This window comes from Antechinus flavipes, chromosome 3, assembly GCF_016432865.1.
Source record: "Antechinus flavipes isolate AdamAnt ecotype Samford, QLD, Australia chromosome 3, AdamAnt_v2, whole genome shotgun sequence".
NCBI classification, from domain to species: domain Eukaryota; kingdom Metazoa; phylum Chordata; class Mammalia; order Dasyuromorphia; family Dasyuridae; genus Antechinus; species Antechinus flavipes.
The window spans coordinates 345402675-345474763 of NC_067400.1; the positions used below are offsets into that span (position 1 = coordinate 345402675).

Below are 72089 nucleotides of genomic sequence, written 5' to 3' on the forward strand. Positions count from 1 at the left end.
TTACTTTCTTCATCTGAAAATTGTCTGTTTATATCCTTTGATATAAACTTATTTGAAGAAATTTAAACAATAAATATTTTTCATCATATTGACAGAATTTCAGTAGGCTTTCCTATGCTCTCTATGGAGTATTGGCAACCAAAAATTTCAAATCATGTCACATTCCACTTTAAGTACAACAAATTAATCAGTAGACTCCCTTCATGAACTCCTTACAAAAATAAATGTCTTGAAAATACAGAATTTCTTTAGATAGTATTATCTGATCTTCATATTTCCAGCTATATGGGAACTTAGTAAGATATTTGATTCCCCCAAACCTAACTTAAGAGCTTCATATGGCCATAAACACAGAGTTAGAGATCTTGAATCCAGCACTTTTTTTTTTTTTTTTTACTTTTTTTTTCTCTTTTTACTGATGAGGAAGCTGAATCCCAATGTAACTTGCCCAAGGTTGCAGAGGTATGATAAAGACAGAATTTCAACACAGGTCCTCTGACTCCAAAGTTAGTATTCTTGCCATTAAATCACAAAGGAAGTAGCCAAACTGTACCTGTCTATTTCACAAAATTATTGGGAGAACGAAGTGAATTAATGGAGATTCATTTTGCTTTGAAGATTTAAAGTGATAAGAAAATATGGAAGAGGGTAGTTGAAAATAAAATTGAATAAGGAGATGGAATGTTATGTTGAAAAGAAATGGTAAATTGGCCAAGAATTACAGAGTAGAGAAGACAGTAAGATATAAGAAGACAGAGAAAGAAAAGAAGCCAGGTTTTGAAGTTATTTAAAATCTAGATAATTGTATGTTTGATGCTGAGGGTAAAAGAAAGCCACTGGAGTTTTCTGAAAGTGAGCAGGAGGATGACATGGTAAGATCTGTGTTTTAGGAAACTTATTTTGTAAGCTGAATGTAGGATAGGTTGGAATGGAAAGGGACTTGAGTCAGAGACCAACTATCAACAGGTTATTAAAATAATCTGGATCATGAGGTTTTGAGGGCCTGAATGAGGGTGGCTGTAGAATCAGAAGAGAAGGAATTATATTCACTAGATATGTCAACGAAGGTTAAAAAAAAATGATAAGATCTGACATAAGGATAGGACTCCTGGCATATGGAAAATGAGAGAACTCAAATATGATACCTAAGTTGTAAGGCTGGATGACTAGGAGGATGATGATAACACCATCAATAGGAATATTTATAGGAAAATTAGAAAATAAAGGATTTTAAGGAAAAAGTCAAATGAGTTTAGGATACACAAAGAGGAAGCACCTAATTAGATTCTTGACAGAAGAAATGATTCTGAAAGGCAAAGATAAAAAAGGAAGAAATTCATTCTAGAGATGAGAAACAGCCTGTGCAAATGCAAGGAGATAGGAGATAACATTAAGATTAGAGAAGAAATCATTTTGGTTGGTCAGATTGAATATATATATATATATATAAAATTTACACACAAGTGTGTACATGCACATGTATACACACATATACATTTATATGTTTGTACGTGTGCATACACATAGGCATATTTATACTTATTCTAGAACTAATTAGGAGCCACTAAAGATTTTGATCAGGTTGTGACAAAATGTATTTTAGGAAGATTATTTTGGCAACTATGTATAGGTTAGTTAGGAAAGCAAAAAAAAAAAAAAAAAAAGCTATTTCATTCCAACTTTAAAAAGTCTCTATACTTATCAAATGAACCATTATCAGAGACACACCATGGGCATTTGGATTAATAAGAAGTCAAATAATGGTTCCATTTGAGTTATTCCAGTAATTAGCTAAGAGGGTACCAGTTGTTGAATGCCAGGTTGCTGAGTTTAAATTTGTAAGAATGGGAAGCCAATATGAGTTCCCTGTTGTGAGAGTGACAAGATGAGAACAGAGTTTGAGGAAGATGACTCTGACAGCCTTGTGTGAGGGAGATGGTGCACAGAAACTTGAGGCAAGGATATCAGTTAAATAAATTTTTGAGGGAACATGTTAGATATTTTGATTCTTGGTTTCCTCTGTTAACTTAAAAGTTAAAGATTATGACAGGTATTTGGAAGCTCAGATATCTTTCTCCAAACTCCTGGAAATATATTCAAACAAATAAGATTATGGAAGTGGTAAACAGGAAACTCTAAAAAGAAAAGGCATTTTGTCTACTGAACTTCTAGTGAAATATGCATTTTAAAAAGGTGTCAAAACACAATATGCACTATCATTGAATAATCTTGATAAATGTCAGTAGGGAGGGTATTTTTGATTTTTATTTGTTTGAGGGCTTTTTTTTTTTTTGGCCAGCCATATATACATAATACAAGCAAGAATTTGGAAGAAAGGATTGAAGTAAATTTGGTTCCTCAAAAGTTGTCCAACTGGGTTTTTCCTTGTTATTTGCCTTTTCCTCTTTTATTCAATTGCAGCAGAGGAAAAGGATATTCTTGGGGTTGACAAAGCAAGCAAATCTAATATACAGAAAGTCTTTGGCAATTATTTTAAAAAGGTAGTCACTAAAATAATTTTCAAGGTAATGGAACTATTGAGAGATATAAAGATGTAAATGCATCTGGTACATATGGTGAGTAAGAAGAAGGTTGGATTTTAGACTGAATATCTTAAAAAGCTATACAGATATCTGGTCATCTCTGTTCCAAAAGGGTTTGACTACTAGAATCAAAAAATCTCCTTTACATGGCACTTTCCAACAATGAGATGATTCAGACCAGTTTCAATAATCTTGTGATGAAGAGATATCTATACCCAGAGAAAAGACTGTGGGAACTGAATGTGAACTACAACATAGCATTTTCACTCTTTCTGTTGTTTGCTTGAATTTTGTTTCTTTTCTCATTTTTTTCCTTTCTTGACCCAATTTTTCTTGTGCAGCAAGATAAATGTATAAATATGTATTCATATATTGGATATAAGATGTATTTTAACATATTTAATGTGTACTGGATTATCTGCCATCTAGGGGAGAGGGTGAAGAGGAGGAGAAAATTTGGACACAAGGTTTTAAAAGGGTCAATGTTGAAAAATTACCCATTAATATGTTTCATAAATAAAAAGTTTTAATTAAAAAAGGGAAAAAACAAAACAAACAAAAACAAAACAAAACAAAACAAACAAACAAAAAACAATCTCCTTTGGAAAAGAAGAAAAGGTTTAAAAAAAATCTGACCTAAACAAATTTCTGACAACTGACAAACCTTTCCTTTGGGGTGAAAGAGGGGTAACTAAGGGTTTATTTTTGTTTCTTTGTTTGTTTTTACATTAGTCTGATACTGGATATGTGAAAAGCTTTCCTCTCTAAAAACATTAGATGTTAAACACCAGAATTGAAGTTCAAGGAGAAACAGAAGGCTCCTGTCTTCTTATGAAAAAGAAGTTTTAAGAAAAAAAAAAAGGGAGGTATCACTTGTACATCCCTAATTTTCCCCATTATAATTACAATATATTACAGGTTTGCATAAGAAATTAAATAGGAATTTGGTGGAGTTTTGCAGAAATCATAGATGACAGTTTAGAAACTCAGAGATGTATAAAATATTTGTATAGTATTTTATAACACCAATTCAAATTATACAAGGTACTGTAAATATCCCATAAAAAAAGAAAAAAAATTCAAATGTCTTTCTGATACAGGGGAAGAGAGCATCTGCCTCCCCACTTGTTGGTTATTTATAGGCCCCGCCACATAAATACATTTGACAGAAGTATCCCCGCTATGTGACTGCTAAGTGGTTCCCTTATGTGTGTGTACTTCCACACCAGTACAGGTGTCATACCTTCACTCTGTGTGTGCTTATCCAGGCATGTGTGAGGAGAGCAAGTAAGCTAGTATAATGTTAGTGTGTATGAAAGTACAAGAATGGGGAATGTAAGTTACTTATAGGACTATGTGAGTGTGGGAAGGAAGAAAGTGTGCCATTAGGGTGAGGATGCAATCTAGCAAAGGAGGTAAGTGGAGGACATGAATAATGTGAGTGTGCAGCAGGAGTGAATGAAGCAAAGGCCAGATAGATGAGTCTTGGAACAAATGCAAAGTCCTCTGTTTAGCATTCAAAGCCCTTCTTAGTATCTCCAAACCACTGCTCTCTTGCAGTCTTTTTACAACTAAACTCCTCACCTATAATCTACTCCCTGATTGTTATGGGCCAGAACAAAGTGCTAAATCAGTGGAATTGATCTAATTTAGCATGGTACTTAATAGTTCTCTAGTTCAGTACATGTACTTAGTACTTACAATAGTTCCACAAGATTCACACCTTTAATAGAGAATATATAGGCTAGGAACCTCAACCAGGATTCAATCGGGGAGATTCAAAAGCCAGAGAAGGCAAGTGGGAGCAATCGGAACCAAGACTGCAGAAGGCCTCTAAGAAAGCTAACCAGGCCACAGGAAAGGAGACAAGACTTGGAAAGAGACAATAAAGAATTTGGACTTTAATACTTGGCTGCATTTGGGGGGATTACACTGAACTGAAACAAAGGCTGCTCCCAAAAGCCCCCCAAGAAATCTGCTCCCAGGGAACATTACATTTTAGAGAGAATATTACACCTGATATTGACTGTCCTAATACCAGGCCTCTCTGCTCTGCTAAGGGGGAGTCAGAGCTTTCTTTGGAAGCCTTTCCTTGTTACAGAACCTGCCTATACCTGGGAGGAGGGTGGGTTAGGATTCAAAGGTATGAAGGATCAGATGGAGACTGGGCCTTGGCCTTAACCCTGGATCCTGGGGAAGCTGAGGGAGATCAAGTTTAGGTTCTGGAGCCCAACTTGGGCTCTTATGAATCAGAGACAAGGCAGGCAAGCTCTGAGACCAAGGTGGATTCACCTGCCAAATTCTGCCTTTGTCTATGTGTCTATGTATGTTTCTATCTATCCATTCTCTAATTATTGAATTAATTTTTAGAAAAGATAACTGCCTTAATGAGAGCCTGAAAATAACATTATTTCATTAAGGGAATAAAATTCTCAGAATTTGCCATAGCTGCATATAAGCCAATATATTTCTCGGCTATGTTCGATAGGCTTCAAATTGATAGAAGTTTGAACCCTAAGAAAATAGACAAGTTAAAATGGGTATGTGTAATAAATCACAGAAAGACTTTTAAAACTGATATATATATATATATATATATATATATATATATATATATATATATATTTTTTTTTTCCTATTTGGTGGGCAGTCTCACATACTTTTCATATAGAATTACTCTTGGTCTACCAATCATCACATTCATTCTGTAGCTGACATACTCAGATAACCAAAGAATGTATATGTAGGAATGCATTCATGTATATATATATATATATATATATATATATATACATACATACATACAAGGTTTTGCAAAACTTTGATACTCCAATATATCAATACCCTTCAGGATCATAGATTATAAATATCTAGCATAGATATACAAAAGATGGGAAAAAATAACAATATGAAGGTGCAAACTAATATTACTATGGACAATGCAAAGACTAATGGGATTAATATGCCATTAGCAGTTTCCAAGTTTTTATTGACTCTATTTCCATCCCAAACATCTGGGAGGTCTAATGATATTGGCTTCTACTATTACTATTGCTTTTAGCATCTAAATGATCTGGCCATTTGCTTTTCTGAGTATTATTTCCTACCACAAATTTAGGCTAAACTCCACTGCTAATTGATTTAGGATGATATTTTTTGAGTAATTATGTTCAAGGAAGGTCTGTCAATACAATTTGCTCTCAATTTTCACAGAAATGTCAAGTATAATGAGTCCAGGTGCATGTGTAATAATGAAAGTCTTTAATTAATATGACACTTCCAACCACATTCAGACAAGTTGTCTGACATGGGGAGATTTGTCAGAGAATTTAACATCATATTATGCTTGACAAATGATGTCTACATTCATTATTTCACTTGATTCTTACAATCATTTTAGTGTAGGAATAACAAATGCTATAATACTCTGAAGAACAGAAGCTTCTTGGGGACAGGCATGATTTTATTTTTGACTTTGTATCATTAAAAAAAAGAAAGTGTTGAGCCCAAAGTAAGTGTGAAACAAATTCTTACTGAATTAAATTGAACTTGACAGATAAGAAAACTGAAATTTACAATGACTTATTGATTTCCACAGAATCATATAGGTAACATGAAAGAGTCACAGTTCTCACCTCCTGTAATTGGCTGAGGCTTGAGTTGATGCACTGAGGTCCCAAGCACGTGAGGCTAAATAGTAATTGGACTATACTCTATTAATATATATGCTTGGAGAAAGAATGGCCCCCACCCACTCTTTGTGCAAGTCCTGATGTGTTGTATAGGAAATGACGATTCTGGTGGGTGGAGGCAAGGGAGTGGGAAGGGAAGAGGAAAGAGAGATTGCTGGCTGGCGTCTTGACACAGATGCTTGCATTGCCATTGCGATGGCCCTTCATCTCCAATCCCCCTCTGTTAGCTGGCTTCCTGTCGCAGCTGCCCATATTGCTATCCCAATCTTTCTTGCCCATATTGCTATCGCAATCCTTTTTCACCTCTTCACTTCAATAAAGATTGAAGATTTTTCCCTTAATCTGAATTCCTGACTCCGGCTGATTTTAAATACGCCATCATCACAACCTCCTACTCCAGTCCCCTTATTCCTCCATCATTCTCCTTTCCTAACTGATAACACCTTAGAGTAAAATTAGGATTGTGAATTCAATCAGCTAAGTTTGGAGTAAAAGAGCTAGAGAATTTATTTTTCAATAAGTGCATATACTACTGCAACAGAGGTTTTCATTTGGTGAAGATGGAATATCTTCGTTTAAAACTTGTATTCAGTTTCACTTATCTTTGGCTATGCATGAGCTGGTGCCTCTAGGGAATAAGATTTTTCTTTTCTTTATTAACATTTTATCTCAATTCTTGCTGCTGTTCTCCCATTGCTGCTCTCCTTTTCAGTACTTGTGGTTCTCCACATACCACCTGAAAAGACAAATTGCTCTTTTGTAATGACATTTAATTTTTCTTTAAAATAGTAATTTGGACAAAGTGCAACACTTTTATAAGTGGGCATCAAAAAGTGTTCTTTATTCTTATGGAGTTACAGAAACAAAAGATTAAACCTACATCTACAGAAGAATGCATGTACTTTTCTTATTTTGGCATTCTCTCTCTCTCTCTCTCTCTCTCTCTCTGTCTGTCTCTCTGTCTTTCCATTTTTCTTTTTCTGTATGTGTATAAATTTCTGTATGTCTCTCTTTTTTTCTCCATTTCTCTTTCCAGCTGCCTCTCTCTTTTTCTTTGTTTCTCTTTCTTTCAGTGTTTTCTGCTCATTATCTCTCTCATTAGATAGGAAAGACTTTTTATATAGTACAATGCTCTCATTTCACAAATGAAAAACCTGACAATTCAGATAATTGAAGTATTTTGTCTAGTCTCATGACCAAATAAGCATGAGTCAATTTACAAACTAAAATATTTTGAATGCTCTAAATAATTATTGATCAGAGAAATGCAAATTAAGATAATCACTACACACTCCTCAGATTGGCTAAGATAACAGGAAAAGATAATGATGAATGTTGGAGTAAATTTGGGATAACTGGGATACAAATACATTATTGGTGGAGTTATGAATGGATCTACCCATTCTGGAGAGCAATTTGGAACTATGTTCAAAAAGTTATCAAATTGTGCATATTCTTTGACCCAGAAGTGTTTCTATTGGGCCTATATCCCAAAGAGATCTTGAAAGAGAGAAAGGGACCCATATATGCAAAAATGTTTGTGGCAGTCCTTTTTATAGTGGCAAGGAACTGGAAGCAGAGTGGATGCCCATAAGTTGGGGAATGGTTGAGTAGTTATGATATATGAATGTTATGGAGTATTATTGTTCTATAAGAAATGATTAGGAGGATGGTTTTAGAACGGCCTGAAGAGATTTACATGGACTAATGCAAAGAGAAATGAGGATATCATTGTACCCGGCAACATCAATATTATACAACAATCAATTCTGATGAAGGTGACTCTTTCTAACAATGAGACAACTGAGCCCAGTTCCAATGATCTTGTGATGAAGAGAGCTATCTATACCCAGAGAGAGGACTGTGGGAACTGAATGGGGATCACAACATAACATTATCACTCTTTTTGTTGTTGTTCACTGCATTTTGTTTTCTTACTCATTTTCTTTCCTTTATGATTTGATTTTTCTTGTGCAACAAGAGAGTTGTATAAATATGTTTACACATACTGGATTTAACATAAAATATATGTATAACATACATATAACATGAATAACATATATTGGATTGCTTGCTATTTGGGAGAGGGGATGGGTGAAAGGAGGGGTAAATCTGAAACATAAGGTTATGCAAGGGTCAATGTTGAAAAATTATCTGTGCATATGTTTTGAAAATGAAAAGTTTTGGGGAAAAAAAATGATCAGCAGGTTGATTTCAGAAATTCCTGGAGAGACTTACACAAAGTTATGCTAAGTGAAGTGAGTAGAACTAAGAGATCATTGTGCACAGCAACAACAAATTATATGATGATCAGTTCTGATGGACATGCAATAGTGCATTTTTTGCAATAGTGAGGTTATTCAAATAATTAACAATTGTCTTGTGATGAAAAGAGCCGTCTGCATCCAGTGAGAACTGGATATAAGGACTGAGTGTGGATCACAACATAGTTCTTTCCTTTTTTGGTTGTTTGCTTACTTTTTTCTTTGTCATTGTTTCCTCCTTTTGGTCTGATTTTTTTATGCGGCATGATAATTGTGGAAATATGTATAGAAGAATTGTACAAGTTTAACACATATTGGATTACTTTCTAGCTAGGGGAGAGGGTGCGAGGGAGTGAGGGAGGAAAAAAATTTGGAACATAAGGTTTTTGTGTACATATACACACATATTATTTGAATTGTTCCTTTTTGGCTGTTTGCAATATATTCTTCTTGACCTGAAAACTTTGGAATTTGGTTTTAATATTCCTGGGAGTTTCATTTTGGGATCTCTTTCAGTAGGTGATTGATGGAGTCTTTCCATTTCTATTTACCTTATAATATGTCAGTTTTCCTTGTCAATGATAGGAAATATTTTGTCTAGGATTTTTGTTTTATCATGATTTTCAAGTAATCCATTAATTCTAAAATTCTCTCTTCTTGAACTATTGTTTTCCCAGATCAATTATTTTTCTAAAGAGATATTTCACATTTTATTTATTTTTTCTTTTGATTTTGTTTGATTGTTTCTTGTTTTATTGAATCATTTCTTCCTCTTCTCTAATTCTAATTTTTAAGAAATCATTTCCCTCAATGAGCTCTTTGTAGGCCATTCTTTTAAAGAAATTGTTTTCTTCAGTGAATTTTTGTATATATCCCTTACTCTTCCCCTCGCCCCCCTTATTGGCCAATTCTGCTTTTTGAAAAGTTCTTCTCATCAGTGTTTATTTGTGCTTCAGTGTTTGGGACAGAAACTTGTTTTATTTTGATATTGAACAGTATGCCTTGAAATTAAACAAAGTTATATGTACATGTCTATATGTTTGTTTGTCCTTCATTCAGAAGAGGACCATAATATCAGGGAGGCAATGACATGACATGCAAGTGTTTTGGATTTTAGTTAGGGAGGACTGGCTGTGCAAGATCACCTGCCTCACTTTCCCTTCCGGAGTCATCTAGGTTCAGTGGCAAGATATAGATCAAAATGACTAGAGATAGCCCTGGATGAAATGGACATTTTGGTCTTTTTTAAATGAAGGTCTTCAACAGGTCTTGAATGAATGTATGTGTAGATTGATAGATGGATGGATAGATAAATACAGATATATACATGTTTACATAATATACATATAACATATGTGTATGTAATAACATATCATATAATATATCTTTAATAACTATGTTCTATATGCTGTGAATTGTGCTACATACTAGGTATAATAATAATAAAAAAAGGGCAAATGATAGCTCCTTTTCTCAAGGAGCTTACAAACTAATGGAGGAAAGAATATTCAAACAAATATAGACAAAGCAAGCTATATACAGGGAAAATACTAAATAATTAACAGATTGAACATACTGGAATTAAGAAGGAATGGGGAGGGGCAGCTAAGTGGCACATTGGATATAGCACCAGCCCTGAAGTCAGGAAAACCTGAGTTCAGGTAGATTTTATTTGAGTCTTATGGGAAGCTAGGGAAATGAATTGGTAGTGCAGAGAATAAATAGCACTCTGGGTATAAAAAACAGTTAGAAAGAATGCCTGTAACTAAAAGATGGAGTATCTTGTCCTTGAAACAACAAGGAGACTCATGTCATTGTATCAAAGAGTATACTTTGGGAGAAAGGTGATAAGAGACTGGAAATTTAAGAGGGCTAATAAGAGGAATAGCAAATAGATCATTTTGTCGATAAAGGGAATAGTAAATAGAGCATTTTGCTCTTGGAGGAAATAAGAAGTCAAAGTCAAAAACTAGAGTTTTTGATTAGAGGATGTAGGTGACATGATAGAACATGTGCTTTTGAAAAATCATTTTAGTGGCTAAATGGATTGAAGTAGGGGAGATTTGAATTAGAAGGACTCACTAGAAGGCCATTTCAATAATCCATACATGATAAGCAAGAAAGAAGTTAGTGAGGTGAATAGGATTTTAGAAAAGTTAGGCATAATAGACCTTTGGAAAATATTGAATGGAGATAGAAGAGCATATATCATTTTCTAGTGCTTCATGGCACTTGCACAAACATTAACAATGTTTAGGGCATAAATACCTTAATAAAATTCAGGCATATTAAATGTATATTTTTCAAATCATTAGGCAAAAATAAAATTACATGTAACATAGGAACATAGAAATATAGACTAAAAATTAATTGCAAACCAAATAATTCTAAAGAAGGATTGGGTCAAGTAACAAATCATAAAAATAACATTTTCATTAAAGGGAACAATAATAATGAGAGAACATGCCAGAATTCATGGGATATAGCCAAAGTAGTTCTTGAAAAAAAATTTATAACTTATAAATAAATAAATGAATGAACAAATAAATTGATACTTATATTAATGAGATAAAGAGTCAATCAATGAATTGGACTTGAAACAAAAAAGTTACAAAAAGCAAATAAAAATTTTCTAATTAAATACTAAGTTGGAAATCCTGGTGATAAAAGAGAAATCAATAAAATTAAAAGTTACAAAGAAAAAAGTATTGAACTATTAATTAAACTATAAGCTGATCTTATGAAAAATCAACAAAACAGATAAATCTTTGCTTACTTTGGTTAAAAAAAGAAAGAAGAAAAAATTAACAGCATCAAAAGTTAAAGATACAAATTCATCACCAATAAAGAGAAAATTAAGAAAATTATTAGAAAATATTTTGTCAAACTGTATGTTAATAAATTGCACAATCTAAGTGAAATGGATGAATATTTACAAAAATATAAATTGCCCATATTAATAGAAAATGGAATAAAATATTTCAATAACCTCATTTTAAAAATTAATTGAAAAGGTATAAATGAATTCCCTAAGAAAAAGTCTCCAGGGCCAGATAGATGAATTTTACTAAATATGTAAAGAACAATTAATTTTGATAGAATATAAACTATTTGGAAAAAATAGGCAAAAAAAAAATTCTAGCAAATTTCTTTTATGACAAATAGGGTAAGGATACTCAAACCAGTAAGAGCCAAAAGAGAAAAAGAAAATTGTAGACCGATTTCCTTAATTATAAATTGCAAATAATTATTTATAAATAATTTTATTAATACTTTATAATATATTATTTATAATAATATGATTATTTATATTTGTACTTATGGATTAATTATAAATTATAAATGAAATAAATTACAATTTATGATTGTATATAAAATTATAAATAAAAATCAGCAAAGAGATGACAATTTTTTTTTCATTTCAATAGTATTATATTTTTCTACTACCTGAAAAGATAGTTTTCAACATTCACTTTTACAAATGCTTGTGTTCCAATTTTTTATCCCTCATTTCCTTACTTTATCCTTCTTGAAACAGAAAGCAATCTGACATGGATTAACCATGTACAATTCCTCTTTTTTTAATTTTTAATTTTTATTTTTAATACACAGAACTTTATGAATCATAGTGGGAGAGAAAAATCGGAGCAAAAGAGAAAATCTATTGGCCAGAAAAAAAAACAGAAAAAAAAAAAAAACAGAAAAAAGAAGTTAATAAAGCAAGTGTTGATTACATCCAGTCTCCATAATTCTTTTTCTGGATGCAGATGGCATTTTCTGTCCAAAGTATATTGAGGTTGCTTTGAATGACTACACCATTGAGAAGAACCAGTTTTTTTCATAATTGATCATTGCTCATTTTTGCTATTATTGTGTACCACATATTCCTGGTTCTGCTTGTTTCTCTCAGCATCAGTGTAAATCTTTCCATATCATTCTAAAATCAGTTTGTTTATCATTTTTATGGAGTAATAATATTCCATTATCTTCAGATACCATAATTTAATCAGCCATTCCCGAATTGATGAGCATCTACTCAGTTTCCAGTTCTCTGCTACCACAAAAAGAGCTGCTGCAAACATTTTTGCACATGTGGGTCCATTTCCCTTCTTTATCACTTTCTTGGGATGCAACACAGTAATGACACTGCTGGGTCAAAGGATATGCACACCTTGATAGCCCTTTGGACATAGTTCCAAATTGCTCTCCAGAATGATTGAATCATTTCACAACTCCACCAATAATGCATTAGTGCTCTAGTGTTCCCACATTCCCTCCAGAATTTATCGTTATCTTTTCCTGTCATCTTAGTCATTCTGAGAGGTGTAAGGTGGTGCCCTCAGAGTTGTTTTAATTTGCATTTTTCTAGTCAATAGTGATTTAGAGCATTTTTTCATATGACTAGGCTTTAATTTCATCACCTAAAAATTGTCTGTTCATATCTTTTGACCATTTATCAATTGAGAATGACTTTTATTCTTTTAAAATTCTTTAATTATTGTAGAATTTAGACATAAAAAACACTGATGTAAAGCGTTTTTTCTAGGTTTGTACTTCATTTTTAATGTTATTTCTCTTGGTTCTGTTTCTGAAAAAAAAATTTAAATTTAATGTAATCAAAAGTTCGTTTTACCTTTCATAATGTTCTTTTGTTCTTTGGTCATAAATTCCACTCTTCTACAAACATATGATAGGTAAATTATCATTTGTTCTCCTAATTTGTTTATGGTATCATCCTTTATACCCAAATCACATATCCATTTTGACTTTATTTTGTCATGGGGTATGAGATGTAGGTCTATGCTGAGTTTCTAGTAGATTATTTTCCTGTTTTTCCAGCATTTTTTTTTTGGTCAAAAAGTGAGTTCTTATTCCAGAAACTGAAGTTTGAGGTTCATCAAATATTAAATTACAATAGGCCTTGATTATTGTATCTTGTGTATATAATCAATTGCACTGACCCAACACTCTATTTCTTAGTAAGTACCAAATAGTTTTGATAACTACTTCTTTATAATATAGTTTTAGGTTTGGTATTACTAAGACACCATCCTTTGTGTTTTGTTTTTTTTTCATTAATTCCCTTGATATTCTTGATTTTTTGTTCTTCCAAATGAATTTTGTTACTTTTTTTCTAATTCTATAAAATATTTTTGGCAGTTTGATTGGCATGGCAATGAACAAGTAGACTAAACATATTAACCAAATAATTACAAAACATGAGACCAAACCATGAGCAAATGATATTTTTTCACTTGTTTAGATCTGACTTTATTTGTGTGAGAAGTGTTTTATAATTGTGTTCATATAGTTCTTGAGTTTATCTTGGCAAGTAGACTCCCAAATATTTTATTTTGTCTATAGTTATTTGTATTTCTTGCTTCTGGCCTTTTTCTGTAATATATAGAAATGCTAATGCTATTATAAATGGTCAGATGTTATGTTATATTATATTATATCATACAGTGATGATTATCAATCATCAAAACTATTTGGTGCTGATGAAGAAATAGTGATGGGTTAGGGATATAGGTTAGGTACACAAGAGGCAGTAATAAATGATTATAGAAATCTCCTGTTTAGTAACCCAAAGATTCCAGATTCTGCAATAAGAACTCAGTATTAAAACAAAGCAAAACAAAACAAAACAAAAACTGCTGGGAAAACTGGAAAAGAGTATGGCAGAAACTAGGTATAGGCCATATCAATGTATACAGTATACCAATATCAGGTCAGAATAGGTACATGATTTAGACATAAATGGTGATACCATATGCAAATTAGGAAAGCAAGCAATACTTTACCTGTCAGATCTATGAAGAAGAAAAGAATTTATGACCAAGTAAGATTTAGAGAATACCATGGAATACAAAATAGATAATTTTGATTACATTAAATTAAAAAGGTTTTGCACAAGCAAAATTAATACAACCAAGATTATATAGAAAGCAGAAACCTGGGGAACATTTTTTTTTACATTTAGTGCTTCTGATAAAAGCTTCATTCCTCAAATATATTCTCAAATATATGAGTCAAATTAATAAAAATACAAATCATTCCCCAATTGATAAAGGATCAAAAGATGTGAAAAGGCAGTTTTTAGTTAAAGAACTTAAAACTATCTATATGAAAAAAAAAATGTTCCCAATCACTATTGTTTAGAGAAATGTAAATTAAAACAACAATGATATACCACTCACTCCTATGAGATTGTCCAATATGACAGAAAAGATAAATGATAAATGTGGGAAATGTGTGAAAATTGGTACACTAGTGCACTGTTAGTAGAGTTATGAACTAATCCAATGATTCTAAAGAGCAATTTGAAACTATGTCCAAAGGGCAATCAAACCGGGTATTCTCTATGATCCAGCAATATTACTACTAGGTCTATAACCCAAAGAAATCATACAAAAGAGAAAAGTAACTACATGTACAAGGATATATATAGCAGCTCTATTTTGTGATGTCAAAGAGTTGGAAATTGGGTGGATACCCGTCACTTGGTAAATAGCTAAAAAAATTGTGGTATATGAATGTAATGCGATATTGTTGTGCTATAAGAAATAATCAGCTGGGGGATTTCAGAAAAATCTGGAAAGAATTACATGACCCGATGCTGAATTAAATGAGCAAAAACAGGAGAACATTGTACATAATAACAGTAATGAGAGACATAGTTTTTTCAGAATACAATTATCCAAGACAATTTCAAAAACATGATGGAAAATATCATTAACATTCAGGGAAAGAACTACGGAGACTGAATGCAGCAGATCAAAAAAATATTATTTTTACTTTTTGTTTTCCATTCTTATGGTTTTTCCTTTTGTTTTAATACTTCTTTCACAACATGACTAATATGGAATTGTGTATTACATGATTATACATGTATAACCTATATTAGATTGCTTTCTTTCCTGTGGTGTGGGGAAGGAAGGGAGGAAGAAAGAAAAATGTGGAACTTAAAAGCTGACAAAATTGAATGGTGGAAACTATTCTTTTCTAAAATTAAAGAAAAAAAAATTAAGTGCAAAAAAAAAAATGGGTTGTACTCAAGCACATTAAATTTGAGATGATTACCAGATTTCTAGTGGGGACAGTCCAGAGATGGTGATGATATATCTTTTCTAATTTTTTTTTTCATAAGTTTTGTTAACTAGAAAGTCATGAGGTAAAAACCTTGAGGGTTTTTTTTTTTTTTTTTAATTTGCATTCCTCTAATTATCATACATTTAAAGCTCTTTCTAATCCTGGTTGTTTTTTTCTTTTAATCAAAATTCCAGTTGGGGCACAAAAAAGAAATATTTCACTCTTTGAGATGGACTTATTTTATATGTTCAACTTTTCTTCTAGAGCTGAAAATAAATTGAAACTTGCTTCAACTTTTTAATTGCCTCAGATGTTTAATCTGTAAAATAAGGCCAATAATGCTCACATACTTCATAGGGCTCTTGGAAGAAAGAGCTAATAAAATACACAATTGTAAGCTCTTGGCAAATAAGGAAGTGCTATATAAATGCAAAATAACAATAATAATCATAATTGCTTTTGAACACTAGAATTACAGAGTGCAGGTGTTGGTAAACACCTCTTCTGTTTGTGAATTCCCAGTCATAATAGAATAGATAATTGTGTTTCTTCCTGATATATGTCAACAACCAATCTGGAGTGTAGGGGTACAGTCATTCATAATACATCAAAAGGACGTTCATAGCATTATAGCTAATTGGAAATAAGAGATTTTTTTTTTTTTTTTCTGGCCATAAGGAAAGCTGTTCAAGTTTCCAAATTTGAGGTTAGACGTCAAATCATTATAAAGCAATGGTAGAATAGAGGATAAAGGAATATACTATTCCCCTTATAAAAAGTGGAGACAGACTATTTTTTTTTTCTTTCTGACCAAGTGAGAGGTCAGAAATGGAGATTTAGACTCCATGTTCCCATACACATAATAATAATAATGAAAGACAAAATAACAGATGATGTATTGCTGTTTTAAAAATTGGTCTTACATATATAATTCATTTTGATCTCTGCTAAAGTTGTATAGTTTTATTATCCTCATATTTCAGATAAAAGAACTAAGTTTCATAGAAATTAAATGATTAACCTAAGATCACACAGATAAGTGTCAGAGGTGGGTTTCAAATATAGATATCTATTTCAGCCTAGTCAAGGGCTTTTTACTCTATTTAATACCACCTCACATGAAAAAATCAGTTTTAAAAGACAAATAGATCTTTCTTACAAACATACAATCTTACTTTCAAAATGTACTTATAGTGCTAGGGTTGAGAAGAATGGAGTCTGGATTTGGATTAATATGGCTTATATTCAGATCTATATTCTAATCCCATAGAGGAATTCCACTCCCCATCTTATTCCCTGGTCCTTAGTATCTTAATCTGCAATATGATAAAACTGAATTAGGTGGCTTCTGAGATTCTTTACAGTTCTAAATCCTAATCATAAATATAGCCCATAAGAAATCTCAGGATTCTCTTTAAATTACATATTTTATATTAACCTTTTTAAAAGGAACTATTACATTTCTTGAATATAAAAATATTGCTGTTGCATTTAAAATTTCTAAAATTCTGCAAAAATTATTTTTTATCTTTTTCTTTCTCTTTCATTTTTTGTTCCCTCTTTCCCCCCTTCCTCCATCCTTGCTCTTTCTTTTGTTCCATTCTTAATTGTTGTTGTTTAGCATAAAAAGAAGAACTGGAATTACATTTGGAGTAATTTGAATAGGTGGCTATATGGGCCGGGGTCTGGGAATTCTATAAGATCAAAATGGAGTCCTCTCAATACTTGAAGCTACAGGGTCAGAAAATTGCTTAATATTTCACTGGGCTCTTAAAGAATGTCATAAAAACAACTCTGAGGTACCACCTCACACCTATCAGGCTGGGTAATAGGACAAAAAAAAATGTTGAAGTGGTATGGAATAATAGGAACACTGTGATGGAGTCACTGATCCAACCATTCTGGAGAACAATTTGGTTCTGGAGAACAATTGGAGAAGAATTATGCTCAAAGAGCTATAAAACTATGTATACTCTTTAACCCAGAAATATCATGCTAGGTCTGTACCCAAAAGATAGCAATGAAAAGGAAAAAAAAAGACCAATATACAGAAAACATTTTATAGAAGCTGTTTTTCTGGTACTGAAAAATTGGAAATTGAGAATATCACCATCAAATGGATGGGATGCTATGTGCTATAAGAAATGACTCAAATGCTTTTAGAAGAACCTGGGAAGACCACATGATCTAATGCAAAGTGAAATGAACAAAACCAGAACATTGTACACAGTAATAGTAATATTGTATCATGATCAACTGGTGGAGCTTGAATGCAGATTGAAGTATATTGTTATTTTTATTTTATTCTTGATTTTTTTTTTACAATGTAGATAATATGGAAATGTTTTGCATGTATAATCTATATCAAATTCCTTGTCTTCTCAAGAAAAAAGATTGAGAGAGACTAAGAATTTGGATCTCAATAAGAGTATTAAAATTTTCTGTTTTACATGTAATTGAAAAAAAGAATTAAAGAAGAATGTGCTAAAGTAGCCTTGGAGATAAAGTTTAATCATTTGCAGTTGAAAGATTAGGTTTGGAGGGTAAGCAAAGGAGTTTGGAGAGAGAGCTAGGATTTGCATATAAATATACTGAATTGGTGACTAGAGGCAGAATACAATAATGAGAGAAAAAAAAAAAAAACCTTTCTATTATATAGATTGAAGGGTAATGTGTCAGAGAGATAAATACAGACAGAGAGACAGAGACATAGAGAGCTAGTAATACTCTCTGTGCATCAGCCCTGGACAAAGTACTATGTTGAAGATCTTGATATTTCCCCCTTACCCTGAGAAGGGATTTTTACCAGCAAGAAAAGACCAGTAATCACAAAGTGATTTTTACCAGCAAGAAAAGGTCAGATTTTGCCTCAGGTAATACATTTGAATTTTATATATTCTGAGTACCTTCTTTGTTGAGTTTTCTTGTTCGGAAGACATTAACTTTCTGGTAATGGACAACCATGAGTATGAGATAGTGTTATGCCACAGTTCTCTTTAACTGTCCTGACTCAGTTTCCCTGCACTAGTTTTCCTTGTCTCAGTTTCCTTAACTGTTCTGTCTCAATCACCTAAGCTGTAAAACTCCTCCTTTGTTCTGACTGAGGACTATTTGCTCTAAGGTTATAAATTGTTAGCACGATAAACTCAAGAGTAGACCTCCTGACTCTTTTCTGTCCTCAAGAATTTACAATATCCCTCTAAAATATTCCAAGATACCTCACTGATATCTTTATTTTTGTGTATTCAGACATCCTGTCTCTGGGTTTCTAGGATTTATGGCCTTCCCCATCCTAACAGAAGTTTTCCCGTGCTTCTTACCCCTTCCTTTGTTTAGAAAAAAGGTATTTAAGAAGTTGGGGTTCCTCCATTCATTGCTGGCGGCTGGCGGCTGGATGCTGGATTCTGGACGCTGGATTCTTTGAGATGACAGTCTTCTCCAGCCCTGGGACCACATGGATTCCTTGATCCCAGTATCTCTATCTCTGTCTGACTGGATAATTTGAGACGAGAGTCCTATCCAGTCAATTTTACTCTCCCATTAATAAAATATTAAAAACTCTCTAATCTCTCTCCTGCCTCAGTTTCTCCGGCATTACAAAAGTTATAAGAGTATCATTGATTAGTAGCTAGATAGCACAGTGGATAGAGCACCAGCCCTGGAATCAGGAGGACCTGAGTTCAAATCCAAACTCAAACATTTAACACTTACTAGCTGCGTGACTCTGGGAAAATTACTTAATTGCCCCATTCCCCACCACCCCTCACCAAAAAAAAAAAAAAAAAAAAAAAAAAAAAAAAGATATGGAAAAAGGCAAGGCAAGTGATTTAATCAAAGTCACATAGAGAATTAATAGCAGAACTAGGGTTCAAACCAAATCCTCATTCTAATCTCTGTATCATGATAACCTTGGGAAAACGTTATATTAGAGAGGCAACCAAGGGTAGAGTGAGAGACCTAGACTCAGGAAGATTCCACTGATGAATTAAAATATACAAAACAATCCTTAAAATATAAATAAGTATTGTTATTGTTATAGTTAAGAGTTGGGGTTATGAAGAAAGATTAATAGGATAGTGTAATAGTATAAGGAGATAGTAATGAGCTACTACACTATCAGTGGGAATAAAGAAGAAAGTTATTACTGAAGAAGATTTGACAGGTTTTGGTAGCAATTGGATCTCTGCCTCCCAACATCATTCCTACTAGGTGTTATTCTATCATGTTAATTATTTTTAAGGTTTTTAGATGTTTAAGATTCCTGTCTTAGAATTCAAATTCCCTTAGAAAGAAATCCCACCTTAAATTCTTATCAATTAAAAATTCAGTTATTAGGTAATTCAAATGATCAGAAATGATCAACAGGTTCATGGGGAAGAAGATGATGGCAGACTCCAGAATTCATATTTTGAGGGATTCACAATTTTGCTTATGACTGGTCCCGAAAAAAGGGAATTAATCATGTACTATTGGTTGCTGTCAAGAAAAGAGTCCTGAAAGTTGGTCTTCATAGGAATAATTTCTGGCTAGTTTGAAGCTTAGTTCTTGTTTTGAGGGGAGGCAGATGTGTCACATTTTCCCTTTCATCCCTCTGATTTTAGTTACAAGAAATCTCTTTGAACATTGAATCTAACTATTTTAAGAAATGATGATTCTAGGAACCATTACTTAAATACTGCCAGCTTTAAGTATAATGTGTCAAAATCATATCATATATGGTGTGGGGAAAAAAAAAAAAAAACTGAAAAAAAATTCCCCACAGATTGAATTCTCAACAAAAAAAAATTAAAAAGTAAGCCAACACAAAACATGTGCTTCATTTTCCAGCATATCTGAATGACAAAGGCAGGAGACTTCAGAGTTTTATTTTAAAAAATCTCTTATAAAACAGTCTTTTTTTTTTTTTTTTTTGTCTCTATTCTGTTTGTTGGGGAAAATTAAGTTTCTGCTTTCTCTAAATTTCCACTTCATCTTATAAAATTTAAAGCAAATGTTGACAAATGTTAAGCTAAAGCTTTATCTACATGACACTTAAAATTGGTTAATTTTGCTAACAGTGAAAAAAAAGTAATTGGCAAATTCAGTAAATAAATAAATATATAAATAAATGTTACACTAGAGATTTGGTGCCATGTCACTCTGACCCTTTAATGAATCTGTGATTTCAGAAGTACCTATGCTCTCTCTACCCATAAAACTGACACCTATTTTGGACCTTTCCAATTTGTATAATTTTTGACTATTCCTTTTCAATGAATTTTTCCCAGATAATCTCCAAAATATGCTAGAAGTTTTATGGTTCTTTTTAATAACTCACTCAGATCATCCATTTATTATATCTCATTATTATTACATGACAAATCCACATAATTTTTCTTTTACTTATGCATTTTATAATGTATTTTAGTCAGCTTCTTAATAAGTCACAATTGCTAGCATGCTGCAGTATACTCACACTCACTATATATCTCACCATAGCCTTTTGGGTTTCTTGTTTGGTTTCATCTAAAATTGTGTGAATTTCCTGATATTAGATACCACTGCTTTATATATATTTAATATCACTTAATTGGAGGAGGGGGGGATAACAAAAAAAAAATAGAACTGAAATACTTAGGGATATATTGTGTTCAGAAGAAGGCACTTTAAAAATTTTAATTTATGGAATAAAACAAGTATTTCAATAATATAGTATAATAAAAAAAGATGATTACACATGAAACTGCAAATATATTATGGACAACTTGCTATTCCTTTTTAAATATATAATAAAATTATATATATTATATATATATTTCTTTTTTTCTTCTCTTCCTCCTCCCCCTAGAGGTGGCTACCATTAGACACAAATAGATGTAAATATGTATATATGAACATGTACATACACAAACACAGAAATATACATATGTACATATATATGTGATGTTTATATATATGATACATATATGTATATATATACATGTATATATTCTATACATACTTCATTTTGAACTGATCCAATCATTTGGAGAATAATTCAGAATTATGCTCACATAGTTATTAAATTCTCTATACCTTTTGACCCAGCAATACTTGGTATATATTTCCTAAGATGATTAAGAAAAAAGAAAAGAACCTAGAAGTCCTAAAATGTTTAAAGTAATTGTCTTTGTGGTGACAAAGAACTGGAAATTACAGAGATCATCTATTGGAAAAATGGCTGAATAAGATATGGTATGTAATTGTGATGGAATATTATTTTGCACAAGAAAAATTTAACTCAATTATCTTTTAAAAAATGGAAAGACTTGCACAAAATAATGAGGAATGAAATAGGCACTTGTGTTTTGAGATCACAGAGCCAGTATGTACTTTCAGAGTGAGAAGATGGCAATCACCCATCAGATAAAGACAACACCTACACTTCTTGTGATATCTTATTCCACTGGAAAATCAGCACTAACTGTAACAGCTAAAACCAAAAGCAAAAAAACCACATGCTTTTTGATCCAGCCATTCAGCTCATATACAGACTGAATGCTTTTGCATACAATTTTTTTTAAAGGGGAGAGCATGTTAAAAAAATGAACCTTATAATTAAAATATTTATGCTTCTAAATAAAGGCAACTATAGAGCATATCAGGGTTCAAGTGTAACAGCACAGATTTTGAAGTTAAAAGTGACTTTCAAAGTCATCTAGTCCAATCTCTGCCTAAAGCATGATGGACTTTTTATACTAGTAACCATACTATATGTAGGACTGAATCTATAAATAGAACAGAAGACAGAACATGGTATCAGGAGATCATAGTTTAAATTATATGATAGTGATTACTAGCCTTATGATTAAACAAAAATTGTTTAATTTTTCCTAACCTGTGTCTTCATCTGTAAAACTGTAGTGGTACTGCTGCTAATAATAATGATCACAATACTAACATTAACTAATAAATTTAAAGATTTGTAAAGTGGTTTAGATAAGTGATTTTATTTCAGTTACATTTGACAATCATTGATTGATTATTTGCAATAGGTCTGGTGCTCTTTACAGGTAAGTAGTGTTATTCCTGTTTTATAGACAAATTGAGTCACTCAGTCAATAAATCTTTATCAAACTTTGTGTCAAGTACTCTACTAAACACTGAGGATACAAAGAAAGGGAAATGACAATCACTGTCCTCAAGGACCCAACAATCTAATGAGGATATGTCACATAAAAAAAAAAAAAGCTAAAAGTGCATATTCTAATACTTCCTTTCAAATTTATAAACTAGTTAACCTCTGGAAAGTCACATAACCACTTGATTTCTATTAAATAATTTCCAAAGTCTCATCATATTCCTTGCCAGTATATATGAGAGATTCCAGAAATCTGAAAATAAGAACAAAAATAAGTATACCATTGTTTGTCAGTTATCTTTGCTCATGAAGTGGAGCACTGGTACAGATTAATCATATAAACAGATGATCCAAAGCTTATTTGTATTTGGTTCTAATGGGAAACTCTTTTTTGCTTTCTGACTGCTATATTCTTCTAATTTTGCTTGGCTGATTCTAATTTTGGAGTTAATTGGCATTATCTCAATATGTCAGCTGGAAATGAAGAGGCAACCTCAGAGCTTGCTAGGTAGCAGGAAGAATCAGTTTAGGTTCTAAAACATCAATTTATCAAAAGATGCTGGAGGAGAACAAAGGATAATGAAAGTAATTATTATTGGTTTTCTCAGAATCATAATATCTTGGAGTTGGAAGATAACATCATTGGTCATTTAATGTAGCTTGCTTGTTGAATCAGAGCCAAACAAAGTCTAATTTCTTTCATTTAATAACCTTTCAAATTCTGGAAGGTATTCACCATGAACTTTTCCACGCCTTCTCCCCACCCCCAATTAACTTATTTCCCTAGGCTAAACATTCTTCCTTAGTTGGGTCAATACTGATTTTTCCAGTTCCTTCACCACATAGTTGCCCTCTCCTAAATTTCTCTCATCTTATCACTATCCTTCATAAAATACAGCTCTTAGAATTTAACACAATACTATAGATAGCACAGATATAATAGTCTTCCCTATTATGTGACACAGATCACATATTAAACTTTTTTTCCCCCTTCTTGGTGATAATATCATGTCTATTGAACTTGGAGTCCACTAAAATACCAAGAATTTATTCATATGAAATCATGTCTATTTATTTAAAGTTGATTTTTAATGAGAGTTTAAATTTATTTTTATTGTATATCTTTTCATTAAATTTCAGCCTATATGCTTAGATTATTAAGTTTTCCTAGCATATTAATTGTATATATGTGCAAACATCTTCATACAATACATACATGTGAATGAATGCACTTATTTTACAAATGCAAATATTTATACACAGAGACCCATACATAATAGAAGAAGGACAAGGGAAAAGTCCAGAGGCATTCAACTAAAATTCACTTTCTCAGTTAAATCATTCTCTCCTCAAAATGGGTCAAATTATTCAAAAAAGTCTAAATTCTCATAATAGTTTCATCATGTAGACCATGGCTCTACATCATCTTTAAAAATATGATGAGAAAATTTGTCAAAAATTTAGTTGATATTTGTGTACACTATATGGAAGAGATTTTCTAATTCTAAGGACCCTTCAAAAATATTCTGTTGAATCATGCATATGACAAAAATGGAAAAACTGTCTAAGTTTTCATAGATAGATACTCAAGGACACAGAGATACCTATCACCATGTACAAACAAATTAGTGAGACCAGAACATCAGTTTCAGCAATCTCATATAGGTTTTGGTTACGGATGTAAAATAGGTAGTTGGGGAATTTACAGAAAGGAGAAGGTGAAGATAATGATTCACAAATCAAAAGAAAAATAGGAGAAAGGGAAGATCAGATTTAAAAAAATGCAGGATACTAGTCAGTAAAAGTCAGTGGTGTGACTGATATCTCAAGCTGGAATTTGCTAATAGACCAGGAACTAACCAGTTAGCAATAGGGATAAAGATGATGTCAGCTTGATTTTGCATACTCTAAGTAGTTAATGTGACATGCTCATCTTTAATGAATGATTATAAAAAAGTTAAGCTACAATTTTTTTCCCTGTTCTTTGATTAGAAATAAAACATAAAAGTGAAAGTACTATGTCTTTAATAATATATTTAAATGAATTTCTCCTTTATTTATGGAATAATTTTATTTTTTAAAAATAAGAAAACATGTTCAAGACATTAATTAAATGAAAAAAAAATTGTTGATTTGCTGTCCCCTTGCTATTGCTTAAAAGTCAGTCAGGCCTGGAAAGGCTTAAATGAACTGATGAAGAGAGAAGTGAGCAGAAGCAGAACATTGTACACAAAAACAACAATATTACATGATGATTAACTGTGATGGACTTGACTCTTTCAATAATAAGGTAATTCAAAAAAAATTCCAATAGACTTGTGTTGGAAAATGCCAATCAAATCCAGAGAGAGAACTATGGAGAATGAATCTGGACAAAATAATTTTTGGCATTTTTTGTTTGGTTGCTTTGTCATGTTTCCCCCGACCCCTTTTGGTCCTTTTAGGGCCTTTTTCTTGTGCCACATGACGAGTATGAAAATGTATTTAAAAGGATTGTACATATTTAATCTATTTTAAATCGCTTGCTGTCTTGGGAAAGAAGAAGTAAGGGAGAAAGGGAAAAAAATAGAGAACACAAAGTCTTCCGAAAATGAATGTTGAGGGGCAACTAGATGATGCAGTGGATAGAGCCCCAACCCTGAAGTCAGGAGGACCTGAGTTCAAATCCGGTCTCAGACACTTAACACTTCCTAGCTGTGTGATTCTGGGCAAGTCACTTAACTCCATTTGCCTCAGCAAAAAAACAAACAAATAAACAAAAAGAATGCTGAAAAACTATATTTACAAGTATTTTAGAAAATAAAATACTATTAAAAAAACAGAATAAAAAAAGTCAAGGATATGTTAGTATCACTAGATTGTGAAATTTCTCTGTTTTGTATGTCTAGAACTCTCTTCAGATTTTCTAATTTTCCTCACTTTTATTTTAAAATGCCTTGTTGATGAATTTTTATATTACCAATTTTTTTAATATTTCTTCTTGTTCTTCCCAAAATTTAATTTCATATTATAAAATAGTATTTTAAAAACATTTTTAAAATAGATAGTAAAAAAAATCAGTCTAATTAATATTAAAAGTCTGAAAATTCATACACTATATAACTCTTATAAATTTCCCATCTCTGTAAAAGGGTGAAATGACAGTGTCTTTTCATATTATTTCTTATAGGATATCTTATTCTTTATAATTTTTTAGCATTTACTTTTCATATTTGCTCTGGTTAACCAATTTCTTGGGTCTGCTTACTTCACTCTGCATTGTATGGATTTTTCCATGAATTTTTGTAATTATTACTTTTGTAATTTATTACAATGCCATAATATTTTATTCTATTAATTTACTACTCATTATTAGCCATTTCCCAACTTAGCATTTTTTCCCAATTCTTTGTTCTTACAAATTCATATTCATAGTTTACCACCATAGTTTGCCATAATGCCTATCATCCCATACCTCCTCCTACATTATCTAGTTTCATTTTTTTAATTTTTTAAAATTTTTTATAATTACTGATTTGGTGTATTGTTTTCCATATGGTTTTAAATTATAAGTCTGCCTGACCCTTTCACAGTACTTTTTTCTTCAAGTCAGTTCTTTTTCAAGTAGTTTAGCACTCATTACTGTATTCTTAAATTCCATTATTTCTCATTCTCCTCTACCAAATTTGTTCTGTTGATTTACCTCTATTTATTTACCAATATCAAATGATAGGGATGACTACTAGTTCATAATCTAGCATAATCTTTTATTGATAAAGTGGATAAGAGTGTCAGGATCAGAATAAGGAAGATCAGAGTTCAAATATGGCCTCAGATAATTGCTAGCTTCGTGACCCTGGACAAAATATTTAACCTTTTTGCCTCAATTTTTTCAAGTATAAAATGTGAAAAATAATAACACTTACACCCAAAGGTGAGAGTTAACTGAAATAATTGTAAAGCACTTAGTATAGTAAGTGGCACACAATAACCACAATATAAAAGTTAACTATTATTGTTGTTTTGTTAGCCAAATTTAATTGGATTTTCTCAATCCTCATTTTTCTTGAGGTGTCATAAACCTTTGAAATTGTCAATCAACTTCTTCTCCTTGATATTCTCTCTTCTAGGTTTATCATTACATTGTTCAGTATTAATTCACCTTCTGCCTGACCACTGCTTCTTTGTCTCTTTATCTGAGACACTTCATTCCCACTCACTATGGGAATCCTCGGGACTCTGCCTTAAACTGCTTTTCTTCTTTGTCTATACTATTTTACTTAATCATACATGGTTCCTGTAAATTTAATTATCATCTGTATGCTGATGATTTTCAAATCTACTTATCTAATGTTAACTTATTAGGTGACCTTTAGTTCTATATCTCCAGCCGTCTATTGGTCTTCTCAAACTGAATGTCCTATAAGTATTTAGATCTAACATGTTCAAAACATAACTCAGTACTTTTACCTTTCAACTATCTCTTCTTTCTAACTTCCATATTATTGTCAAGGATACAATCGCCTTCCTACTAACCAAGGCTTGTAACCTATACATAAAGTTTGATTCCTCATACTCTCTCACTTCCCATATACAATCAGTTATTAAGTCCTGTCTTAACATCTTATTATAACATCTTAACATCTTATATATCAGCTTATATAATAGCTTAACATCTCTTAAGTATCTCTTCTCTTACTTTACAATCACTTGGAGTGATCTCATCACTCCAAGACTCATCACTCTAAAATCTTGCTTTGCATTTGGAAGTTCTTTAAAACTTGTCCTCTTCCTATCTTTCCAGTCTTATAGTTTAAACTTCCCATGTACTCAACAATACATTAATACTTGAACTTCTCACAATTGTTCACACAAAACTCAAAGCATTTTAATTGTCTTCCCCCTTACCATGAATTCTCCTTCTCCATCACTGCCTTCTTGCTGCCCTGGCTTATTTCAAGACTCAGGTAAAATGTCATTTAAAAAAATAATAAAGCTTTCTCAGTCCTCCTTAATCTTAATAGCATCTATCTGAACAAATCAAAATTTGCCCTTTGTGTAATTTATTTGTACATAATTATGTGTATGTTGTCTCTCCTATTTGATGATGTGCTCTTTGAGAGAAGGGCTGTTTAAATTTTTGTGCATTCATTCTTTCATCTATTTATCTGTCCATTTATTTACTTATTCATTCATCTATTTATGTATCTATTAATTTACCTACCTACCCAATTATTGATTGATTAGTTGATTGCCTTTCTTTATATCTTCAATATTTTGCACAGTATCTAGAACATAATATGTAGTTAATAAATGTTAATTAGAAACCCTGTCAAAAAAAGGAAATGAAATGTCTGACATATTGGCCTTTCAGAACCTATACTGCTTCTTTGTGATTAGCTTCACTTTCTAAGTACTCATAAACTATCTTAATTATATTTTACTTATTCAATACTACCTTAATTTTGAATAATTTGTAAGGAATTGAAGTCAGGTTCATATCTGTGACTTGAATATACTTTGTTCTTCTTTCTTAAAACTTGGACTTTTACCTTAGACTGATTTTGCTATTCTTCATCTATTTAATACATTTTTGACCCCAAATATTATTTATAGTTCCATCAGAATACATAAGAAGTGATTATTTTTGTTATTTGCTATTTAATTTGAAGTCACTGGAGGAATATAGTTGAGTTTTCACCTTTTTCTCATTTTTTTTTGGGGGGGGGGATTCAAATTCTCTGTAAATTATTTTGTTTTGTAAGTTTACATTCCCAATATTTTCTCCATGTTCTTTTATAATCACCCACATTACTACCATTTGAGTTCAGTTCCACATCACCTCCTAGATTATTGTAATAGCATCTTACTTCATCTCCCTGCCTCAATTTTTCCACTCCAATTATACAGATAGCTGCCAAAATGATATCCTTCTATCATGGATCTGATCACTCCACTTCCCTGCTTCAATAAGCTCTAATGACTATAGAGAATTATAGAATCAAATATATATATTTTTTTCTGTTTTGCCTTTTAAAGCTCTTTGTAATCTATCTACAATCTGCCTTTCAAACTGATGAAGTTTGAATCCTCTCAATTCCTGGTGGTCAAGAGGTTATTGGCAATAAGAGAGTTGTTAAATATTCCCTTTAAATCAGCTGCAGGTTTAGAGTGAAAGAATTCACTCATTCCCAAATTATTAGTTGCAAAATGAAAGTTTATTGTTGGATAGAAATCAGTTTGCTAAGGGACTGACTTCTATAGTGAGAGGGGTCTATTAAGGAAATGGAGAATGCTTTCTCAGTAGGCAGAAAGATCCTGGGAGCTAAGCAAGCCATCTAGGGCCATCTGCAAAGACCTTTGTTGAGGGAGGCTGTTATATTGGATATCTTGGTGGGGGCTGGGACAGCCTGAGCTGATCAGACCAGGATTCTTCAATTGAATGAGAATTTGGAATTTCTATGGGAGTTGATTTGCCCCTGAATGGTATTGCTTCTCTTATACTGAAAGATTCAAAGGGTGTTTTTTGATCAGGATTTTTAATTGAATCAAAGGCTCTTGGCATCCTGCTAAGATAACTTATTTGGGGGGATATGCCTTCTTCAGGAAGGGCTGAGATTCTGAAAGGAATCACAAATCAAAAGAAAATACAGTTTCTTGATGAGACCACAACTTTAGTAAAGAAACCAGTTCCCTCCCACTTCAAAACCTGTCAAACTTTATACCTCTTCCTTTTCTCTGTCTAGTCATATTTGATTCCTCATATATTACATTCCATCTTCCATCTCTTTTCTTTGCATAGGTCATGTATCATTTCTGCAATACACTCTCTTACTTCTTGTAAAGTAGTTACTTCCTTCAAAACTCAACTTGAGTCATCCTCTATGCTAAGCTTCTCCTGATCATCCCATCTCAATCACTAGTTCCTCCACATTGAAATATCCTTATGTTTACATATACTTTATTTACATTTATATGTACACATAAATGCACACACACATAGAAATAATAGATATGATATATATGGAGACATGTGTATATGTGTATACATATAAGTATGTACACATATATATTATATGTGTGTGTGTATGCGTATAATCTGGTATCTTCTCTAATAGTAAATAAGCTCTTGAAGGATAACAAAAGTTCTTTTTTTTTTCTTTTTTTCTCTTTTCCTTTTCTTATACTCAAAACAGTGTACTACTTAGAACCTAATAAAATATTAATTAGTTTTAGTTGACTGATGGATTGTATATGTGTCTATATATATCAGAATATAAAGATCATTCTTCATATTAGAGGGAAAAAATAAGTAAAATAAAACTTTAGTGTTATCTTTTCTCCATTAAGAGTTATCATCTTATCAAAGTAAAGTAATATTTTCATGGGAAAGTTAATCTTCCTTGGTTGTTGTAGGGTAGTTTTCTTTTTTCTGTGTTTATTTTCATTTGATAGCCCTTTTCATCTGATATATTGAAGTACACTTCCCAGTATATGTTGGGAATGTGTCATCTTTAGCCCAGAACATATTATTATTGAATCTTATTCCATAGTGTGAAAAAACAAATCTTTTTATCTAACATGTTCTTAACCAAAATCATATTCTTTTTTCCTATATCCTCAGTTTTCTTATAAATCTCTTATCTTCAATTGGCAACAGTGAAGATAATACCAATCACTTCTTTAAAGATTCAGCAGCCTTTTCAATTGTTCATAATTCACAGTTGAGTTCTGAATTTCTTCTTAATTCAGCTTTTGATCCCACATAAAACATTAGATATAGGCAGTAGTCTTCCTATTTGACTTTTAGGATATTGTACCATATCCAAAAAAATACTCTGCTAAGATATCTAGTTCATCCTTTGCCCATAAGAATTTCCAAAACTAGGACTAGTCTCTTTTTTCTTTCCTTTAGTCAGGAGTTGTCCTCCTAGAAAAAGATATAGATTCTCTTATGTGAGAAGTGTCCACCTACAAAAAATCAATATTCCTTCTCCCTTTACTTGTTTTTAAAAAATATATATTATTTATTAATTTTTAACATTTTTCTTTTTTTAAATTTTGAATTCCAAAATCTGTCCCTCCCTTTCCCTTTCCTTTTTTGTGGTCATATATTCCTCCAATTTTCTGAGACAGATTTTTATTGACCTCTTTTTTGCATTTTTTTCTTCTTTGTTTTCCTCACAAAGCATTTGTCCCCTAAATGGACTTTTTTTCTTTCTTTACTACAATTATCCTTTTCCTACAAGAATCTGGAAAAATATTATTTCATTTTAACTTAGGTCTGCTCTCTTAGGTATTTTTTCCTTGAAATCTAATCATAAATAAAACTATTGTCCAAACAACTGGACCCAGTTTTCTTAGTACCCACAAGGGGAGGCAAAAAAAAAAAAGAAAAAAAAATAAAAGAAGTTCAATGGGCAATTTAAGTTCTACTATTAAGATTAACTTGGGGACAATAGCATGAGTTAAATTTATACCCCTGTTAATTAGTTTTGGCAGAGATTTCGCATTTCTTACTTAGGGACACTTGGTTAAGAAGATCAGTTCATATTTCAGTAGGAATATTATTAATATATCACCTCTATTAGCTTCATGCCAACACACAAGGGTTTCATTATTAAGAAGATTTTGAAGGGTTCACTGAATATTACACTTTGAAATAGGTGTCTAGTGCCTGGAAGCAATTTCCAACCTGTCTTCTGGGAACTAGGACACACTTAAAAGGATTTAGAGGTGGCCATCCTTCACTTAAGAAAATCCATTTTGGCAATTCACATGTTAAGGAAATGGAAAATGTTTCTGTACTAACTTCAGTAGTACTCAAAGTGGTTTCCTACTTCTGAAACATGACCAATTTCACCCAGAATCATTCCAGGGATAGATGTCTAATTGGGCACTTTGTTTCAGATTTCAAATGTGGAACTTTATGCATTCTATCTCATATATTACTACCTTGGCCTGATTGTAGTTCAAGAACAAGGTCTTTTCAGGCAAATGAGCTGAAGGATAAAGTATGCTGCTGTTCCTTTGGAAAGTACTTAGACTGTTAATACTCCAGACCTTTTCAAAATGATAAAACAACCATGATCTCGTGTTCTGACTTCTTTTTGGGTTGAGTAGGCAACTTGCAGAATATACCATGCCAAATACACTTGAAGAAAGCATGGTAGAGTGAAAAGAGGACAGAGTTTGCATTCACAGAACCTAGATTAAAATATTATTTAAGATGCTTATTATTTCCCAATAAGATCAGGGGTGAAATTAAAGTACCCATTATAACTATTTATTATTCAACATTGCACTAGAAATGTTAGCTTTGGAAATTTAAAAAAAAAAGAAATTAAAGTAATTAGAATAGGCAATGAGGAGATAAAATTATCACTCTACTGATAATATGATGATATAGTTAGAGAATCTTAAGAAAATCATCCAGAAACCTACTTGAAACAATTAACAGTTTTAGCAAAGATGCACGATATAAAATAAACACACATAAATCATCAGCATTTCTATATATTACTGACAAAGCCCAGCAGCAAGAGATAGAAAGAGAAATTTCATATAAAATAATTGAAGACAAATGCAGGAACTATATGAACACAATTACCTTTCTCACACTTCTCACACAAATAAAATCAGATCTAAACAATTGGAAAAATATCAACTGCTCATGGGTAGGCTGAGCTAATGTAACAAAAATGACAATTCTGCCAAAAATGTTCTACTTGTTCAGTCCCATACCAAATTGCCAAAAAAAATTGTTTTATAGAGCTAGAAACAATAACAATAAATCTCATCAGAAGAATAAAAGTTCAAGAATCTCAAGGGAATTAGTGAAATAATACAAAGGATTGTGGTTTAGCAATACCAGATCTAAAACTATATTATAAAGTAACAGTCTTGAAAAAATGTTTGGTAAAGCCTTAGAAATAGAGTGCTATTTAACATATATTTTAACATATTTAACATGTATTGGTTTACCTGCCCTCTAGGGGAGGGGATGGGGGAAGAAGGGGAAAAGTAGGAACAGAAGGTTTTGCAAAGGTCAATGCTGAAAATATTACCCATGCATATGTCTTGTAAATAAAAAAAAAAGATATAATAAAATAAAATAAAATAAAATAATTAATTAAAAAAAAAAAAAGAAATGAGTGCCTAGATTAGTGGAATAGGTTAGATACACATGACACAATGCTGATAGTAATGTAGTATATGATAACCCCCCAAACTCCAGTTTCTGGGATGAGACTCACTTTTTGACCAAAAAAAAATGTTGGGGAAACTAGAAAATAATGTCAAAAACTTAGCACAGGTCTACATTTCATATTCCATACATAAATAAGGTCAAAATGGCTACATGATTTGGGCATAAAGGTTGATACCATAAGCCAAATTAGAAGAAGAAGGGATAATTTAACTATCAGATCTTTAGAGAAGATAGGAATTAATGACCAAAGAAGAATCAGAGAACATGATGAAACCCAAAATGGGCAACTTTGATCACATCAAACTAAAAAAGGTTTTGCTAAACAAAACCAACAAAAACAAGATTAAAAAGGAAATACAAAACTGAGAAAAAAATATTATAGCCAGTGTTTCTGATAAAGATTTCATTTCTAAAATATATAAAGAACTGTATCAAATTTATTAAGAATACAAATCATTTCCCAATTGATAAATGGTCAAAGTATGTGACCAGCCAATTTTTAGATGATAAAATTTAAGATATCTCTAGTCATATAAAAAAAAAAAACAATAACAACATTCAATCACTATAGTTAGAAAGAATGAAAGTTAAAAACAACTCTGAGCTACCATTTTACATCTCTCAGACTGACTAAGATGACAGGAAAAGATAATGAATCTAAGAAGCGTTCTCAGATAAAAGGGGCCTGAAGAGAAGAGAATAGTGATTACATATGAGCTTCAGAATTGATTTCATATTACCAAATGATAAGTTTCTGGAGCTCATAAAAATTGGAGAATGAGGAAAGAGATAAATGAAAATAGCTCTCCAGAAAAAAGTAAAAGAGAATTCTGGACACACTTAAACTCATCTCTGTCAATTAACATTTTCTATATTTCTTTCTTAAATCTAGACAAAGCAATAATAAATTAAGAACTGATTTATAGTATTTGATAATTTCTGAGGTACAAATTTTTACACTGAAAATTTAGCAATTAACTTGCCCAAGTAAGTAAAAGTTGACTCCAGAATATCAGTACTTCTATTCCTATCCTGTCACTTTATAAATAAGAAAACTGAAATCTGGGAAGGTAAATAATTTGCCCAAAAATGATTTCATGATCTCCAGAAACTCATCGTTCTTCAAGATGATTTACCTGTAATTCATATCTTCTCAGATTACTTCCTATTGTAAGACTTCATTATACCTCTGAAATGAACATTTCTACCCCTTTTCAGCTTCTTGTTATGAGTTGTCTTCCTTCCATTATGCTGTCACCTCCTTCCTACCTTTCATATTGGTAAAAAGTGTTACTAAAGAGAGTTATGTCTTACTTTTTATTTCCAGGGTTTAACATAATATCTGTCACACAGTAAGCACTTAATAAATCTTTATTGCCTCTCACCTATTTTAGAAGAAGGGAAATTAAAAAAAAAAATTAGCAATGCACCATTGAAAATGGTTTCTGAATTATCTTCAAGATCTATGTCTGTGATTATTCATATTATAAGAATTATAGTTCATTGATTAGCCAAAATTACACAACCAATCTGTAGTAATGGCTATTACTATTTTTTTGGTCTAGAGTTTTCTGTTAAAATTCAATATGCTTTAAAGTCAATTCAGCCACAAATATTTATTATTAATTATTCAGTATATACAAAACTTGTTCTAGAATGCAGGGAGGCATTTATTTAGCCTTCCCTTCACTGATTCATTAAATAAGTGTTTATTGAAAATAACATTTTGAAGCTTGCATGGAGATAATATGAAATATAAGAGATTATCGTAGTTATTTTAAGATTTTACAATAATTAGGGGACTGTGATCACCTTTTATTTGGATGACATAAGAATTTCAAAGTATATTTACATTTCTACTAATGCTACCTTTGTAACAACCTTATGAATTAGGTACAGCAGGTATTAATAACCATTGTGTCATTGAGGAAATTTACATTCAAAGATGGGGTGAGGGTGACTTGCCGAAAGTAACATTATAGTAACAGAAGGGAGAAAAAAGAGCTTTGGACTTCTAATAATTTTTCTAACAGATATCATAAATCCCAAGGAATATATATTTATACTAATTACTAGCTATTAAGAATTTAATATAAAATTTTTTGTCAATCAGAGTTAAGTGACTTTGTCAGGGCCCCATAACTGGTATTTAAGACCATATTTGAATCCAAGTTCCACTAACTCCAGGACTAGTCTATTCACTGTGCCACTCAACTGTCCCTAAATTGAATTTTAGATAACTTATTTAGCTTGACAGTTATTTGACAGTAATATTTGTTAAACTTTGACAAGAGATAGATGTTTGCATGATAAGGAGAGTACATTAAGATATTGTATTAAATTTTGAACGTTATTTGTTGTTGATGTGACCTTGGGCAAGTCAATCATTTTTTTCCCTGACTTTATTTTCCTTATTCTTATTGGCAAAATGAGAAAGTTAGATTAGACAATGTCTAAGGTCCCGTACTGATAAAAATCTATTAATACTTAAGCATTTAAATAGAGAGAAGTCAGTGTAAATCTAAAAGATAATTAATGGATGACAAAAAATACATTTGGTGCTGTTAAACCAGCTAGGGAAGCTAGCTGTTGACATATAGTAAGGAAGAATGATACCTCAAAATAGAATAATACCTAATAGTTGAGATAGTTCAGGTATTAGAAGAAGTTTTTAAATACTTCTAGTTTCAGTCCAATTTTACAAATGTCATTTATTATTACCATGTTATAATTTTAAATTTAGACTTTCATATTTCCTCTTTGTCCAGATACCTTTAAGTGCTTTTTTGTTAATTAAGGTATGTTGCCACCAGGTTGTGATACTTTTGAGCCTAGTTACATGAAAAATTGAAGGAGAAAAATTATAACCTCATCATGACAAGAGAAAATCTTATTGCAAGAAGTAGTTCTGAAGACACATGGGTTACTGGAAAGAATCAAGAAGAACATTACACACACATGCATATATGAGAGAGAAAGAAATAATGTACATATAAAATGAAACAGCAATTTGTTAGAGATTCAAGAACACATGTTAAAAATATGGAATTTGCGTAAAATGTTTTGAGATTTAGTACTTGACTGTGTTTCTGTAATATTCTTTCTAAACTGTATGCTGCACAAGATAGGAAATGTGTCTAATCAAATGGTATCTCCCATCAGTGAGCAGAGTACTCCTCATATAGTCAATGTTGTATATCCATTTGTTTAAAAACATGGAATGGTTAGTGATTGTAGCAAATAAGAGACAAGTCAAAGGGAAGATATGGAGAGAGAATTGGCAGAATTATATCATTCTACCCAACCCTGACCATTTCTTTCATCCCTTTAACACATTACGTAAATATGCTTTCTCTGAGTGACACTAGAATTTTTTTTTAAGGGGATTGGTTATTGTCTTTTATTTTGTGCCAAGATAATTTTCTCTCTATTAAAAACATTAAAGAAATGCCATCAACTAACAGACTATATACTTAACATAAGTGTGTGTGCATGTGTGTGTGTGTGTGTGTGTGTGTGTGTGTGTGTGTTTTTCTGAATTGGTTCAGATTATCTGTTACAAAATGACTTTTGAGAACATAATGATTTAGGCAATAATATCCTAGTGAAACTAAAATCAATGTTGTAAGATTTGGGGACTTGATCATGACATTGAGTGTATCATTTGGATTAGGTCAATTTCATTGATGCATTATGTTATTGTTATTGAAAGCTATATAATGTAAAGGTTACAGAGTGCTTCAAATAGAAATTCCCAGAAATGTTTCAATAACATTTCTGATAACATGGTTAATAATACAGTACATTTTTGAGAGTGAGAGAACAAGAAATCAAAAAATGAGAGAGAGAAAGAAAGGAGAAAGAAAAGGAGGAGGAGGAGGAGGAAGAAGAGGAAGAGGAGAAAGAAGAGGGAAAGAGAAAGGGAGGAAGAGAGGGAAAAGGAAAGGGGGAGAGAGATAGAATCTTTTAGGTATTATTTTTCTAATTTCAGTGTTGACTTTAAATTTCCTTCTCTCCAGAAAAAAGATTATCACTGATTTTTTTTTTTTTAATCCAAAGGACAACATAAGTGCTTGTAGTTGTATTTTGCTTGTTTGTTTTTTAAGGAAGTTTGGTTTTTAGCATTTACCTAAAGCCAAATTCATTCTATTTGCATTTAGAATATCTTCCTTGTGCATACAGTTGTATTATGTCAGATATCAAATCTTGGCTCCTATCTTTTAAAGTGTCACAGCTCAGAAATCAGAGATTCATATATAAAAACCTTAGGAATTTATCACTCGAGGGGAAGAGTGAGGGGATCTTAATGGAAAGGGAACTTAAAAACTTTTAACATAAACTACTAATTTGGAATTAGAGGACATGGAATGGTGCCTAGTATGATGGACTTGGATTTGGAAAATCTTGGGATTTGATCCCTCTGGTGTGTGTAAGTGAGTAAGCACAAACAAGTCACAATATCTATGAACCTCTGTTTCCTCATTTGTAAAATACCAAAAAATTCTTGTGACACTGACCTCACAAGGGTGTGGGAGGGAGGGGGAATGAGACAATCTATGTAAAGTATTTTGCAAAATTTTTTAAAATGGGTTATAAATGAAATTTAGGAATTAATGGACGAATAATATGATTAAAAAACACTTATTAAACTCTTGCTGTATGCCAGATACTATGAGACAGCTTCTTGGGACAGTCTCTTTCCCTACCCCTAATAGGAGGAATATGCAAATAGAGACATTTAGAGTAAATGGTAATTGACACAAGAAAAAATGTATTAATTTTATATTTAGTCTTATTTACACTAATACTGTAGTTCTCAATGGCTTGCCCGTCATATATTGAAATATAGAATTGTATTTGCGTATTTTAGTATAAAATCTGTATGCTTGTAGAAATCCACACATGTACTATGAACTCTCTGAAAACAATTACACAGTTGCTTGTTTTCCATGACCCACACAGGAATTCAGCTATAAAAGCTAATAACCATGCATTTCTCTTAATATCATTACTGCAAGCATTAGTATGTCCATCTAGTTTATCCAATAAACCCCACAGCACAATTAAGTGATTTTTTTTCTCTGCTGCTTAGAATATTGACTCTACCAAAGAAATATAAGAAGGCCCTATTTGATGTACTTTTGATGTGTGCTTTATGATCATTAGAAAGGTGTTAATGTATTCTTACTTCATGGGCCTAATTCCAAAGTTTAGAAAGGTGAAGAAACTCATGTTCTCCTTCTTCATCATTTGGCAGTTAAAAGATATAAACATAACCTTTGAGCCATGATGTAGCGAACGGATTAAAGAAAAACTCACATTGCAGTGAGGTATATATGTTTTTGCAGAGGTGAATTATAGCCAGTTGGATTTTGGCTGCATAGCAAGTGTGAATATTATCCATAGTATCCTTGGGTACTTTCAGATGAAAGACCTACTCATTCAGACATATATAATATCTTCTGATTCCACATAAACACAAGTGTGAGGGATGTAGAAGACCCTTACCCAAAATGACTACTCAGAGATCACTCAGTAGAAGGCAGAAAAGTTGTTTATTGAAAACCTCCAGAGGATGAGCTGTTCCATAGCGAGATAAGAAAGAGAAAGCTTGCATTAGAAGGGTTAAAGAAGTAGTAAAGATACACAGCTTTTATACAAGAAATTACATCACAAGTAAGAGAGCACTGAGAAGGGGAGGGGAGGCATCTAATTGGTTGTTGCTATTTGGGGAGATAGGAATGGAAATTTTCTGTTTCCCTGAAATCTCCTGATTTATAGGAAACAGAAAATCAGGTCTTCAGGCTTAATCAAGCAGATAGTAGTCCAGCTAATAGACTAAATATCGATAAATATCAAATACTGATAAATGTCATCACCTCAGGTAAGAAAATATGTTTATATTTAAGCTAAGGTTCAAGTAAATATGAGCCTGCACATATTATACAGGTCATAGGGGAAACACAGAAATAATGAAAATAAAATACAGAAAAAGAATGCATACATTCCTGTAAGTTCTTCACCTTATCTCTCTATTTCCCCCACAAGTAATAGAGTCTGTAATCGTTGTAGGATTAGGTTTCATCAGCAATGCAATTTGAACCTGAATTTGTTCCATTTATATTGTGGGAAAAAATTAGCTTCTTTCATCGATCCTTATCCTTGAGGTCCCCAATTTTTCTATATTCTTAAAGATTTAAAAATATAGTCAGGTAACACATTCATGAGCTTTGAGGAGCTATTTTCTGAGTACTAATTTGCTAGAATATACAAGCCTAACTTATAGAAAGCCTTTATATACTTTTGATCAATCTTACACTTTGGCACATGTTCAAGACTTCCAATGACCTTACACTTAGTCTCCCATTATCTAGGGCAAAACCTTTGATGACTTGATTCTCATAATTAATCTAAAGATGATATATAGTTTCTTAGATTGGAAGATAGTGGTTATCTCATAATGAGCATTCTACCCAGCTTGGATACTAATAAATATTCTAAGAATGGCTTTGACAGAAACTATAGTGATGTCGTGGGGCTGGAATGAAAACTTTCGCAGAATTTAGAAGGAAAACAAAACAAAACAAAACAAACAAAAAAAAAAAACAAACAAAAAGCCTGTGGTACTATTAACAAATAAATGTATAGGGCTATAAGCTGCCATGCTTCTTCTTCTTTTTTCTTTTTTTACAGCTTTTTTATTTACAAATATATGCATAGGCAATTTTTTCAGCGTTGACAGTTGCAAATCCTTTTGTTCCAACTTTTTCCCTCCTTCTTCCCACCCCTTCCCCCAGATGGCAGGTTGACCGATACATGTTAAATATGTTAAAGTGTAAGTTAAATACAATATATGTATACATGTCCAAACAGTTATTTTGCTGTATAAAAAGAATTGGACTTTGAAGTAGTGTACAATTAGCTTGTGAAGGAAATCAAAAATGCAGGTGCACAAAAATAGAGGGATTGGGAATTCTATGTAGTGGTTCATAATCATCTCCCAGAGTTCTTTCCCTGGGTATAACTGGTTCAGTTCATTACTCCTCTGTTGGAACTGATTTGGTTCATCTCATTGTTGAAGAAGGCCATGTCCTTCAGGATTGATCATCATATAGTATTTGTTCTTGTTTACTTCAAGAACAATACTATATGATGATCAATTTTGCCTTCTTCAGCAATGAGATGGTCCTGCTCATTTCACTCAGCATAAGCTGCCATGTTTCAAAGAAAACTTTTAACTCTTAACATTTAAGTGAAAATCAGACTATCCTTAACACTTAAAAGACTTGAAAACTAGTCTGCACTTTAGAACTTTGAGAGCAGAAGTGGCAACAGAGCTCAGGAGACTCAGATTTCCATTTGGGATATGGATAAATGTGTGTGTGTGTGTATATATATATATATATATATATTTTTTTTTCCCTTCAACCTCAAAGAATTATAAAATCTTTGAAGACAAAGAACATACATTCTTCTACAAGTTCCTCATGTTGCCTACTTATTGTTGTTGTCCTTTGTTCTTGAAGAGAATTTATAGTGTGTTAGAGTCGACTTACAGTGTGTCCAACTGTGACTGATAAGACCAATACATGTTCAGAATGCTCTGCCATGGGCTAGACACAAATAGTTCTTATGAACATTTGGGGACTTCTTTAACTTTATGTGACTTGTGTTTCTTCTGAGCCAATTCAATTTGTTTTTGCTCATAGAGCACACCACCTTCTCTGATGAGGACACACCATTCTGGGTCCTGTGCCAAAGACTCCCATGTCATAAATCAATTCTAAAGTTCTTAAGAGAGACCTTGAGAGTGTCCTCGAATTGATTTTTTTCTGATCACTTTGTGAACATTTGTTTGGTGTGAGTTTTTCATAAAATAATCTTTTTGGCAAGTGTCCATCTGGCATTTGAGCACTGTGGCTGGCCCACTAGAGTTGTGCTCTCTTTTGGTAGAGTTGGAATGTTTGGCAGTTTAGTTGGAGAAAGCATTTTGGTGGCTGGTATGTCATCCTGCCACATGATCTTCAGAATCTTCCTAACACAATTTAAATAGAAGCAAATCGGTTTCTTGGCATGGTATGATATACTGTACAGGTTTCACAGGCATAAAACAATGAGATCAGCACAGTGGCTCTATAGGCTTTCAGTTTGCTAGTTAGTCTAACACCTCTCCTCTCCCACACTTTCCTTTGGAACTTCCTAAATACTGAGATTGTTCTGGCAATGGGTGTGTCAATCTCATTATCTATGTGGACATCCAGGAAAGTATACTGCCAAAATAAGAGAACTTATCCACAGCATTCAAAAGTTCACCATTTGCCGTAACTGATGCTTCCACATATGAGTGATTATTTTGATTCTCAAAGAAGAACTTTTGATGTCCAATGGGATGAGTGACCAATGAAAAACCCTTATCCTCAATGATTTTAAAATATATGTTTGAAAATACAAGAGAGAAGCTGTTATGTGTAAGGTAATGTTAGTGTTCTAATACTTCTCCCTTTCCTCTTTTACTGTTACTATGAAACTTATAGTTGTACTATTTCACAATGTTCAGAAAATAGTTGGGTTCAAAGTAAATGGTGTAGAATAGAGGAGAAATGTTAAGTGCTTCATTAGCAATCTCATAAACTATTTCATGTTTTGATGATATTTCAATATGATCCCTCTAGAAAAGTATGCTAGTAATTAAGTTATTGATTGTGCTTGTGAATTCTTTGTTTAGCTTTTCTTGAGTGTGTAGGAATTAGGAATAAATTACTTATCTCATCCCTGGTCCACACAATACTTTATTATTATTTTTTAAATTTTCTTTTGTAGATGCCCTAGATTTGACACATAAATAAAATGATTTTTCAAGGTGCCAGGATAGGGTGTTATGGGCCAGAATTTGAAACAAGGTATATATAAATCCATCAACATGAAAGGTATGACTTATAATTACATAAATTACATAAGCACATAGTAACACAGGCTAGTAGTGATGTGATAAATAATATGAGTCAACATGAGGATTTATACATGTCCATAAGTCCTAGAAATAGACCAAAATCAATCTATTGTCCATTATTTCATATGTGTAGAGAATCCAATGATTCTTGCAAGTTTTGAAATCCTGCAATAGTCCCATTAACAATTTTTCATCTCAGGGAATCCAATGATTCCTGCAGATTTTGAAGTCCCGTAATAGTCTCATCATGTCTCAGGGAATCTGATGATTCCTGCTGGTTTTAAAGATAAGGTACTGAAAGACATGAAGAGTGGGACAAAGGAGAGCTTAATGTCTCTAATTAGAAGTAAGATTACCCTGCCTAAATCTCATGTCTGGTCTCCAAAACAGCAATTGCTCAATGTCATATCCCTTCTAGTCCCAGCTCAGGTGCTTTAATATAAAACTGCACAAGTAAGGCGCTCATCATATAATAAATTTCCATATTATTATTTTTTTTGTTACCTAATATATTCTCTACTCCAGGAAGGGTGATTAAAAAAAATCAGGTATCCTATACAAACTATTCATCTTCCCTTTACTTGCTTATGTTGTTTTTTCTGCTTAAATTGTCCCCTTTTCTTCCTCTCTCCAGTTCAAACTTTATCCCTTCTTTAAGGCCCAAGTGAAACTGTATTTCATCCTACCCCTTCTTCCCCCCAATATATATATGTGTATGTGTGTGTGTGTGTGTGTGTGTGTGTGTGTACGTACATATATATAATATATATGTATGTATATGTATACATACACACACTCTGTTTGGCTTTGATTATAATCTATCTTTGTATTCTTTAGTAATTTCTTCTGTAGGGGTCCTATCATCTGTAAGAGAGGCCTGAATGAATTTTAATCCAAGATTTCTCTCGGCAGTATTTTCAAGATAATGATTATTAAGGGACTAGAATGGTTAACTAGGAGAAGGAGAGGGACAGGAAGAACATTGCAAGGAAGCAAAAAGAGATAGAGATTAATGTGACTGAGATAGGTCTAGTATATCTGAGCTATGGCTGGGCAGGCATGGAGAAGTAATCTTTTCCCTGTATATGACACAGCAACTTTGCTTCTGTTTTGCTGAGCCCCAGTGAAAGACGGTGCTCTAGAACAATTTTCTTCAATAGGTGCCACAGAAAACGAAGTCAGTAAACCCCAGGAACCGTTTTCTAGGCCCTAGAGACATTGCTGTGTATTATTGTGCCCTCTTCATAGTCAATGACTACCCAGTTTCTCCTTTCTAAAAAGTAGGCAGAGATCAGAATCCCAAACGTTTGCCTACTTAGTGTTTTTTCTCCCAGGCTTCAAATGCTGTATCTTCTCCCCTCTCTCTTTTTCTTCCCTAGCTTCCTTCAAGTATCAGCTGCAAAAGACATTTCCCAGTACCCTACATATTCTCCAATATTACTTTCTTTCCTCTGAAATTCTCTACCATTTACATTGTATATATAACTTGTTCCTAAACAGCTGTTTATATGTTCTCAATCCCAACAGAATGTGAGCTCCCTAAGGACAGGAACAGTGTCTTGCCATTCTTTGTACTCCCAAAACTTAGTACAATGCCTGGAGGTATTAAACACTTGATAAATGTTTATGACCAACTTCAGTCAGGAGGGAGCAGGTAAGAATAGTTATAGCTTTGGAGAAGAGATGAGGTAGTTTGCTGGGGTTATGGAAAGTGTAAGTGATCATGTATTTCTTGATGTTATTTTTTTTTAAAAGAACGTTGTTATTGTTCTTTAATATGAAAACAATTCTACATAATTTGTTAACATAAGAGAAGAAAGGTGAAACAAAATGCCCTATTTTGAATCCAGGTATAACAGTAAAAGGAAGCATGTTCCTAAACTCCAAGACATAATTACATACTTTATTAAAGATTGCTGCAGGATGGAAATATTACTTTCTCTTTCCCCTTGTAAGTATCTCACAATGCACTGAGTCCTAAGTGAATATTAGATAGATATTTAATGTTAGTGGCTATACTAGAGTGCTAGACTTAGTATGAGGAAGATTCAAATTTAAACCTGCCACCTTGACCCTGAACAAGTTATTGAATCAAAGTCTGTCTCAGTTTTCTGATCTGTATAAAGGATCACTTACCTTCCAGGTTTCTTGTGAAAATAAAATGAGATAATATTCATAATGCACTTCATAAACAAAATACTATATTAAATGTTAGCCATTATTACTTGATTTTAGTGATTAGAATAGATTAGAATTTGTTTTATTCTCAATTAAATTCAAATGCCATAGATCTGGAGTTGGGTTGAGTTTTGGTGTTTTGTTTTTGTGGAAGTTTTTTTTTTTTTCCTCCTACACTTTGTGTGCTTCACCTTATATAGAATTAAAAAATCCCACTATTTGCTTTGAAGTTCATAGGACCATAAATTTATAATTGCAGGGAACCTTAGAGTCTATTGAATTTAATACCCTCCATACCCTATTTTATGTGAAGAAATATTGAGACAAATTGAGGTTAAGTGCCTAAACTGGGTTACAGAGTTAGTGACAAGGTTAGTAAGTATATTTGGCAGTCTTCTGACTCCCAAGTCCAGTGTCCTATTGGTTACTGTGTTAAATCTTAGCTGTAGTCAACAGGTATTTTCCTCTATAGTATTACTTCCAAATCCTGTATGGAAAATACTACATTACTTTTAAACTTACAGTAGGGAAAGGAGCTCATTTTTATGGAAGCAACTGAGTCAAAAGAAATGCATGCTCTATATTTAGAGTTAAATATTTGTTTTTCCAATAAAAGTTTAATCCTTTAAAAATATGAAACTGAAGAGATAATTCCAGCTAGATTTATCTCATATAAGGGAATGGAGAAAAGTCCCTTTACTTGTTGTATTCCTGGTTTGGTCTAATGTCTAATTCAGAAGTCACTGATTTCTCTCCATTGACCTATTTCTTCTTCCTACTGTGGCTTTTTTTTTTTTTTTTCGAAAAGCCAACAGAGAAAAAGGAAAGTCATTATTAAGAATGCCATATTAACCTCTCTGAGGACAGTTACTTTCTTTTCTTCCTTTTAATGTCAAAAAAAAGTTAATTTTCAAAATCAGGGAGCTTTGTTCTGGGACTCCAGATTTTCATAAACTTTATTTATTTAGGGTGGTGTTTCTAATTCAGATGTATTTATTTTAACATTCATGTTTCTGAATTTCATAGACTAGATAATCCATTATAATACCTAGCAAGTCCTCTCCCAACAGAGAACCTGAAGAGAAAATGAGTTTTGATTGCCACAGAAGAGGGTTAGTTTCAGCAAAAGGAAAAACTAATAAGCTAGGAAGGTTGTGAGACAGTAAAATAGCTACCAAGGGAACTGATGGAGCCATCATCCCTGGAGAGCTTTCAGTAAAAGGATGCATGAGCATCAGCTGGGACTTTAAAAATCCTTTCCTGCCTGTCTGGAGGGGGTAGATGAAAGAATCTTTTAACTTTGCTCAACAAACAGCAATCACATGGTTCTATGCCTCTCAATGTTCCATAACAACATAGATCAAACTTAAGGATAGAAACTATTTATATAGAGCTTTAAGGTTTTCATATCCTTGCCATAACATCATCTCATTTAATCCTTACCATAATCTTGGGAGGGAGGTTTTATTTCCATTCCCATTTTGTAGATGAGGAAATAGTAGAGGAAAATAAACTTGGAAAGATGATTTGTACCAAATAGTAGAGGTTCTTGAGTGTTGGGTAAAGGACTTTGACCTTGTCATTGCCCTAATGTGAAACAAAGAATGACAAAATTATAAATTAGGAAGATTAATCTGGTGCCAATGTATATGATGCATAGATGGGATACAGTAAAAGACTTAAGTTTATGGTATAGTAAAAAAGAATGACGGTTTAAAGATTAGATGATCTAGGCTCAAACTCTGCCTTTTTCAATTATTTCTTATGTGACTTTGGAAAAAAAAAATTATCTTCTCTGGGCCTTAGTTTCTTTTGTAAAAACTGGGAAAGGGAAGGTGATAAACTAGATGACCTCTAAGGCTTTTTCCCAATCAAAATCTATAATTCTATAAGCCTATAAAAGTGACTTGTTTATGCACACACAACTAATTAAAGACTTTTAAAAAACATTTAGATCTTTTTCAATATAAATTTGTCATAATTTAGCAGATTATATACAATAAAATAGAATATAAATTCCTTGAGGGCAGGCTTTCAACTCCAAGTCTCTGTTTTTTCTACTATAACTTGGATGTGGCTAACTTGCATTAGTGGGACCCTTGACAAATTTAAATGAAATATGACCCCTTTCACTGTATATACATGATAGGGAAGACATTTTTTACGTACCATTATTTCCTCATAGGAACCACATTTCATTAAAAAACATGGGAAGAGAATGTGAACAAAAATGGTAGTTTGCCAATCTAACTTGATGGACAAGGGCTTAATAGACACATATTTTGTCAACTATTTACAAGCAATAAATATTTATGTCAATACATGGAAAATATTGTTTTCAGCATACATATTTATGACATCCTTCATTTTTCTAGCTTGTGTGTTCATTTTTGTTCTTTGAGATCAACTGAATAGCTATTTATTTAATACCTATTCTGTCTCCAACATTGGTCAGGATATCATGCAGAAATATAATCTGGAAACTGTGATTCCTGTCTTCAAGAAGTTTACAAATTAGCTGATGGGATGAGAATCACACAAGTAAAAAGGAAAATAATAGTTCATTTTTACATAGCACTATACATTTTACAGAAGATTTTTGATTACAACTTGTTAGTTAACTGCATAAGAATGAATATTCCCATTTTGCATATTGTTCAACTGTTATTCAGAAGGGCAAAATTATTTGTCCATGGCTATAAAGCTAGTAATTGGTTAAATTTGAACCGAAGTTCACATCTCTTTGATGTCTGCATCTGGTGTTCCATGCCCTCTAATTTATAATTATAACTAATGTAAGTTTTATTATTTTATTCCCCTCCTTAATCTTTTTCTGATTAGACACAGATTCTTGACTTAGCTGCCTTCTGGAATATCCTTCCATCTTGTTGGCCCCCTTTTCATTGGTAAATTCCTTTTAACATCTCTATTTTGGAGATTCAAGTTGATTTTGCTTGCTTTCATTTCCAGATATTTGTAGTCTCCAGCTCCCTAGCTTGACTTAGAAACTATTCCCTCTTCCTGTTCCATAATATTTCCAAACTGTCTTTTATATGTTGTCCTCCCATCATTAAAGTATATACTCTTTGAGAGTAAAGATTTTATTTCTTTTTGCTTATCTTTGTAACTCTTATCTTTTAGCTCAGTTCCTGGCACATAATAAGTACTTAACATTACTTGTTGTTTTCTTGCCAAATAAATCCAAATAAATGGCAATGGGAGCTCAGTGTGTATATAAAGATCAATTTGATTAGGATATTCAGTTGAATTAAGGACACATAGAGCTAGATTTCAGTGGTATTCAAAGTATGGTCTAGAGAATCCTGGGGATCTCTGAAATCCTTTTAGAGGGCCTACAAATTCAAAATAGTTTTTATTTCCAATATGGTAAATGGCCATAAATATACTCCAGATAAACAAAAACACTTTGGAGAGATCCTCAATAATTTTTAATAAGATAAAGATACTGAAAACAAAAGTTTGAGAACCACTGAGCTAGATGAAAGATTAGGCTTCAAAACAGGTCAAGTATAGGTTTCAAATAAGAAGAAGGGAGAAAACATTTTAGGCTCAGGGAATAGCTTGATTAAAAAAAAAAAAAAAAAAAAAAAAAAAAAAAAAAAGGAAATCACAAGGTATATTCAGGGCCAGTATGAATAAGTTTGAAAAAGAAGGGATTTTATTAAGGTAGTAGAAGGAAAGGCAAGCAAGCAAACTTGGAAAGGAAACTTAGGTTAAGTAGTGGAGGGTCTTGAGTGCCATTGAAATTATCACTCTTTTTTCAATGATTCCTTAATGAAAAGATAATGAAGACCAAAATTCCATATATTAGACATATTAATCTGCTGCCAGTGTTCAAATGGAGAGATGGTACTATAATACAAGATATTAGCCAGGGAGAATAGTTAGGGAAAAATCAGCTAGAGAAATAAAATTCATCAGTCCTTAAGCTTTTCTCTTCTAGTGCCTTCCTTTCATTCTATACATTTGCTTTTGTTTTTTCCTCAATAGTACCAAAGTACACAAAGTACTTTGTGACCAACTTTGGGTGTCTTTAATGAATCTTATTTCTGCTTATTATTAGATAGGTAGAAAATGAAAAGGTAGATATAGATTAAAAAGCATTTAATAAATTTTTATTAAATATTAATATTAAATAAACAAGGTAGCGTTCAACTTAAGCAATAAGGCTCATGTAGTCAAGGTCAGAGATGTAGTTGAAGCTCAGTTTGCCAAGCTCCTCACAGCTCTCCCTATGTTTCTCCATCTGTTTGCTTTTCATCCATTGAAAAGTCCATTCATTATCCATATCATATAGTTTGGTTATTACTAAAAATTAAGTTGAATTTTGTGGTTAGTGATTTTTGAAAATTTTAATAATAAATATCTCATTTACATTGTTTATAAGATTGAATAATTATGAATGTTGAACTAGAAGGGATTATAGCAATAGCGAACCCTCTAATTTTACTAATGTGGATACTGTGACAGAAACAGTATTTGAATCCAGTTCCTCTGATTCCTAATTTGCCTTTTTTTCCCTGAATTATATTGTAGAACATTTACAAAATAGTATTTAACCATTTTGACATTCACAAACTGATAGATAATTCATTATAATTTCACATTATTTTCACATATGTATATACATACAAATATAGGCTTAATCTGATATATATTGACATACAAATGTATATATGTGTACACATACACACATTCACATACACACACACTCCTACACAAAGGTATTTAATAAACATTTCTCTAGGAACACAGTCCCTATCCTTATGGGTCTTAAAGAATAGTTTGGGCAGATAAGATTTGAATAAAATAAATAACAAAAATAATAAATTTAATAATATATATTTAATATAAATTAATAATTATGTTAATTATATTTTTATTATTTTTAATTAATTATTATAATTTCTTATGTGACTTTAGGAAAAAAATTATCTTCTCTGGGCCTTAGTTTCTTTTGTAAAAACTGGGAAACTCAATAATTATAATAATATATAATAATAATAATAATAAATAAGTAAAACAAATAAATAATAAAGTATATATATATTATAAAATAGAATATATAATTCTATGCTAAATTATGTAGTACATAAAACAATAGTGCTAGAATGTCAAAAAAGGTGAGGATCATTGATGCCTGGCACAGTCAAAATAGACATTTTGAAGGAGGCAGAATTTTATTTAGGTTTATGACATATCACCAAATGATGTACTTTCTAAAATATCCTACAAATTGTAGAATCAAGATTTTTTAATTATGTCTACATTTATCTCAACTGCCAAAGGAAACACAATAAGAATGGTTAAATATACAAGGATACTTGTCAAACATCTGGATTAAACATCTGGACAGTTGATAAATAGCTTATTTTTTCTATCATTTTTTTTTTTCATGAAGAAGCAATTTATCTAAATGTAGAAACAAAATAAGTCTTAAGCTTTGGTTACTGGGTATCACATACCTTATTGAATCACAGATCATAGTCAATTTAATTTACTTCTTCAGAGATTATATATTTATTTAATCAAGACAGAGGTCTAAGTGTGCCATCTACTGACTTATAATGGCCCAAGTCTCAATTTGGCAATATTCCATCTAAGTCTCAGCTAGGCCTGACCCTGCTAAGCATTGGCCATAAGGGATTCCAGGTACGCACGATAATTCTCAAAAGAATATCTTCTCTGTTATCTTCTAATTTCCATTAAATAATCAACCACTCAGGTCACTATGGATGCTTACCTGGTTGCCAGAAAATGAGTGGTTCCCTCAGGACAAACTACAACCTGACAAAGGTTGTTGTCATGGTGAAACAGAACTCTATCTGCCCATGGCCACTCCCATTGGGATGCCAACTTTTTCTTGGGGGTAAGTTTTTAATATTGTGTAACTTATTTGGAGATATATATATTTACATTTCAATATCTCATCTCAAGTTTATTCAGAATAGATTCTGAAATGGCAAAGTGTTGATAACCATAATATGTTCTTGATCAAAGAGAAATTAGTATAAGTGTGATTGCCTTTCTATTTATTCTTTCAGAAAAAAAAAAAACTCATATTTGAGTTTTCCTTGATACTCTTGAAAAAATGTGAAATACCTGTTAGATGAAATGACATTTTCCTACTCTGAAATTTCAGTTTCTCTCTTTGCCTTATCTTTTCTTGGATAAGTATTTCATTATAAATGGTAGAGTATTTAAAATTTTATGCACCCTTCATTTATAGTACTAATTATTTATCTGCTAAAACTGTTTCTACATAATAACAGAAATCAAGACAAAGATAAAATTTTTAAATATGTAATGGAAAGAATAGTTGATGAAAAGTCTAAAGACTTGAGGTCCAGCTCTGAAAATATTACTGATTTGCCAACAAGTCTCAGTTTCCCCATGTGATTGGAAGATTTATAACAGTTATCTAATTCATTGAATGGAGATCACGAAAAAAAAATTGTAATAGAAGACAAGAACTTTAAAACTATCAAGTATTATTTAATTTTTTGAAATTGAGTCTATAGTTTCACTGATATAAGGAACTCCCAAGAGGAGACTAGCTTTAACAATGCACATTAATACCTATTCTACTACTTCTATTGTCAGCAAGACTGGGGGCATTAAAAGGTTAAATACCTTGTCTAGAGTCTTGGTTCAATTGTATATCAAAGACAAAATTTGAACTCAAGCCTTTCTTACTTCAGGGCCAGCCTTCTATCCACTATGTCTTACTGCCTTTCATCTAAGTTCTAGTCAACATGACATTCTGTTATACAAATACTGGTATAATTGTTCTAATCTTATTCCATTTCTATGAGATCCAATAATAGAGTCCTTGAAGCCATGTAATGGATGGGGTTTCTAATTATGGCATAATAATAGGGAGGAAAACTTTTCATTCTTCTTTAAACAGGTTGATACATGCAATTTCTATACTGATTTGAAGGTCATAGAATGGTTCTTATTAATTATCAGAATGAAATACTAAATTATAATTTATAATAAACTAAAAATAATGGTAGATTGTGAATTTTGAAAAAAAAAAGCCTCTATATTTGAAAAATTTAATGAAAAGTATTAGAACAAAATGTGATAATTCCTTATTTGTAAATATTCTTCATAGCATATTTACTGATCTTTTTAAGTTTCCTTAGTAGCAATTCCCTCATAATATTAACTTTTTCAAATACAATTTCTATTACCTTCATTTTATCTTGCTAAATATTTCTTAATATTAATATTTCTTAATAATAACTTACCTCTAAAAACTGATCATATGAGAAATATTTCCTTAAAATGTATAGTGATGACTAGTGATGAATCTCTGACACTGATCAGCTATGTGACATTGTACAGATTACTTAATCTCTGTGAACTTCAGTTTCCTCATCTGTAAAATGAGGAATTTGGACTAAGTGACTCTTCTGGTATCATCCAATTCTGAAATTAAATGAAATTGATTTAATACAAGAATCTTTTCACTGGTTGCCATCATCTATCTAGGATTCATTTCCTCTCCACTTCTGCCAAATAGAATTAGAATTTCAGTAAAAGTTTAACTCAAGTATCACTTCCTATAGAAAGTCTATCCCAATTATTCAATTGCTAGTATCTGCTCTTCAGAAAATACTCTGTGTATATTTTGTCTTTACATTTTTGTTAATGTAGATTTTTTCTAAAAGAATATGAATTTTTAAGGACAAGAATTGTTGCCTTTTTAAAAATTCCTTAAGGCCTAGGTATATCACAAGGATGCACACATGCCTGCTAAATTTAATTGAATTGAAATTTTTTAATGTATGCTTATGTTTTTCTATACTATGAGCATTTGCTTCTCTTCTCGCAATATGTTATCACTAGACATGCAAGACTGACTCAGAATAGGAAGACAGAGAGAGATATTCATAAAACTGGAGGAAGTTTCTAAATACACATGCTCATTCCACTAATATTTAATGGGAGTCTACTATAAATAAGACACTATTCTTGGCACTATGAGAGATAACGAGATTTATGATTAAATCTCTTATTATCTAGAAGAGGAATAAAACACGAATATAAATAAATAACAAAGCTATGCACATGTCACAAAGAAAGTAAACCGTCAAGGCAAGTTAGAGTAGAATAGAAACTTTTCTGGAGGAAGAAATAAGAGAGGCTTTTATGAAAGACACTGTATATAATGGACCTGGATAGGTAGGAAGAATTTTAGTATGCAAGAGAAACAACATGAGCAAAGGTTTGGGGATAGAAAAGTGCAAAGTGTTTTAGGTAAATACTACTTCAGTTTAGAAAACTGAAGCTAGACTTTTTGACCCAGCAGTGCCACTACTGGGTCTGTATCCCAAGGAAATCATAAAGAAGGGAAAAGTATCCACATATGTAAAAATGTTTATAGCAGCCCTTTTTGTGGTAGCAAAAAAAAAAAAAATGAGTAGATGGCTGAATAAGTTGTAGTATATGAAAGTAATAGATTATTATTGTTCTATAAAAAATGATGAACAAGCTGATTTTAGAAGGATCTGGAAAGTTTTACATGAATTGATTCTAAGTGAAACAAGTATAATCTTATACATTGTACACAGTGACAGCAAGAGTGTGTGATGATCAACTATGAAAGACTTGATTCTTCTAAGTGGTTCAGTAATCCAAGGCAATCTTAATAGGCTTTGGATAGAAAATGCCATTTGCATCCAGAAAGGGAACTGTGAAGATTGGAAGAAAATCAACACATGTCATGTTCAGTTTTTTTCCTTTTTTTTTCCCTCTGTCATGGTTTTCCCCTTTTGCTCTAATTTTTCTCTCTTAACATGATTCATAAAGCAAGTCTATTAAAAATAAATAAATTTCAAAAAAAAAAAACAAAAAAGGGAAATAAAACTAGAAAAGTGTTAAGATAAGGCTAGAAAAGTTGGTTGGAATGCATAAAATGAAAAAGATAAGTTTTCCTTAAAAAATTTAGTAGGGTCTCATAAGCGGTCAATATTTCTGTATGACAGATCAGTCTCCAAAAAACTGGGGAAAAAAAAGACCACAAGAAAGCTCATGATGAAAGGGAGGAGATTGCAACATATAACTGATGAAGTTATATGGAAAGAAAAGAGAATTAAATGATATCATTTCAGAAGTATGTGAAAGGAAGAGAAGATATATTCATCTCAAAGTAATAAATGACAGGTGGACAGCCTGGAAAAGCTAGGGGCAATAAAGAAAGGTCTCTAGGATTTTTAATGGAACTCCTCTGGTCAATTAATGGGAGGACATAAGCAAGAGTTGCACATATAGACAGAAATAGATGGATTGTCATCTGCATCCCTGGAGTGAATACACAAGCCAGTTAGATCATAAATTATTTTGGATATAGAAAGTAGCTACTGATGTGACATAATTGAAGGATTTTGTAATAATTAACTTCGTTGCCTTCATATGAAAACCTTCAGTCCCTAATAATAGAATCTTTTAACTACTGTTAGCAGATAGTTCACTTCAGACCCCAAAGATTCCAATCACCTGGACAAAGTCTTATATTTAAGGTTCTCAAAACAACCTTAAAACTCTTAGGGTTATGGAAAAGAGCCATGCAAATTTTTTTTTAATATATATTAGAAATATATCTGAACTACAGAATGTTGTGGTGGAACCAGCTTAAACCAAAATTGAGCCAAATGGAAATTTTCAAAAGGCTTGATTTATTGTTTTGTACATTTGATCAAATGATATATAAAATATTAATAAAGTAGAATGAACTTGATTGTGCCATATATACTTTTTTTTGAGAGTTAGTTGCTAAATATTTACCACCATAAACTGGGCTATATATGAATGACATTTTTCTAATGACCATTCAGAAAGGTAATCTATGTATGTACATAGTCTGAGGATTTCCTTTCCATCAGAAAAGTAAGGGAAAAATACTCTTGTAAGGGACATTTTTAGGAAAATTCAGACAATTTACCTCTATCAAACAAGGAATTCACCTAGATCTGACCATCCCCATACTTTTATACCAGACCATTAGATAGTTGCTATTGTTTAAAATATGTTTCATTTAGTTCCTGTTCTGAATTATTTCTCTAGAAAATAGTGCTAACAGAGAACTATAGGGATTCATGAATCCATTTATAATTTAGGAAGTTCAGTTTTTCACGGTATTTTAAATGCTAGCTACTAATTTACATGATTGGGGATATGCTGGTGCTGAGAATGGGGGAGGATCAGCAGACTAGGTTAGAAGCCAGCAGAAAATTTTTATTGAATCTCAAAATACAAAACACCTTGAAGGGATTCATTTCATGTGCACCACTATATTTGTGTCTCTCGGATTTCCTTTCTCTCTGCTTCTCCATACTTATCTAAAGTCTAGCCATCCTTCAAAATGCAGGCCCCAAACTCTTTCTTTGATAAAGTTACAGGTGGGGGGTGGGAAGAGAGGAGAGAGAGGAGAAAAAGAGAGAGAGAAAGAGAGAGACAGAGAGAGAGAGAGAGAGACAGAGACAGAGACAGAGAGACAGAGACAGAGAGAGAGAATACTGAACCTGGAGTCAGGTTAGGCGTCACACTGATTGGAATCTTGGCTCCAAAAAACTGTTATTCACTGGATGTATGTGGAAAAGACCCCCTACCCTCTCTGAAGCTCAGGTTCCCAATCTGTAATATATAGATAGCAACAACATTTTCCTTGCTTACTCTAAGGGTCGTTGGCAGTATCAAATTAGATGTTTTTTTTTTTTTTTAATTTTGAAGTATTTTATTTTAGAGTCTTCTATAAATGTTATTCTTGTGATAAAGGGTGTAAATACAATTATAGTTGTTCAGTTGCATCTGACTTTTTGTGTCTCCCTTTAGATACTGTCTCAGATTTGGCATTTCCTTCTCTAGCTCATTTCACTGATGAAAAAATTGAGGCAAAGAGGGTTAAGTGACTTGCCCAAGTTCACACGGCTAGAATGCCAAATTTCCTGGCCCCAGATTTGGCACTTTTATCTACTGTGCTATCTAGTTTATCCCAAACATAGATCAGTGATTATTTAAAACAGGATTATAAATATAAAGTGGGAAGGAATAAGTATACACATATCTTTTTTAAAGTATTGTTATGGTCTCTATATCCCTCTGGAATAAAGAAAGAGATCATTACTAGATTTTTCTTGTTGCCTGTGTATTGAGTACTTAATTGAGCATCCTCAAATAATTTTGGATTTCATTGAAAGACATAGGATTTAAGATTATAGATTATGTAGTTTTACTATTCTGTCCTGGTGGAATACTTCTGAAGTATTTTGTTAAATTCTGTGAACTGCATTTGACAAAGGACATTGATAAGATGGAGAGCAACAGTCCTTATATTTCAATATGACCATATTCTTCCTCTGTTCAAGAAATGTCATTGACTATCATCTTTAGGTAGGAATAAGGCTGTTTTACTTGGCATTTAAAGCCTTTCAGAACTTGGCTCTAGTCTCTATATTCAGAGTGACTACATATTACTGACTATCACATTCTAAGTGCCAGTCAAATTGGGTTTTTTATTGTTCTTAATATGTACAGATATTTGCATCCCTTGCCTTTGCTTACACAGGTTATTTCCCATACCTAGAACACTAGAACTCCTCTCATGTCTGCCTTTTGGAATCTCCAGCTTTCCTCAAGACTGAATTAAAATGACTGTCAACTTCTTTCATTGACTTTAACTGATTCTTCCATTTGTTAGTGTCCTCCCTCATTACATGCATGCATGCACACATATTCTATTTATTTGTGAAAATATCATATTATTGACTAATACATGCATGCATGTGTACACACACTCACACACACATACACACACATAGAGTTCCAGGAGAATATAACTTCTTGAAGGCATGACTGTCTCATCTAAATATTTGCATCATCATCATCACATGTATCACTTAGCTTAATTAAAGGACTGTTGATGAATAGAGAATCAAGAGAAGGATAGCACTAGTACTCATTCATATGTTATGAGTCTCAATTAAAAGAAATGGGAATATATAACCTTCAGAAAACAAGTTTGTTGAGATCATGATGTCTTCATCATGAGGTCTTCAAGTACTTGATAGGCTATCACCTGGGAGAGGGATTATATTAGTTTATACTTAGATACAGAAAACAGAAGTAAAATCAATGGACTGAAGGTGAAAAAGAGGCAAACTTAAGTTTGAGATAAAAACAAACTTCCCAGTAATCAGAAATAAACAATAGTAAGAATGGACTGCCTTGTTCAGGTGTAGGTATCTTCTCCTTGAAGGTCTTCAAGTATAGACAGGATATCTTTGTCAAGTACATTGTCCAAGGGATTCTTTTTAAAATATTCTTCAACTTGGAGTTCTCTTGCAGGAATTACTTATCTAAACAGGACTTAATTGCAAAAATATAATTAACTTCTGACTTTTAAACCACTATCTTACTCCACTGACTGAGTCATGCTCCACTTTTTATTTAAAGAAGGCAATAGAGGTAGCAGAGCTTTTGATATTCTATGTCTAAACCAGTTAGATATCTACTTATTTTAGTTCTTTTCTTCCATCCTGACAGCAATTAAATCTCTACCAACTAGTTTTCTTTCTTGGCAGGTCTGTCTATTTAAATCACACATGTTTTATTTGACTCCATCACAACACACCAACTTACTTCCTCTAACATCAATTTCTTGTATGTCAGTCAGTCATTTAATTTCAAGAGAAAGGAAAGGAAAAGAAAGGAGAGAAACATATAGATGGAGACAGAGATGCACAGGCAGACAGAAAGAGAAACACATATCCCAACTCAAATTACACAGCCTCACAGTCAAAAATAGTAACAAGATCAAGGTTAAGACACTGAACAATAAAATTACATTTCAAATGAGAAATTTGGCCTCAAAATTGCTTGTACCTGATCTTCCAAGCTTAGACAAAACAAAACAGAATGAGAGAAGAATACATTGCCAGTGGAACCACCAGCCCATCTGTTCTTAGTGCTTTTCTGGTGAAAAAAAAAAGACTGGAGAGGAGAGGAAAGATGGAGAGAAACAGTATCTCCTAAAAACAGCCTGGTGCTGGCAGAAGCTCTGAATAATCTAGCTACATTTCTAAAACTCTTCCTGGGCTATTTAGAAATCTGGAAAAATGCCAATACCTGCTATCAAACAAAACAATAATACTAATAACTACTATTATTATTATAACAGTATGGGGGAAGGGCTCAATATTCAACAGAAAAACTATTTTAATCCCATCAATGTATTAGTAATTTGGGGAATTGAAAAGTAAAAATGGGGAATTGAAAAGTAAAATTGGGGAATTGAAAAGAAAAAAAAGTGAAAGAAAGCTATGAAAATTTAAATGCTAGCTACTAATACACTTATAGAAAGCTAGGAGTTCATTCAGAGAGGCTAAGGAATTTTGTAATATAATTGGTTTCAGGTAATCAATTAATTACCAAATATTTATTGAGTGCCTACAACTATGCACAGAAGAAAAATAGCAACTAGAGTCTTTATCCTTGAGGTTCAATCATTGGTTTGGGATTGCAAGAATACCAAAATAAAATTTAAAAAAGAAATTCAAACCACTGGGAAAAATTTGACTTTTGCTCCTGAGTTTAAGTTACTAGGTAGAGGGTCTCAAGTTCATTTAAAAATGATGGAAAGATGTACTTCTGTCAGCTTCATATACCTTCTAGCTTGTACCAGAGAATACCTCCAAACCTGCAAAAATTATCAGTTATAATGAAGATGATACCCTTTACAGAGTGTGAAGCAGTAAATAGCAGATAAGGTTTAATTGAGAAGAGGTTTTTACACTTTAGGATGTTCAAATGATTTTCCGCATTTACTATAAGTCATAAATAAATCAACCAATACATTCATGTATAATGGTCAAATAGGAGCATTCTCCAAGGATTGGACCCTAGTTGGCCACTCACTTATTATATATTATATACTCACACCAAATATAAAACAAAGCTAATGTCCATAAAAGACTGCGAAATGGTAGGCACAATCCTGGGCCACATGGAATTCAAAATTTATTTGGAGAAACATGGGAGAGGAAGGACTATAAAAGAATAAGTGATTAAAAATGACATCTCACATTTTTAATAAACTAGGAAAAAGAAAAATTCTATAAAAAAATAATGAAGTGAAGGTTTGAATTATTCCCCATTCTCAATAAATTTCCATGTCTCCCTTTAGTATTTTGTTTGGCATTTCATCTTTTCAGTCTTATATCTTCTCACTTTTCCATTCTTCTTATATATTCCACTTCTCTATGCTTTCTTTGATGCAGATATACTGGTATACTCACTGGTGCACATGATTTTCCAACTCTTTTGTCTATTTCCTTTGCACTGACTATCTCTTATTCCTGGAATGCATGCTTCATATTTCTACCCCTTACAATCTGTAGTGTCTTTTACGATCTATCTCAGGTGCCTAGAACATAAAAAATATTCTATCTTTTTACCAAACTATTGACTTTTCTGTCTCTCTCTTTCTCTGTCTGTTTGTCCTGGTTTCTTTCTCTATCATCAGTTACTAGTATACTTTAAAAAAATTACATATTCTATTTCTGAGCATTATTTACATGTTGTCTTCCTCATTAGAATAAAAACTCCTTGAGAGAAGAAACTATTCCACTTTTATCTTTGTTTTCCCAGTTTTGAGCATGTTTGAGCAGTAGCATAACTGCTACTTAATCATTGTTGATTGATTGATTAAATAGGAGAAAAAGATGTAAACCCAATCTAAAAATGATCATCAAATGAATTCATGTCTTCTCTTCCAAGGTAAAACTATGTGATGTCCTGCATGTAGATTATTAGAATTTGCTAGAGTTATAATGTGAATCAATAGAAAGCAGTATAAATTTATTTGACTTTCTGTCTTAAAAATAGAATTCCATAGGGAGTTAAGCTTTGCGGACATTTCCCGCTAAACTACCAGAAAACTCAATGTCATGCTCCTATCTTATCTTTCAGTCTTCTCCCATCACCTTATTCCCCAACACATCATATATAATTAAGCTAAACTGGTCTTCATGTTGTATGGGACAAAGACCACCAGTTCAAATAAATCAAGAAGATTTCTCAAGGGCAAAAGCAGAAAGGAATTTTATTACAATCTTGCAAGAAAGTGCACCTCCCTCCCAACACGCAGTCTGACAAGGAGAGGTGAAGTACAGGAAGCAAAGAATCATTATGTATAGTCTGGGGTAACACTCCCTATAGGCTGGACCTTTGATGTGATTAGTCAGGACAAATGACTTCACATTCTAAGTTATAAATGAGGAAAAACTTCTTACCTTATATGGGAGTTTTAATGTTGAGATGGCCCTCACTTAGTCCCACAAAAAAAAAAAAAAAAAAGGACTATATCATCCCATTCTTGGTAAAAAACTAGGGCCTGGGGCACAGCCAACCTTTACTCAATTTTTTGCAACACTGTCTCCATGTCTTGAGAGAGCTTTCACAGTCCACTGCATTTAATTCTCCTCTCACTTTTATCAAGTGAAAGTTTCTCACACCAAAGTTTATACATTTCTTCAACTTCCTGAGCAACTTTATTTTCAGGGTCTGACCTATCCTCCCAGGCTCTGGTTCCCACCTTTGTCTCTTGAGTACCATCAATCCCATTAATCCCATAACTATACTTTCTATCTTAATGATAGTGGACAGTTTTCTGAACCATATTGGTAATAAGTTGCATCATACAGGGGAGATATAAATTCACTGAGGGCTATTAGGAGAAACCATGAAGCCTGTCTCCAGCAAACTATTCTAAACCAAGACCACCAAGAGCTGTTAAAAAATGAGGTCCAAGCTTGAATCAGAACATGTGCCAATTTTCTGATGTCTTTGGTTATATCTTTTACCAAGGCAATAGTATTTTCTCCTGGAAACAGTCTTTTCTCATAGGAATATTAACTATGAAATTACACAGACAATTTCCTCCCTTCTTTGCCCTTCATTCTAATCATCTTGTATGATGTTGGGAATAGGAGAATCCCACCAAGTGCTATTAGGATAATCTTCCAATGACATCTCCTTTTTATTGCTTGAAGTTTTCTTGGGTTTTGGATAGCAGAGCCATCTATCATCCCAATCAATTATGTTCCCCCCATGATTGGAGTAGGTAACCTTTTACAAATAAAGATGGCTACCACAAAAGTCAGCAACAGAAATGCTAAAATAAATAGACAAACATATTCATCTAGCAACAGATAGAAGATTAGGCCAAATACTCACCTACTTTAGGATATAATGATCACATTTTTTTTTTTTTAATTGTGCTCATGGCTTCTACTAACCAATTACTCTGGTTATAAAAACTTGCAATAAGAAAAAAAAAAAAAAAAAAAAAACAGGGGCCTGATTTAAATAGCATCAAAATTGGTCCTTCAGGCGTTGGCCTGAGAATACATACATGATAGAGAATAAAGCATTCTTAACTCAGTTTTACTGCCAGTAATTATCAGTTTTCAATTAATCATGTAGTAACAATACCACTTTAAGGCAGACTCAAGAATAATCAGGCGATTTCTTATTCAAAAGAATACCACTGGGAAACTGAGTCAGAAGGATTCTACCTTAAGTGGAGGCCAAGATTGTCCTCACAATTCTTGCCCAGATACTAAATTCCACCTGCAATAATTCAGGATCACATCCTTCTGAGGAGTTTGTGGCATATTTCTTTCAGATGGTGGATCACTAGCTTGATGATGCATCAGTCATATCTGAATTTAAAACTCAGAAAATAATAACAGCCACAGATTTTATCTCTAATAGCAAATTTCATTAATCAAAGCTTCAGATTAATTTAACTCTGGAGGATCATATATCCTAAATAGGCATTGACTATGACCTTACATTGATAACAGTAAAAGATTCATCTTAGAAGATTCACAGCTTATCTTTCTTGTCTAAGTAAATGGTTTTAAGTTCAACATTATAAAAAAAATTTGCTTTTTAAAATGCTCAATATACAGAAAATTTCTAAATTGCATATTGTCTATAGCAGAAACATTTTCAAAGGGACAAAGGTAAAAAGATTAAGAGTCCTTTTAAATAATGGGTACAACTTTAAGATGACTCAATGCAACCAATTAAAACTCATACAAATACAGATTATCCTAATTTAACATAGAAGAAACTTATTAGATTTAGCATTAATAATTTCTTCACCCTAAAAAAAAAAATGTTAATTCAACTTCCTTCAATTGAGAAATCTCTATAAACTTTTTTTTTTTTTTTGATATATAAATAACAGGTATAACACCAATATTGTTAAAATTCCTCTGACCACAAACATTCCCATTTCCCACCGAAACATTCCTAATTGCAAAGTCAATTTTAGAGGTTATAAATTATCCTTAATAGTTCATTCTTGAGGTTTTTCCACAGATCCTGTAAGTCTGGTGTTCTTAGCCTCCAGACTGCAATCTCAGTCATCTGTAATATCTGCTAAGATCCTTCCCATTCTGTTTCTTCCAGGACTTATTAAGTATCCACTCTTCTGCAAACTGAAAACTTCAAAGTGTTGTCTGGGTTTCCTAAGGGTTAGAAAAAGATGAAGACACTACCAGTATATCATTCCTAAAAATCTTATCCTTTGTTTCAAAAGAGTCTTTTTCTTTCTCTCCCCAAATAAAACAAACCAATTTCATATGGGGAAAGTCTCAGGTCACTTCTTTGAACAGTTCTAAATGGTTGTTTTGTTTTATTTTATTTTTTGTTTTTTAACAAAACAATAAACAAACATTTGGTCCAAGACAATTTGGACTCTAACATCAATTTATTAATCAATTAATTCTAAAGAATCTGTTCTTTTTTTTTTTTTCCTTGTTGAAGCAATTGGGGTTAAGTGACTTACCCAGGATCACACAGCTGGGGACTGTTGAGTGTTAAGTGTCTAAGGCCAAATTTGAACTCAGTTCCTCCTGACTTAATGGTTAGTGCTCTATCTACTGCACCACCCAACTGCCAATCTGATTCATTCTTTCTACTTTCCAGGATAAGGGCAGATACCCAGGTGTATGGAATTGCTACCCATTATTTCTTATAAAACCTTAAAAGTAAGTTTCTTTATCAGAATCAATAATTTCTACCAATCCATACTTAGGAACAATTTGTCTCAATGCTATTCCACTAACCTCTCTTAAAACAGCAGAATTCAGGGGAAAGCTTCCACCCATCCCCTCTATTTCAGTTTCCCCACTGGTGCCATTTCATTAAAACCCTAACCTAAATATTTTGGAGTCAGGCTCCCTTCCTATGAAGGGACACCCCCTCAATGCCTTCTTATTTATCTTTAGACATGCTACACAACTTTCAGATACAATTTGTTCTGCAATTATACACATCCTCATATGCCAAATTTTCTTGCTTTTACTTTTTTGTTAAAGGGAGAAAGCAAGATAAGCCTTAAGATTAATATTCCAAATAGCTTTGGATCAAATTTCACAAAATTTATGCCACATTTCCAGCTGGACTGACAAAATGTTAAAGCACAGCTCACACAATTTTACAAATTACTCAATATACAATTTAGCAAGCAAAATTCATCTAATTAGGAGATACAGAGATGTGACCTCTTTAGATAAGTTATAAGAGAAACACAATTTTTAACTTAAAATCTAATCAAATACAGATTTAAATTTCTAGTAATAAAACTTCAATATCAATGCACACATTTCTAAACTCTTATACCAGAATAAAATAGTTCACAGTTTTAGCATACAGAAGTTTACAGTAATTATCCCATACAATTTCAGAATCAGAATTCCAATTTAAACTTACACAGTCTCAAAACTTAAATAGCAGAAAACTGCCCTTTGGAGTCCAACTACAGGGCTTTAAGAAATTGACTCTAAGATCCTGGGGGAAGAGGGTTTGAGAAATTTAGACCTAGGCATCCGGCTACAGATCTGTGACCCAGTGGCTAGCCCACTCTCCATGCCAAAAATGTTAGGGAGGAGGCCCATGTCAAAGATGCTGGGGCACCAGTGCAAATCTCAGAAGAATTCAGATCAGCCAGGGATACCTCCCTAGCCAAGATAGATTCCACAAACCTGAAAAGCTTGGAAAAACCTAGAAGGAGCAGTTTGTTTGTTTGGTTGGTTTTGGTTTGGTTGTTTCCCCCCTTTGGCAAATTCACTCAGAAGGCTTTTAATCATGTAAATTAGGCCTACTTAAAAATACAATAGAATAACTCAATTTAGCCAACAGTGCCAAGCAAAAAAAATGAGAATCTGCTAAAATGTTTTTAATTCTGTAAGTTAACTATTTCTGTAGATTCAAATTGTTCAGTTCTGGGTCCACACAAATGTCTTTTTTCATTTCATTTTTTCTAGAAGTTTATATTCTAATAACATTCAGGGTACTAGATAATAAACCAAATTTGTGTTCTATAATCTCAGAAGAAACCCATTACTAACTGAATTTAGGTAGAACAACCAATTAAGTTTCCAATTTTAACACACATACTAATTTAAATTAAAAAAAAATTAACCAGTACTTTAGTTTGTAAAATTCTCCAGCCAAAGGTGTCTCCCTCCCAACAAGCACAAGGAGACAGACAAGGAGAGAGGAAGTACAGGAAGCAAAGAATGATTATTTACGTGTCTGTAGTAACACTCCCTATTGGCTGGAGCTTTGCCCCTAATTAATCAGGGCAAATGACCTCATATTCTAAGTCATAAATGTGGAAAAACTTCTTGCTGAACCACATCTTTAACATTACTAAATTACATTATATATGAGTTTTAATGCCAAGGTGGCATTTAGTGCCACAAAGAAAAGGGCTATATGAGCCCAGTCTTTGTAAACCAAGTGATTTCTGGGGAAAGAAACTTGGGCTTGGGGCACAGACTACCTTCACTCAATTTTTAAAACACTGTCTCCATTTTGTGAGATAGTTTTCACAGTTTACATCATTCAATGTTTCTAACACATTATGATTCATCTATGTCTCCTTATTCAAAGAATGTACTTCTTCCTACTTTCTTCTTGAAATCCATATTTTCACTCAGCTCAAATTCCACCTATTATAAAAGTCTTTTCTTGGCAGATACTAGAGTGGCTTGCCATTTTCTTTTCCAGATAGTCAGTCAAAAAGAGGTAAACTGAATTGCCCAATTTTGAACCTAGATCTTCCTGATGTCAGGTCCAGTGTTCTATCCACCCATCCATATCCCTGCCTTCATACAACATAGGTTGCCTGTCACTATATAATTAATTGCAACCTCTCTGATATTGTCACTGCTCACTGTTTCTTGGGGTTTTTCCAATTCTCTGCCTAATAAGTTTACTGAGAAGGTAAAGTATAAATATTATGAAAAACTGGCATTTGTCCTCTTTTATCTCTTAATCTCAACTTCTCCATCAAATTTTATTTTTTTTCCCTCATGTCACATTTTCATTGATATAACCAAGTATCAAGGCATATGTTTAATCAATTTTAAAATGTTCTTCAAAGAATTTATCTACTTTTTTTCCATTCTTTGCAACAAATATTGACCTCACACACACAGAAAAAAAAAAAAAAAAACCTTCCATTTATCTTCTACATCAATGGTTTTGACTTTCAAAAGCTGCTATGACCAAATAATTCATCTTCAATGGGCAAATCTATTAGTGTTGAACTTTTATGCTAGCTTGACTAGTCCTTAAAACAAACACAGACTTTCAAATTCAAAATTTCAAAATTTTTGAATTTCAAAAAATTCAAAGATTTTTTAACAGGAAAGAACTTTTCAAGAATCCAGAGTCACTTCCACAGTATTATCCAAAGAATTTATATGGAATGACTGGGAACACCAAAATGCAGATCAAAGCAATGACAGAAGATTTCAGGTATTCATATTAAATAAGACTTTATATTAGATAGAATATTTGCCTAAAAGAGAAATTGAGTTCATTATTTCTGATTTAAAGCCACACATCTCCCTTTTTTGTAGGACAGCATTTTCCTTATATGTAAAAATTAAATGAGAATAGTTAGATTGATTCCTTTTAAGATCCCTCCAGGCTTTAAAATTCTATAAGTCATTCCCAACTTTATTACTTAACATGAAAGGAAATTGAGTGCAAAATAATTGAAAACCTTAAGCAAGTTACTAGAAAAATTGGGATTACTGCCCAGACCTATTGACTCCTGATCCTGTCCTTTTTTCCCCCTCCTCTATTAGATCATGTAGATTCTTCTTTATGTGTAGTACAGGCTGAATGCATCAAATCAGAAGCATAAATTAGTCTTGCATATGCACAGCCAGGATCATATTAACCTGAAACTTGAGGTCAATGATCCAACTCAGAATTAAAAAAAAAAAAAATTCTCTCTTCTTTCCACCCCCAATCTTGCTGTCTTGTTATCAACTGTAATGCTTTTGATATCAGGATTAATGACAGTTGGATAGAGAAAACTATTCTAATGAGGGCTCTTAATATATGAAATCAAAAAGTCCTTTCACTCTAGGAAAGTGGGATTATAAAGAGATGTTTATTACATAAAGTTAAGAAAAGAGCCCTCTTAATAGTTCTTTTCCTTGCTGTAGGCACCCACTCATTTACAAAGTTATGTGTATTGTTAAAAGAGTTTAAAGGTGTTTAAATTCTCTGTAACTATTTGCTGGTTTTCCTTAAAATAAATGAATGGTTCAAAAATGATATTTCTAAATTAATACATTTTAATATTTCTTTTCATAGCTCATGAAAGATAGAAATAGAGAAATGAGATTAATTTTTAATGTTATAACACATGAATACCTCATTTATTTATATATATATGTGTATATATATATACATATACATATGTATACACACACACACACACACACACATATATATATATATGTATATATATGTTTTCCTATCTGATCCTAAGTTACAAGGTAATGGAAATATCACATAATATCTATGTATCTCAATTTTTAAAGTTTATATTGCTAACCATTATACATGATACTTCTAGATGACTTACAGAGAGTATGAGAAGATAATGAAGTAAATGATATGAAGGTGTTTGGAATTCTTAGTCATTGAGATGCTCTACAAATCTAAAGCATTATCATTCTTGTTGTTACTTCTAATATCACAACATAATATTTCTCTAAAATATTACATAACTCTCTTTTGTCTCCACACTGAAAATCTAATGGGATACATGATGGACATCTTGAAAAAGAACACAAAGTACATGCTTCTCATGTAGATGGCTTTTTTTTGGGGGGGAGAGGGGATGCAAAATTAATCTCTTCTACTTAACATCCATAAAACTGGACAACTCACCTCATTTCTCTGAATCATACATTCACTATCTATAAATGATAGAGTTGAACTAAATGGACTCAAAGTCTTCTTCCAAGTCTTAAAACTATTTTCCTATAATATCAGGTAATCTTTGTTGATCAATACTATTTGAGACAGCAACCACTAAATAATTTTTCCCAAAAGATATATTTTTTAATGGAGATGAAAATAAAACCTCAATTCTCCAACTAGTAAAAGGAGACTTAAAAATCTTAAGGACTACCAATCAAATGCAAATTATGAAAGTAAATAAAATTTAATTTAAGTATGTTTTCATTTTCTCTTTTTAGACTTCCTCTTTAGTTGTCGTCCAGTTACCTCCAATTTTTCTTTAAAATTTTGGGCTCGTTGTTATGATTATTAAAATCATCACAATAATAGTCAATAATGATGAGAGCATTTATGTAGCACTTTAGGCTTGTAAATATTATCTCATTTTATCACTATAACCACCTTGGGAATAGATATTATTATGATTCCATTTATAAAACATGTGGAAGAGGTTAAGTGGTTAGCATTATATAACTATTAAGTATATGAGACAAAATTCCAATTCAGTCTTAGTTTTAATCCACTCTATCATATAACTGTCCCTATAATATACATTGACTGCTGGATATAAACAGCATTCTTTCTTCACTCTGCTTCCATCCCATCCCAACAGCATGTAAAGTTTTAGTCTTCAAGATTTACTTTCTACTAATGACATTTTATCAATGGGTTTATCAGATAAACTAGGGGTAGTTGTTATGTTAACAAACTAATGTCTCTTCTTCATCCTTCATTCTCAAAGAAGATCTCAAAGATATCAGGAGGAGAATGTCTTCACTTGCAAGTGAATTGGATTGTAGGCTTATGCAAAGCCATCAACCTCATCTCTGCTCCAGAGTTTTGAGTTCAATGTCTAGACATAATGGGTCAGGATGACTGGAAATTGCCTGAGCCTCTTAGATAAAAGGGTCTTAATCCTTAAGGATTAACTGGGCAAGGTATTAAAAGAGACATATTTGACTCCATAAACTTTTAAGTGCATCTCACTCTATGTTGGAGGAAAGCTTATTTCTAAAAGACAAGATGTTAAATAATTAATGAAGATTATTACCTACTCCCCCCAACACTGAATCCTTGAATACCTGTTTCCTTTCATACCCTCAGTAGAGTAATGCTGATTTCCTCATTGTTTCACAAACATTCTAAAGAAATCATTCCTTCTCTACCTTCATTTAGCATTATTCTTTTATCTGTAATGCTTTTATATTCCTATACACCTAAGAAAATCCTACCCATTCTTTAAGATTTGCTTCATCATACCTCCAAGTGATTCTTCCATTTTCTAGATATTTACACAGTTGTCAGTGATGTTTTGTCCTTATGATTTTTTCATTGATGTTTATGTGATAGTTTGTTTATTCAAATAGGCTGTGAACTTCCCAAGGAGAGGGAACAGTCCTAAAAACATTTGGCACAGAGATCAGCATATAAGGGGAATTTATTCAGTGTCTTCATTCAAAAACTGTTTATTCAATAATTTTTTATCTTAAATGTAACTAACAGGTAAGACACTGAGATAATAACAGGATAAATAAAACATTGTTCATCACCTCAGGGAAGATTTCAATCAAGTAATGAAGGGAAAACTTGTATACAAGTAACTATAATACAGAATAATTTGTGAGGATTGCTATGAGAAATGAGAGAAGATCATCATAAAATTGACAAGGATAATAAAAAGATGACATTTTAAAATGTCATCATGACTGGGAATATTAATTCACTAATAATGCATATTTTGTGGATCTGTGAATTGAACTAATCAGGTATAGAAACGAATTAAGATTATGAAAGAAAATCCACAAAACTGTTTATACTCCTGGACCAAAGAATACTTTGAAGTGTATCAGATAAAGCTCAGGACTTAAGTTCTGAAATATGTGAAAATTGTGCCTTAGATGCTTAACTAGCTGTGTTGTTGGTATAGTGTATACAAAATAGTTAATACAAAAAAAAAAAATCATAGTAGAAATCTTTGTGATAACAATTAAAAAGAATCTGTAAATAAAATGGTGTCTAAGGAATGGTTGAACAAATTATAATAATTGAATATAATAAGATGCTATTAATATAAGAAATGATTTCAGGAAAAAAAATTGAAGGTTTTTTTTTTTATAAAGTGATAAAGGAAAAAAACTAAAATTGAAATTTGTAGAGATGCAAATTATAACAATAAAAGAGCAATTAAACTTTCATCAGTTGTGTTGAACAACCAGTCTGGTTAATGGGTAAATGAAACATATCTCTGTCCTCTGTAGAAAGATAGGGAATTATAGAGCACAGAAGTGTTCTTTGTCATACTTAGGTTTACCTAATGCTTTTTCTTTGTTAAGAATGGCTTCATTGGGGAAGGTGGTCAGGATTGACAGAGTGATCAACATAAAAACAAAAACAAAAATAATATTTTAAGTAAATTAAAATAAAGATGAAGAAAAAATCCTAGGGGGACAATTTTTCTATGGAGAGTTCAGGTAAGATTTCATGAAACACATACCATTTGAATTAGATTTTGAAGGATAGCTAAGATTTCAGGAAGTAGTGATGTTAGACAGCTGGAAAAAGAAGTTGAGCATCCTAGGGAATGAGAAATTGACAAAGTCATAATGCAAAAAATGTGTACTGAGGATAATGTGGTTAATCAATTCGGTATGCTGACAAATTTCAAGAAGTATTCAGCTCAAGTTCTCTGGAAAACAAAACAAAACAAATCAACCACAAGAAGTGAAAAACTATAACAACCCAACAAGCAAAATCTTACCAAGAATTGTGTTCTCTCTTGTGCAATGTTTTAATTCAACTCAGTTGACCAGGATACTTACTGTTCTGGGCTACCCTATTAAACCCACATGGCTCTAATTGGATCTCTATTAAATTAGCCACCTTGCAGATTTAGCTTACCTTACATGATATCTTTTTACCAACATAATAAAGGGGATTAAAATGCTGCCTATGTGCAGGGTTGCACAAGTTTATAGTACTCCAAAAACATCCTCTTCCTTTGGGAAGCCTGGTACTATGTAAAAATGTATATGTATTTATGATGATTTAGTATTTTATGTAGTTAAGGAGCTGCCTTGGATCCTCCTGAGTCCTTCATTATTTTCTGCATCGCATAGTAAGGGAAACTCATCACAAAGCCTAGATATTCATCCCAGAGTCAGTTTGAATTTGTGGGCTTCCTTGAGCCACTCCACAGGGCCCAGTAATATACACGGACTGGGGTTACAGCCGAACTTTTAAGAAATGGCTGGCATCATGAAACTTCTGGGTAAATCCTATAATACTGAATTCAGACAAGCATGAAGCTGCTTCCTAAAAAATTATGAGTTATTTCATTAACTTCAGTGGCATTTTTCTCTGACATCAGATTTAAAGACTTAACCAGAGTGACACAATGACAACTGGCAGACTCAGAACTACTTCATCTACTAACTTCTAGTCTAGGATATATTCTAATAGTTTTTTTTTTTCCTTTGCTAATCTTATAAACACATTAATCAGAAATATTTCTTTTCAAGAAGGAATATTGAGAATCAATAAGAACCAAAAAATGGGAGACTACTATTGTTTTTGTACTAAGTCTAAAATCATTATTCCTTTTAAATGAAGTCTCCTCAAAGTCCAGAGGCAAGGGGCACCTAAGTATACAGTTGATAGAGGATCAAACTTGGAGTCAGGAGGACCCAAATTCAAATCCAGTCTTCCTCATTTACTAGCTGTGTGATCGTGAGCGAGTCATTTAAAAACCAGGATGAACAATAGAGAGCAAAACATGTTGAATTTATAGTCAGAGGACATAGGTTTAAGTCCCAGCTCTGCTTATTCCTACTTTGTGGAACTTTAATCTCTTTAGCTTCATTTTCTTCAAGTATAAAATGAGCCAGTTTAATTTCAATGATCACCAAGTTCTCTGTCAGCTCTAATTCTCTGATTTTGTGACTTAGCTTGTGGCTTTTACAAGCAAATCAGAAAGTTAATAAGCATTTATTAAGTATCTACTATGTGCCAGATACTATGCACTTAAGTACCTTACAATCTATTAGAGGAGACAATATGCAAACAACTATGAACAAACAGGCTATAAATAGAATAAATTAGGGGAAACATTCATTGAAGGAAGAGAATAGAATTAAGAAGAATTGGAAAAGGCTTCCTGGAATTTTAGTTGGGCCTTAGTGGAAGCCAATAGTCAGAGATAAGAACCAAGTGCATTCCAAAATGAAGGACAGACCTGAAATATCTAGCTCATGAAAAAATAAAGATCCCAGTGTAACTGGATTTAGAAATACAGTGGGGGGAGTAATGTGTGTGAATAATGGGAAGGTATGAAGGGGCTAGATTATGAAAGATTTTGAATGCCAAACAGAAGATTTTGTATTTGATTGTGGAATCTTTATGCTTATTCATAAGTTTGTTCATTCATACATTCACTAAAGCTATGTTATTAGTTAAGTGTTAGTAGTCTCAATAGCATTATTGCCTTGTCTCCCTGGTTCTGCTTACACTACCACTAAAGAAGGCACATTTGAAAGAAGGCACTAAAGAAGGCAAATTTAAATTATGTTATTGATCTGAGATTGTTATCTGGAACGTATTTTCCCCATTGCTTGACTAAATTTCCTTAAGATAGTAATTTTTTGCTGACTTTTGCTTTGTCAAAATTAAGGAATAAATATAAATTTATGCCTATTCGTGTGGTTATGGGAATTTGAATGAAATTGTGCCAATCTCCTTTGCATGATAATAATAAGTTTTTATGGATATATAGTACACATGAAATGCCATTCTTTGGAATCTGAGGCATAGTTATATGTCAAAAAAGGATGAGATGTGTGTCTGATAACCATCAGTAAAAGAATCAAATGAAGAATAGAGACTTATCCACAGAAAAGCTAAGGAGACATGGTCAACACTCTTTCAGGTTTAGTCATGCTAATCAAAGATGCTTCTTCTGATTATGAGATTAATAGTTTAGAACCAATCACAGCATACCTAAGTATGTTTCAATGTCTTTCCAAGGTACTTTCATTACAGTTCATTTATATTTTCCTGAATGTTGGCTCTACAGTCTGCTGCACCCAGGTTCAACAAACCAGAGCAAGCCTGGAGAGCCACTCGATCAGCAGTAGGTGCTTCCAGAGCTCTCAGCCCACAGATGGTGAGGGAGTTGGTCAGGAGGAAATTACTGGAATCTCTTTGCTAGTATTGAGGCATGATTCTTGCTTTGTCCATACTCAGATTTTGGTCTCAATTTTGTGTGATAATCCCAGGGGAACGCTAGCTTATTTTGTGGTCACAATGGTGTATGGACCCTCCTATCATAACAGAACAAAAAAGAACACTTAGTCACTCAGAGACAAGAGTGCAGGCCAGGAGAGGCGATAGATCACACCACCTTGAAAGAACTGAAAACTTACAAGTCCCTAGAAGTAACTCTTAAAACAACTGCACCAAAACCCTAAATCTCAAAAGAGTGTACCCTCTATCCTAGAAGCAGAGTTCTACATTAACAAAGAGGTTAAAAGTCATGCAAGAGGCTGGGAAAATGAGAAAACAATAGGAAAAAAAATCTGATCATATGAAGTTACTATGGTTATAAGGAGGATCAAAACACCTACTTAGAAAAAGATAACAAAATCAAGTTCCTATATCCAAAGACTCCCAGAAAAATATGAATTGGACTTAGACCATGGAACTCAAAAGCATTT

At 32.5% G+C, this 72089-nt stretch overlaps 1 long non-coding RNA gene across 1 annotated transcript; it reads right to left on the minus strand.

Annotated features, from left to right (window-relative positions):
- Positions 1-6713: 6713 nt before the first annotated feature.
- LOC127554306 (uncharacterized) lies at positions 6714-45591 on the minus strand. Its single transcript, XR_007951945.1, has 2 exons — positions 45451-45591; positions 6714-6971 (listed from the first exon to the last, which is right to left on the minus strand). It is a non-coding gene; the product is annotated as an uncharacterized LOC127554306 (long non-coding RNA).
- Positions 45592-72089: the final 26498 nt, after the last annotated feature.